The 72,089-nt window shown below is 36.1% G+C and overlaps 4 protein-coding genes and 3 non-coding genes across 10 annotated transcripts; 4 read left to right on the top strand and 3 right to left on the bottom strand.

Moving 5' to 3' along the window:
- Nucleotides 1–1,554: 1,554 nt before the first annotated feature.
- LOC109815474 (bZIP transcription factor 29) lies at nt 1,555–5,408 on the bottom strand. Of its 4 annotated transcripts, none has more exons than XM_020380209.3 (5): nt 5,108–5,408; nt 3,796–5,008; nt 3,574–3,706; nt 3,356–3,440; nt 1,555–2,166 (listed from the first exon to the last, which is right to left on the bottom strand). In XM_020380209.3, exons 2-5 carry the CDS (start codon nt 4,983–4,985, stop codon nt 1,925–1,927), a joined length of 1,650 nt encoding a protein of 549 aa, XP_020235798.1. In that variant the 5' UTR covers nt 4,986–5,008; nt 5,108–5,408; the 3' UTR covers nt 1,555–1,924. The 4 variants fall into 4 exon arrangements, with proteins under 4 accessions (XP_020235798.1, XP_020235799.1, XP_020235797.1 ...); XM_020380210.3 differs by having other exon boundaries at nt 3,796–5,005; nt 5,168–5,408; XM_020380208.3 differs by having other exon boundaries at nt 5,168–5,407.
- A 17,369-nt stretch (nt 5,409–22,777) lies between these two features.
- On the top strand, nt 22,778–22,858 carry LOC114916995 (small nucleolar RNA snoR64a). The gene has a single exon (XR_003805710.1). It is a non-coding gene; the product is annotated as a small nucleolar RNA snoR64a (small nucleolar RNA).
- Nucleotides 22,859–22,972: 114 nt separating this feature from the next.
- Nucleotides 22,973–23,057, top strand: LOC114916996 (small nucleolar RNA snoR20a). The gene has a single exon (XR_003805711.1). It is a non-coding gene; the product is annotated as a small nucleolar RNA snoR20a (small nucleolar RNA).
- Nucleotides 23,058–23,177: 120 nt separating this feature from the next.
- Nucleotides 23,178–23,261, top strand: LOC114916994 (small nucleolar RNA R38). Its single transcript, XR_003805709.1, has one exon. It is a non-coding gene; the product is annotated as a small nucleolar RNA R38 (small nucleolar RNA).
- Nucleotides 23,262–29,902: 6,641 nt separating this feature from the next.
- Nucleotides 29,903–30,870, top strand: LOC109815473 (histone H3.3). The gene is made up of 4 exons (XM_020380207.3): nt 29,903–30,074; nt 30,179–30,255; nt 30,342–30,432; nt 30,527–30,870. Exons 1-4 carry the CDS (start codon nt 30,003–30,005, stop codon nt 30,695–30,697), a joined length of 411 nt encoding a protein of 136 aa, XP_020235796.1. The 5' UTR covers nt 29,903–30,002; the 3' UTR covers nt 30,698–30,870.
- Nucleotides 30,871–54,493: 23,623 nt separating this feature from the next.
- LOC109815483 (retrovirus-related Pol polyprotein from transposon RE1) lies at nt 54,494–58,218 on the bottom strand. Its single transcript, XM_083064201.1, has 4 exons — nt 57,532–58,218; nt 55,557–57,369; nt 55,182–55,512; nt 54,494–55,034 (listed from the first exon to the last, which is right to left on the bottom strand). Exons 1-4 carry the CDS (start codon nt 58,216–58,218, stop codon nt 54,494–54,496), a joined length of 3,372 nt encoding a protein of 1,123 aa, XP_082920327.1.
- A 1,723-nt stretch (nt 58,219–59,941) lies between these two features.
- On the bottom strand, nt 59,942–61,905 carry LOC109815476 (aldehyde oxidase GLOX). The gene has a single exon (XM_020380213.3). The coding sequence runs from the start codon at nt 61,670–61,672 to the stop codon at nt 60,032–60,034; it is 1,641 nt and encodes a 546-aa protein (XP_020235802.2). The 5' UTR covers nt 61,673–61,905; the 3' UTR covers nt 59,942–60,031.
- Nucleotides 61,906–72,089: the final 10,184 nt, after the last annotated feature.

Below are 72,089 nucleotides of genomic sequence, written 5' to 3'. Positions count from 1 at the left end.
GACAGTAAAAGAGTCAATTTGGCTAGAAGGCATTGCAAAGGAATTGAAGATTTAGAACCAACTACAATGTTTTGTGATAGCCAACGTGTTATTCAATTGTCTAAAAACTCAGTCCATCATGAGAGGACAAAATACATCGATATTAAGTTGCATTTTATCAGGTAGGCCATTGATAAAGGATTAATGAAAGTGTTGAAGATCTCTACTGATCACAATCCAGCTTATATGATCACCAAGCCTCTACCCAATACAAAGTTTTTCCACTACTTAAACTTGAATGTTGGGAGACTAAAAGTGTTTTATTTTTTTACTATGTTAGTAGACTAAGGTGGAGAATTGTTGTTAGTTAGTCTAATAACTAGTGTTAAGAGAAACTTGTGATGGGGGTTGTAATTTTTTCCTTCTTGTCATTGCTTCAAAACAAACTTAACAGAATTTTTAATTAAGTTGGTTATAAATAGGAAAAGAAAAAATAGTTTATATGTTATTACTGAAAAAACTAAATCCTGTTTTCTTGAGTGTTTTTTGATTCTATCTCTCACTCTCAATCAATTTTGTACTAAAACTTTCATCTTGGCACAACAGACTTTTTAGTATGTTCTTAGCATTTTTTAGGCCAACTAGGGTAGAAATTTTGTAAAGAAAATATTACTAAGGTCGGTATGTAATATACTATGATCGATTGTTGTCCAACGAAGAGGTTACAAGATTGATTAAAATGTTGTCTAGATACAAGTTAAAAGTATTTTTTTGAAAATTTCTCTACTAAAAAAAATCTTTTTTAATAATAAAAAAATATCAAAAATATTCCTAAACTTGTATTCAAAGACTCTAAGATAAAAAGAATATCATTCCAAGTATACATGGGTAAAACTTTGAGGAAGAAAAAAAATAACAATTAATAGGCTTATATATGCAAACTTGTATGATCATACAAAAACAAAAAGAACCACAATCAACTTGAAATGTTTCTTTTTTGGCTGTCCGCAAAGAAAAGCACCAGCAAATAATCAAAAACAAATTTATTTCGACACGTAAAAATTACTGAAATAAATTGTCTTTTCTAAAAATAAATATTCCACACGTACAGCCAGAGAATTAATTTGGAAAGTTGAAGTTTAGGAAATAACTTCCAATTTCTTAGAAAAAATACCACACTCAAATCAAAACAGGTGATGAGGTAAATGCTATGAAATTTCTACAAGGTGTCTTCATAAGGTCATATTTTAAACATTTATCTCAAAACATTAAAAATAAATAAATAAATAATAATAATAATAATAATAATAATAATAATAATAAAACTCTCACAGTTAGAGAAAACTCATTTCATTCAAATTCAACTAATCATCTTGATATTTCTTAATCACATGGCAATAATGAAAACTCATTTCATTCAAACTTACATTTCACTCTAGTAGAGAAAACTCGCTCAATTCAAATTCAAAACCCCAATTGATTGGGAAACATGGTATGAAAGAAAAAAAAAAGTAAGAAAATAAATCCAAATAATAAGAAACAAATCCTAATGATAGTAAATGATATTCATCTTAATAGAGTTAATAAATTTTTAAAATAAATAAATTAAAATAAATTCTAATACAATCAATCATAAATCTTAATGAAATCAATCTCAGATCATATTAAATTTACATATAATAACTCGAAATCTAGGTAATAAAATCAACAATTCTAAATTTCTTGGCCTTGCACAAGTAAAACAACAACCTTACTGGGTAAGAATTGCATTGACATGGACTCCTTTTACTTCTTGTATCTTTTGAAGTTTTCTTTTGTTAATGGGTTGTCTAGAATTGAGTCCTTTTTCACTTGAGCTTGGTCATGCAAGATATTATTCTCGTTCATATCTATCACAAACATCGAGTATACATGGCAGTAGAATGCTTATGTACAATCAATGTGATCAATAGGCAGTAGTTTTTCCATTGTGGAGCTGTGACTGAGTCTGTGTCTGTTCCTGTGAATGGCTATTGTGCAGTTGAACTTGTCTAATCTGGCCCGGGTGCTGCTGGTGCTGTAACTGGAACATTTGTTGGCTAATAGAAAGCTGTTGAGCCATGCGACTTGAGAGGAGGGACTCTCCACCAAGTTCTGCAACAGTACGTCTTAAACGCCTCACTTCAGCATCCAATGTCTCATTCAGAGCTGTCAAAATAAGAACACAAATGATTGATTACACAGCTGAATACTTATCTTCAGCATAAAAACAAGACAGTACAGTGCATTTGATGAAGGGAGAGGACAATGCAATGGAGATATATACTCAAAGTTACGAGTTGAAGCTGCTAAAAATTAAACAAATAGTTAAAAAGTCACAGCTGATCAGTGTTATCAATTGCGGATTGCAGAAAATGGCAGAAAGCCAATAATCTGCTATATTATAAAGCGCGTAGTGTATCGGTCAAATAGTGGAAGCTGCATAGCAGTTAAAATATATAATATATATCAATTATATAAGCACAAAAACATAAGTTGTATGCAGATAAAAATAATATGCATAAAAATCAACATAATATTAACTCAGCCGAGATGTTGAGAGGATGCAGGAAACATGCTACAAACATGACATCACAGAAGCCTCTATAGTGATCACAGATTAAAGGAATTCCGCAATGCAATAGCTATAGCAGCTATTTAAAAACACTGCAGCTGAAAAAATAACAAGTTGTATGGTAATAATAATGGTTAGTATAGTTTTTTTACTATTTTCCATTATGTATCAAAACATCCAATATAATGAGTTATACACTTACAGTATTTTAGCATATACAGGAAAAAGAACATTCGAACCTTTACTACCTATTTCCCTCATCTCCCTTTTTCTTTCTGTTTTGGCATCAAGAACGTTTTGAGTGAGACTTCCTATGCAGGAAAAACTACATTCTAACATTTCATATGCAGTTTTAAAGTGCCCATGACATGCAGACTAGAACTTCAGAAAAACAATGTGGTACTAGAGCAAAATGTACTTGGGTTACAAATTAACAAGCATTTGTCACGATGAAATCAAATTCCTATGCCAGACAGCTTGATTTGAAAGCTGTTCAGAGATCTCAAACACAATTGGATAGAAAATGTTTGAGTTTTAGTTAGTTGACATCAGCCATTTACATGTAGAGAACCAGCACAGGTGTGAATAATTGTCTTTACACATTCAAAAAGTAAAACATTGTTATCACACATAAAATCCGTGACTAAATAAAAATTACACATCATTGAACCTGATCATATATACAAGTTATTTCTGTAAAAAAAATAACATGGGTTTACAGGGTGGAATAAGCTAAAGCAGATTTTAGCTAATACAAAGTAGAAGAAAAATGTATATCCATACCATCTTTCAGTTGGGACTGCTGTTCCAAGGCTTGAATCCTCAATTTGTACTCATTATTCTCACTTTTAAGCTCTGAATTATCCATCTGCAGAAAAGCACAAAAAAAAAGGAGAAAAAAAAAATAAAGGAATGATAGTAGCAAACATTAATCATCACAATAATATTTAGTTGACAAACTGAAGGAAAGGGAATATTGACTCAACTCAGAAAGTACCCACCTGTAATTTGGTAAACTGAGTAGATAATGTGGTTGTCTCTGTCTGAAGTGTTTGGACCTTAAGCTCCAATTCAGAAATGTATCGCATCTTTCGCTCTTTTGAGCGAGCAGCAGATAGACGATTAGCCAAAATCCTAGATAGACAAATATTTTACAGCCTTAGTTGTTTTCCCACAAAAACCAAAAGGGACATAAAGACAGTCAAAGATAAGACTATTATTACCTTTTTGCACGCTTAGGATCGGCCATGGCAATTTCAGCAAGCTTATCATTTTCCTTTATTTTCTTTAGCTCCTCAGAGCTGAATTCACCATTTCCAAACTCAATGCTTGTTTCAGATGGCTTACCATCTATGGAATTGCTAGGCGAGTGTTGACCAACTCGGTTTTGCAAAGGAGGAAGCTTAGGTGACTCATCTCCAATACAAAAATTTCCTATGGAGCTGTCTAATGAGAAACTTCTCCGGTGTCGAGAACCAGGTGCAATATCTCCATTAGAACTCCTCTTCACTCCTTCCCTCCTCTCTTCCGAACAGCTTGAACTAGCCCCTTGAGCACCAGTTGCCTTTCCATTTGCATGGCTCTCAACTTCGTTGTCACTGCTTTCAACTGTCTTAGAACCACTAGTTCTGCTATCCAAATCCTTATCTTCCACACCAGAAAAATTCAGACCATCAATATTGTCCAAATTCATATATGCACTAAACAAATCATCCAGTGAATCATCCTCTTTCCTCACATCCATATGTTCTCCACTAAAGCCATCAACACGGTCCATATCCTTAAATGGTTCCTTTAACACCAACTGAATCGGCTTCTCAAATCCAGAGTTTCCTCCCCTAGAAGCCAAATTTTCACGATCATTCCAAGCCCTGGTGGGGACCAACTGGGGGACAGACTGAATATAATCAGAGATTCCTAAAGGGGAATCACTGCTAGAGCGCCTATGCCCTTTACGCGGGGGGAGAGAATGGCCAAGCTGAAGAGCATGGCCACGGTTAGAGGAAGGGGCATGAGAGGTACCCAAGCTTTCCTCCACAGAAACATCAGTTGAAATTGTGTCAGAAAAGGAGGTGGCTGCCAAGGGCTCTTTATAAGGGGAAGGACTCAAAGGGGGCAAGGAATCCAGAGAGAAAAATGAGGGCTGAGACAAAGACCTAGCATGGGATGATGCAGGGCTCAAATTGGGAGAACCTAAACGCTGAGAAACAGAATTGGACTGGGATTGAGAGCCAAAAAATTGGGGATAAGGCGATGAAGGTGAAACATTGGTATTGGGGTGTGAGGGTGGTATACCATAGGGTTTCTGATTCTCAACAGCATTCAATCGATTTGAGGGTCTGAGATTTGCTCCTGATGATGAACCAAATGCAGAACTATTTCGATTCATGTTACTTTGATCAACACCTTCCATTGACTCAACAATCACTAACCCTTCTACACACAATCACAAAAAATTAATCAATATTCGTTCAATTGCAATACATATAAAGGAAATGAACCAAACTTTAACACCCTAACACATAGTTCACTTACACTAGTTAAAAAGTCGGTAATAATTGATGAACATCAGAACTAACACAGTACTTTATGTACCTGGTCATGGATAGTAGTGACTAAAAAGTGCAAACCCTATCTTGAAGAAGCACGATGACAAGGACAAGCGTAAATTATATCAGAAGCAGAGAGTGTGTTTTGTGTTACAAGAGCAGGAAAATTCCACGGTGGTGCGGAAGAGGTTTCTAGAGGAAGAACACGAGATGTTGAAGTGTCGGAGAGTGTTTGGACGATGAATATGACGATGTGGTTGTGTGTGTTTGAAGCTTATTGTTCTTCTATGCGCGTGTCAACTTCAAAGGGACGCGGATATTATTTCTTTCACCTTTATTTCCGGATTCAGTTTTTTTCGCTAAATTACATTCTTTTTTTCCTTTTACTTTTTTTTTCTTTTTCTGACATGCATTCTTGTTCCTTAATTTTTCTTTCTGATTAAATATGTTTTTCTCATAAATTTTAATAAATTAATTTTTAAACTTAAAACAAATTTTTTTAATTTTAATTTCTAAAATTTTCTTTGCGAAAAAGTTATTTCATTTTTAGAACCAAAATGTTAAGAAAAATAATTGTTTATAGACTAAAATTAAAAATTTTCAAATATTTAAAGATTAATATATAATCTTCTTTTTTTATAGATATTTTGATCTCTAATTTTAAAATTATAAAATTTTAGTTTTCTAATTAACTATTGATCATTAAATTTTAATTTTAACATAATTTATTATCATTTGAATAGCATGATATTTATCAATATAATATTTAAAAATAAATTTGAAAAAAAAAACATGTGAAAGATTTGTGTACCTTCTACACTTTATTTCTCCAAATTTTGTAAACTCATATATTTTTTTAATGTTTTATCTTTAAATATCATGTTAGTGTAAATAGATCAACTAATTGGAATGATACTAAATTAGTAAAGTATTAAATTTGAGTTTTATGAATGAAAAGATAAATATTAAGTAAGAAGATTTTAGTAAAGATAATCATACAAATTCTCAACTAAAATCAATTATCTGTGAAGTTGGCAAATACTTTGTATTATTTATATAATTATAAAAAAAATATACAATTTCACCTTATTTTATTTGGCTAATGTTGTGTAGAATATATTATTGTTTATTTGTTATCTAATTTATTTCAAAGCTATACGTAATGGGAAAATCCTCCATAAGTCAACATACTTTAACAACTTTACATCTTGGTTTGATGGAGACTGAACAAACGCGTTTCCACACGTCACATTTCTTGTATATTTGAGTGAACATTTTAAAAAAATATAGGCAAAATAATCATTTGGTCATCATAAATGATTACTTATCTAAAAATGAATTTCCATATGAGAAAAATGATTTTAATTTCTGTAACCATCATAACTTAATTTTTTTAGCAATTATAATTAGTCAAACAGTTTAATTTCATTAACCGGAAAATTAAATTTAAATAAAAATAATATACAAAAATCAATTCTATTAAAAAACTATCTTTTATGGTCAAAATTAACGGCTATATAAATATGTATTGAATCGATTGGACATAATATGTTGACTAAGTATGATGATAAATTACAAAATAGTAAAATATCAAATAATATGTATATCTCGTCTTTTCTTGAAAGCTTCTTCAATTTTTAGCTTATTGTTCCAAGTTTTAATAGAATAAAGTGAATACTAATTTAAATTTTGTATATTTTATTAATATGAACTTTTAATTTCATATGTTATAATAATATTTTTTGACGTATTGATATATAGTAAGCAAAATAACTTTTTTATCACCGCTCGTAAAAATTTATAATTAAAAGTTATAAAGAATATAAAAATAGACATTTTGAAGCCTTACAGTTTAAGAAGAATACAATTTTATAATCAAGTACTACTAAAATGATTTTATGAGTATCGTCATCTTATTTTAGATAAAATTAAATATAATAATATCTTAATATTCTACGTTCATCTAATGTATATTTGAACCATTTAATTTTTTTTCCTTTAATCTATCCTAACATTACCAATGCTCTCGCATTTAGCATTGTTCTCAAGGCTATGGGAAAAATAATGGTGAGGTTTACTAGTTGTAACGACCCGGCTGGTCACTACACTCACAATCACAGCACACCGGAAACCCTAGATAGAATAGAACGAGTATATAAATATAGGATCTAGAATATAAATATATACAATGTTCCGATCCGACTAGCGTTAGAGTGTACAAACGAAATACAACCAAAGTAGCCAGATAGTGGCCCAACAAACAAACATCCGCCAAACAAGACTCCTCCCTTTGCCAGCTGTAGACTTGCCACTATCACCAGTCTAACCATGTTCTGCTCTCATACATAGTATGATCATCGTAGTCCAAACCACATGGAAACAACAAAGGGTAAGCTAGTGAAAAGAAATAACATACATATATATAAATATATGAATAGTAAATAGCTACCCCTATCAGCACATCAAATCAACACGTCAATCAGTTTAACAAAATCAGTTTAAAATACCACAACATTCAGCCATAACAGCACACATCTCACATCATCAGCATACAACTCATCGATTTTACAGCAAAATCAGCAATAAGCACACAATGCGTCGTCACGCATATCAACTCGGAGATCTCCTACAACAACTCAGCCTTTCGGCCTACATCACCTCAGCCTTTCGGCCTACAACACCTCAGCCTTTCAGCCTACAACACCTCAGCCTTTCGGCCTACAACACCTCAGCTTTTCGGCTACAACACCTCAGCCTTTCAGCCTACAACACCTCAGCCTTTCGGCCTACATCATCCAATATCAACACATAGTACAACACAACGGTACAGCTCAACATATCAACTTACAACAATATACAACTGATACAACTCAACATATCAACTTACAACAATATACAACTGATACAACTCAACATATGCAGCAGGATCATCTACTAATCATCACATCATATTCGTCCATTTCAATTCAACTCAGCATATAATGAATTATTATCTATGCGCCCGGCGCACTCACAGTTGCGCCCAGCGCAGTTCAACCAAAGGGCACCAGGGGCCACCGCGCCCGACGCAAGCATGCCCGAGCCCGGCGGGACCCAGCCAGAGAGCCCAAGGCTCACTTGCGCCTGGCGCAATACCAATTGCGCCCAGCGCCCACAAGGCAGAGACTCCCAAGGAGTCTCACGCCTAGCACGACAAGGGTCGCGCTCAGCGCAGCACATCAATATCACCATCCAGCACAGCTAGGTAGTATACAACACAGCTTACTACTCACAGCTCAGCTCAACAATCTATAATACAACAATATTTTAATTCAACATGAAAATCATTCATGACAGCCCAGCTCAGCACGACAATATATATATCTATTACAGCGTGGCATTACATCATTAGCAGCATATACAACATACAACATATTCTACACATAATATGGCTCATCCACCTTGTTTACAACTCATCTATCTTGTCAAATTACCCACACAAACAACACCAATCAACCTAAGCACCTAAAACAACTTTCAACTTAACTCAATCACTAAATGTGAAATGGCAACCTTCACAGAAAAGAGCGCATCAGGAGTTATACTACTCCTACCATACTCATCCTTATCTCATATGAAAGATAAGAAGATTTCCTACAACTCTCATGAAAACACCAAGTCCTAATTCCTTCATCTACCATGTTAAAAATGATAAAAACCGCAACAGCTATAAACAAAGTTAGCAGCTCGACCCCTCTTCACTAAAACAGCCATATCTAGAGTTCTAACACTCCTTTTTGAGTGATTCCAGAGCCATTGGAAAGATAACATCCAAGGCTACAACTTTCATGAAGACTATAAAGTCAAATTCTGAAAATCAAACTCACGCCCGGCACAATAAAGCGCGCCCGGCGCAATTCTCAACCAAAGACCTACAGAGGTCTATAGCGCCCGGCGCGCTTCTCCCCACGCCCGGCGCTATTCACCCAGTGATTCCCCATTTTCAAATAGCGTCCCGCGCGAAGAACTGGGCCCGGCGTAAATTCAAACAGGAACAAATTTCATCAAAACCTGCGAAAAACACCAGGAAACCAACATGCAAACCATCCAAAAGCCAGCATTTTCATCAAGTATTAAGAAAAACACTTCATTTCCAACATGCAACCGTCAACAAGTGAAATCCCCAAGATTTTCACCCAACCCCGGAAACCCAAAAACGAAAACTTCCTTCAATCACAGCCAAAAATCAATTTCTTCAACAACTATTGAGTTACTTGAACTAAATGACATCCAAAAACAACGAAGAAACTAACTTCCCTTACCTTGGTAGAAGGTTCCGAGCTTCGGGAAAAGAACGAGAATAGAAGATGAAGAAGAAACTTGAGGGAAGAAATCTCCACACAGATCAGCTAGCTCTACCTAACTTGAATCACCACCTTCAGTCCAAGGAAGAGAAGAATCAGCCAAGTGAGTAAGAAAGAAAGAGTGGGAAGAGAATGGGTGAGAGAGGAGTGTCGGGGAGAGAAAAAGGAAAAGAGAAAAAGGGTCTCACACTAGTTCTAATTTTGGATGGTTAAAATTTTGTGAAAATAGTTCTAATTTGAATGGATGGTGGGCTGGGTTCATGAAAAGTGAGCCAAAGACAAACTGGGATGTCGCTTGTTGTGTTTGTGTCATGGGAAAATTTTAAAAGTTGACAGACAGTCCTAAAATCAATGGTTGAGATCCGTAGGCAGCCGAAGTTATTTTTCCAACATGATCCAACGATGTCCAAATGGCTTGAGGAGAATGGTCAACTCAAAGGTGAGTAACCATCTTAAGATACAAAATGTGTGTTTAGATATATCTTGAAATAATTGATTTTAGGTAAAAATAATGTCATTTTTATTTGGATGATAAAAGATATGGATTTGATTTTTATATTAAATATTATTTAAAAATTTATTATAAAAATTGATTTTGAGTATGTAATTATAAATCTAAGTAGATTAAACTTTAAAATTGATTTTGTTTGATATAAATATTATTAATAGTTATTTTTAAGTGAATTTCACATTCTGTAATCAATTTTAATAATAGTCAAACGTGATTCGGATTTGCTATCGGCGATGAATACTCAGGAACGAATAAAAAAAACGTGATTCAGATTATTTTAAATACAATAAAACTAATTTTAGTCATGTTTAATGCGGAGTCAAACAAACCTTTAAGTAATAAAATATTATCTTTTAACTATTTAAGTTTCTTTTGTATAACTTTAAATACTTTTTAACACGTATTTATTCTAATGAAATTAGAAAATATGTATTAAAATTTGCATAAATATAACTATCAATACTAATAATAAACTTTGAAAAATTTTATCCTAATAACTTCTATATTATATTTCATTTTATTTTTTATATCTACTTAAAATATGTTCAAACTTTCTGATTAATAGTAATTAATCATTATTCAATTTTTTTTAATACATGAAGGCACGTAGTATTTTTTTATGATAATATTAAATAAGAATCTCATTTAACACACATAAGATTAATTGTTTTAAATTTTAAAAATTTAATATATTTATTTTTATCCCCCAAATAATGCTATGGAGAAAATTTTAAAAAATCATCTATACACACAGCTATAAAATTAAACTTCTGTCAACATATTTAAAGAATTTCATTATCTACTAATTATGTTAAATCAAATTGGTAAAATTTTCAAGGATGACAACTTATTTTATTAGATGAATAATAAAATATTCAATAAATAAAAAAATAACAAAGTTTAAAATGTTATGTGTTAATTAAATTAACTATCAATAAAAGTTGAAAGTAACTATTAATATAATGCTATTTATAAATGTAAATAAGTCAAAGAAATGTTAAATAAGGGTCTATCATTTTTGTTTGAATTGATTTGAAAATGATAAATGATTAATTATATAAGTAATTAATATATCAAGAACTTATGTTTGAATGCGATAAAGTATGTGAAATTCTTTAATGATACTAATATTAATATTCTTTTTCTTACATAAAGTAGTATTAAGTTTTATTTATTTATAAAAAAATATTATAAAAACAATAATATAAATCAAATTTAAGTTTTCATATATCTAACTCATCTTTTTTCCCTTTAATCATTAAGCTAATTTAGTGGTATTACTTAAAGATTAGTTTTAATACATGTTAAGTTAAAAGATAATCTTGACTCTCTCAAATTTTAAAATTTTATTTTAACAAAACAAAATATTTTTACAAGAAAAAATATTTTTGAAAATGTTTCACACAAAGTGTAAAACATAGATCATTTATAAGACGATGTAAATCAAATAAAACATACAGTCTATTTCAAATACATTAAATATTTATTATTTATTAAGACTAGTGACAAAATTCACTTGAACATTTTATTCCTTAAAAAATTGAACTAAAAAATTGTCTTGGAACTCACAAATTTATTAAAGAAAACAAGATCATACTTTCATTTAGAACTAAGGATGAAAATCCCTAAAATCACATAAAAAAGTAAATAAAGGGATTGTTGTTGCTACTTTGTGTTAATATTAATTATGTAAAATTCGTTTAGTATGAAAAAAATGATAAGTAGCTTTCTTAATCAAATAAAAGGTAGCATTTGATGAAATGCATTTAATGTTTGTATTTAATGAGTCAACAGTTACCTCTCATCACAAGGAAAGATGTTGAAAACAGACGAAACAAAGTAACAAACTTGTGAGTTGGACTTAAAGTATTGCAATGATCATCTTTTCTAAAACTACAATATAAGAAGATTTGAAGCTCAAAAAAGAAGAGAGACACATGTATAAAGATATGCACAAAGAAACACATTTTGTAAATTATACTTGTGTATAAATTTCATTATTTCCTATAAAAAAAAACTCAGTACACTATATTGGTTGTATAACATCTAAGTGAGACGAAAATAACACCTTTATAACCTTTATAATCATTGTTATAAGATTGAACTTGGTTAAGTCTAGAGAAGTTTGTTTGAAAAAAAAAATTTAATTGTTAAGCCTAGAGAGGCTTGTTGTAAAAAAAATACTGAAGTAGTTACTTGAAGAGATAAGTTAAAGAATAGTAAGGATTGAGTTAAAAGTGACTTGTTGACATAATACTTGTATCTTTGTTGAAAATAGTTGAACTCAAAAAAGTTATCATAAATTATATATGCAAATGGATAATATGTTTAAATATATAATTGTATAAATAAATATATATCATATAAATTATATTTTTATATGAATAATTTATATTATAATATAAGATTATTTTTACTTGTCAATAATTTTGTTTCAAAATATTAAAATTTAGTTCATAAATAATTATGATAAATAAAAATTAAATTAAATTAGATAAGTTAAAGGAATCCCTAAAATCTATCTAGTAAAGAAAAATCTTTAAAAATGTCCTCACACAAGAAATATGTTTGGATATAACGGATTTGACTCTTATAAAGTGAAGGGATGCATTTTAGAGGATAAAGTATATTCATAATTGTTGATTAAAAATCAATTTGTGATAAATTTAAATTTTTATAAAATAAAATTTAAAATTAATTACAATATTAATCATTAATTTTTTAATTAATGGTCATTATTGCACTTTATTTTCTAAAGTGCAATTCTCTCACTTTAGAAGAGTTAGATCAAAATTTGACTTTTCTAAAGTGAATGGTACACTTTAAAGAATATAATGCACTACAATTGATTATAAAATCAACTATTAAAATTTGTGGAAATTTTAAATTCTTGTAAGATAAAATCTAAAATTAATTATAATAAATATCATTAATTTTTTAATCAATAATTATTATTACACTTAATTCTCTAAAATGCAATTTTCTCATTTTAAAGTAGTTAAATCCCTTCTCATTTTAAAGTAGTTAAATCCTAAAAATTATAACCAATAACATTATAGAATAGCGTGGCATTTTGTGTGTGTGTGTATTCAATTAAAAAAGAAATCAACATAATAGATTGAAAAATTAATATATAGACATAAAGAGAAATACAATTTGACATAAATGAGAGAGATTTCTTTTAGTTAGTGACAAAAATAATAATATGTATAATAAATATTCAAAGAAAAGAAAAATAATATCAAGAGTGTATAATAAAGATAATGGAAATAATAAAACTAAAATAAATTAATATAGAAATATTTATGTTATAAATTACTTTTTTTATATTTTAAATTATAAAATAATTTATAATTATAATATTTATTGTAACGACCCGCCATGGTCTCTACACTTAGTGGAATCGCACTACTACTAGTGAACTAAGAGAAATATTAAGTTGGATAACTCATACATACAAGTATAAATAAGAATGACAATAATTAAGTTTCTGGTTATAAAATAGAACACCATATATGTACAGTCATCCAAAAATAATATTCCCTAGTACTAGTCAAGCACAAATGAAATCGTTACCCAAAATGGTAACTCTAACACGAGGTTCAAACTCCCCGTCTCGCAGCGGTCACCTCAACTCCAAGCTAGCCCTGACCTGCTCCCATACAAGGTATCATCATCGCAGTCCATCCACATGGAAACAGAAGGGTAAACTAGAGTTCAAAAATCAATCATACAAGTACAGAACAATAATCTATACTACATAATTATCCAACTATCAATCATATTCATAGAGTCACACCATACACTCTATCCAATATTATTCATGCATAAAATACAATCCACCAATCATGAAGCCAAACACCACACACTTCATCATATTAACAATCATGCAATAAATGCATCTCATGATAGATATCAATGCATATCAATCATTTAATGCGTCGTCACGCATACACCTAGGAGATCTCCCTAACAACAGAGCAGTATAAGTGACATCCCATCCTACCGAATCCACCCCAATCGTTTTCACGCCTAATGCGCCCGCTCGGTCACAGCTAAACAAGATATAATCCTCACTCGGGTTTACTCGGATGATGTCACTTACGGGATTGGAAGTCTAGATCCACCGGCAGGTATAGCACAACTAGGTACAGACTTACCACGACCTTGGCATGAATTACCAAGTCAATTGTGGAGTTCGCCCACCGACTATCCGCAAGGATCCACGCACCTTCCCGAGTACTTGGTTAAGGGAATAACCCTCGACCTCATACCCCGCTCCAACACTAGCTAAGGACTTAGAGGAGACTCACACAACCTAGTGGCCTACCTGAGCACCACTCTCCCAAATCCAGTGGCCTACCTGAGCACCACTCTCATATATCAATGGCCTATCCAAGCACCACTCTCAAGAGACTCTATGTGAGCTCTTCCAGTTCAAAAATATTTTTCCTCTCCTCAAGTCCTAGGCTAGACTCATGCCATAAGGCATCACATGTAATTATGCATCACACATCATACATGGTCTGCCCACCATCATGATCAAAAATCATACACGTGTCATAAGACATCACATGCAATAATGCATCATACATCATACATGGTCTACCCACCATCATGATCAACAATCATACTCATATGAACATATACTCATGTCATATCATATTTATACATTCATATATATCATTACCAAGCATACATATGAATCACACCTCAACATACATCATATATCATACATACATGATCTAAAACTTCAACTTTCAACACATGTCGAAGCATCACTTTAACTATTACAAATAAACATGTTCAGAGCGCGCCCGGCCTAATCACAGTCAGAGAGTTCAAAAACTCTCATCCAAACCAACAAATCCAGCCACATGCAAACACAAAACACAATGCATAGGCTTCATACAACTCAAAAATAAACTTAAATCTCACATGCATCCAACATATGCATCAAAATCATCAAAACCCTCATTTTTCTCAAAACCCCAAAAAAATGAGATTTTCTTCAATCCATCTATGGATTCTCAACATTCATGCATCCATTAAGTTTCTAAACTCACATGCAACCTAAACAACAAACATTCTAGCTTCCCTTACCTGAAAATTGGCTCAAAATGGCCAAGAACTAAGGAGAAGTAGAATTTCCTTTCGAACCTCAACCCGAAACTTCAATCCACCCAAAGTAAGCTTTCAAGTTTGAATTTCAAGGAAAGACAGAAGACATTAGTGATTTAGAGGAGAAAAAAAGAATCATACAGAGAAATTTGGGAGAGAAAGGAGCTCACAGACCCAGAGTCCTTCTCTCTAAAACTTATCTCTAAAAACTTCACTTTCTCCTCAACCACACAACCCCTATTTATAGAAGTTCAGGAGTGGCCAGAACGGCCCGTTTCGAATCCGAAACGGCCTGTTCTGCACCCCTTCATCATGTGCAAAAATCACATGCAAAACGGCCCGTTCTGTGACTCATCCAGAACGACCCGTTTTGGGGTTTGGAAAGGCCAGTTCTCAACTATGATTTATAGGTCAATTTAATAGTTTGGAACGGCCCGTTCTGGGCTACTAAATCACTCATACTGGGCTTTTGGGCCTTCTAAAATAACTTACTACGTTACATTTATCAATAATAAAATATTAGTGGGATAATTGTATCATGACTACCAAATGAATCCTAAATTCATGTCACTTGGAGAACACCAACTTACTAATTCGGTCCACAAATAAAAAATGACTGATATTACTATCATTCACACTTAGAACCAATTACCATGAATAAATAATAGTATAAAATTAGAATAATTATTTTATTTGATAAGGAGATATAATTCTTTCATATCTAAAGGATCTGATGGATTCCAAGTTGAGTAGCTTGAAATCTCCGAATTACTCCAATGACTTCTCTTGTTTCATTAAGATGATTCAAGGAGGATCCAAAACTACCAAGAGAAGTAGTGTTGATCAAACTTGAACCAAGGTCCTTAGTTAGAAGTAGCCAAAGGCCTAAAGTTACAAAAAGGATAACTCAAGGCAAAAGAGAGAAGATGTTCTCACAAGGTGACTTTCGGCTAGAGAGAAAACTCAAAGATGAAACTCTCATAAATGCTCAAAAGTCAAAAATGAACACGACCATAATGAATATACAAGCATAGGAAGTGTGCTAAGCAAGCTAGGTTTAACCTAAGGTTAAAATAAACAATGGTATGGTTTATTTAACCTTAGGCACCCAAGTCTGAATTCAAAATTTAAATTTGGGTCCAAAAAGCATAGTTTACCAAGTGCTCCATGTGCCTCCATGTGATTAATACATTTGCATGTGATTTGAGTTGCGGTTGGAGGTGAATTTAGATTTGCCATGTGTGCCACTCTTGGCCGGTCACATGTGCTCTAAATTCACCTTAAATGTGACTCAAATGACATGTAATATAATTCTCGCACTAATAAATCCCTAATCTAATCCAAATGGCCAAAAATGCAAGGCCCAAAAGAAAACCTAAACAACATGGCCAAAATACAAGGTTCACAAAAACAAATACAAACTCACATGGGTCAAAACCCTACTCTACATGGGTCTTAAGGTACAGTCCAACTAAAAAGTGTCTTGAGTTTTTCCTCCTCTTAACTAGCCCACTCTTCCTCCATTCTCCTTACCATAACTTTGATAATTGGACTCTTGATCCATGGTCCTCCATCAGGATCGTTATAAGAAGAGAAAAAATACCTTCCATCATACTTTTAGTTAAAAAGTACAAATAATTTGAAACACTTTAGCTAACAATTTTTATAAAATTAAAATAATATGCATTTCATATTGTTTATTTATAGTTTTACTATGCATTACTTTAAAATCTTAAGAGAAAATTATACTTTTTTATTTTAATAAATCTTAAATTTCATTATTTATATCTTAAGAGAAAATCTTAATGTGAACGAACTATTAGTAACAATAGAATATTCAAACATACCAAATTACAAGAAATAAATATAAAAATATTATTTTATAGTTTTTGATCTCGATTAAAAAGTAAGATTACGTTGAACTTGACTAAAATGTAATACATTTTATTTTTTTTAGAAGAATAAAGTATAATTTTTAATATTAAATGTGAGAATAGTATAATCCAAACATATTGTAAGAAAATTTTATTCTATTTTTAAATATAAAGTTCACTTTAAATCAATGTCGAAATTTTCACACAAACAAAACTTGATGCAATTGTTAATTGATTAGCCAGGCAGTTGAAAGAAATTGAACATAAGATAAGATTGTAATTCAGATTTGAAGTTGGTTGAGTTGGCTATTTTCAAGGTCCAATACATGGTGTGCAATTAAAAATAAAGTTGTATTAGGTAATATGTCTAACATATTGTGTCAGCGGTGGTTGAGATGTTTTTCGTGACATAGAATTAATAAAGCTAGAGGTTAGAACAATTGTGAACTATTTTTCTGCATTAGAAAGTGCATCCATACTTTTTTATTTTCTATTTTAATAGTATTCATTGATGGAACCCTCCTCCTCTTAAACAAATTATTCAACTAATTTGTGTGTACTTCCACTTTGCTTGCAGCGGATTTTCATTTGACACCACCTGAAAAGATTGTTATGTATTTAGTTTATTCGGATTAGGTAAACTAATTATTATTGGGATGAGAATAAACTATTCTAAATTTTGAATACGTAGGTTAGAATTATTTTATAAAATTAAAGTTTAAATTTTATTAATATTTTTTTTAATAGATTTTATTTAATATTTTAAAAAATTTAGTCTGGTTTATTAATCTATTTTATATTAACAACGTTGAATAGGTCAATAAATTCAATTTTAAATAAATTAATAATTATATTTTTAAGTACACATATATTTTTTTAAAATTTATTTGATAAAATAATAGTTTATACTATTATTATTAAAATTTAAAATAAAAATAAAAATTAACTAAATATAACTCATGTAAATTCTAAATAACCAATTATAAAGATGAAAAAAAATAGCATATAATTATTAGAATTTTTATTTTTTATTTCTTGATTTTGTATAAATAAGAAATGTAAGACATTTAAATATAGTGAAAATGTAAAAAATATTGATAATTTTGATTTTTTATATTAAAAATTTATTTATTTAAGTATATTATTAAAAATATAATGTGTATATTATTCTTTTGTTGTATTATATAGATAAAAATAAATTGATTTATCATGCTTAATAAATTTTTGTATAAATTTATGTCAAGTTTTTTTAAGTAAATAATTTAAAAAAAAAAATAAAACTTACGGGGGTGTATTGGATTAAGATTTTAAAGGACTTTTTAGTTAAAAAGAATCTTGCAGATTTTAAAAGACTTTGCAGGATTTTCATGACTTTTAAGATTTTGCAGGATTTTATAAGACTTAAAATCAGGATTTTAATAGATTCTATAAGACATTTAAATCAGGATTTTAATGGATTCTGTGGAATTTTAATGGATTTTGTGGATTTTGTAGAATTTTGTGGATTGAGACGAGGAAGGATGACTCTCTCCACATTTAGTTTGCTAATTGACCCATTAGCATCACGCATTCCACTTTTTATAGCATCCACTATCAATTGTAACAATTCATCGGAATCCTCCTTGGTCCAAGCTTCATAGTTTTCTTTCTCTTTTCCTTTTCCTTTATTATTTCCTTGTGAATCTCCCATTTGAATTACTAAAACAATATATGTTGAAAACTAGTTATATAAATAATTATGGATAAGAGACAAAATCAATAAAATTATATTATTATTTTTAGAAGCACACCAATCATACAAGATCGAATATATCTTGTGTAACGTAGTAAGTATTTCAGAAGGCCATAGGTGATTTAGTAGCCTAGAATGGGCCATTCCAAACTACTAAACCGGCCTATAAATCCTAGACTGGAACGGGCTGTTCCAAACGTGGTTGTTGTGAGTTAAATTCAACTCCAGAATGGGCCGTTCTGATTTGGGAATGGGTCGTTCTAGACGTGTCAGAACGGACCTTTCTGCATATGAATTTTACACATGATGAAAGAGTCCAAAAAGGGTCGTTCCAGATTTTAAACGGGCCATTCTGGCCACTCCTGACCTTTATAAATAGGCATTAAGGAAGGAGAGAAAGGGAAAGAAAGAAGGAGAGGAAGGGAGAGAAGTTTAGAGAGAAGGGCTCTGGTCTGTTAGGAAGCTTTTGAAGGATTGAAGTTCGGGAGTCGAGCTCGAAGGAGAGTTTTTCTTATTTCCGAATTCTTGGCTGTTCAGAGCCAATATTCAGGTAAGGGAAGCTTCATGCATTGTTTTCCTTGAAATGGTTGAGTTGTTGGGTGCAGATTGAGTTAAAAATTTGGGTTTTGTTGTTTGAAAGAAAAAGATATGATTGATTTAAATTAGTGGTTGCATGTAGTTGTTCTTGTGTTTTAGAAGTTGTTTATAACGTGGTTAAGTTGCTAAGTTGCCTGATGAAGATGAGTTGAGTAGTTGTTGACTTAAGTTGTTTATATGTTATGTGTTGATAATATGTGATATGTTGTTAAAGTTGCTATATGTTGCGTATTTGGTGAAATTAAGTTGTTTGTATGTTGTTTATTGTTGAATTATTAATAAGTTGAGATGTATAAGTTGAAGTAGTTCATTGATGTAAAGTTGATATTGTGTTGACTATAGTTGCTCTAGTTGTTTTAATTAAGTAATATAAAGATGCCTATTGCTGTAAAGTTGAAAGTTGCCTTAAAGTTGTTATGATGTCTATTGTTGTAAAGTTGTTATGATGCCTATTGTTGTAAAGTTGTTATGATGCCTATAGTTGTAAAGTTGTTATGATGCCTATAGTTGTAAAGTTGTTATGATGCCTATTGTTGTAAAGTTGTTATGATGCCTATAGTTGTAAAGTTGTTATGATGTCTATAGTTGTAAAGTTGTAAAGTTGTCTATTGTCGTAAAGTTGTAAAGTTGCCTATTGTTGTAAAGTTAAAAAGTTAGGGACAAATGGTGAAGATATATGTCCTATGTTGAGATACATAGTACTAAGGTGATAAGTTGAAAGTTGTTTTAAAGTTGAATCCCTTAGTACTATGTGGATGACATGGAAGTAGTCGATCCATGTCATGGTTGAATGACCAAATTGAGTAAAGTATCTAGTTAGAGATGTAGTCTTTGACTAAGTACTGGAGGGTGCGTGGTACTTGGAGGGTAATGGGTGGACTAACCTCATATGTGGATTGGTTATGCAGACCAAGGCCGTGGTAGGTTCATACCCAAACCCTTCTACCCTGACAGTAGTACTGGACCTCCGAGTCTAAGTGGCACACCTAAGCAATCGTCTATTGTTGTCTATATCTGGTTCTCTTTGAAGTTCCTAACGATGCCTTATACCTGACCTGGTTGAGATAGGTCAAACGTTGGATCCGGTAGGGTTTATGCCACCTAGACTGCTCAACCTCAGTTGTTGGAGATCTCCTAGTTGTATATGCGTGACAACGCATTAGTTGATGTTGCATGGATTGTTGCATTCAAGTTGTATATAATGTTGTATGAATGAGTTGATAGTTGAGCTATTGTGATAAATTCTTTGTGATTGTGTTGTGATGAGTTGTTGATCATTAGGACTAGAGGAGAAGTTTTCAAAGTTGCTCATCCCATTGTGCGGATTGAGATAGTTGTGGTGCTTTGAGAGCCCAATTTGTTTAAAAACCCTCATTGGAAAGTTATCCCTTGGAGTGGATGATGTGTTGTTCTCCTCTAGGACTTAGTTGGTCCCGTGTGTGGGCAAAGTTGAGGCATACATGTATGAAGCGACCATGGTATAGAGGCCAGACCAAACTATACCGATTACAAGCGGCCAATTTGAATAAAGTACAATGTGTGGAAAATGTTGTCGCTATTTAATGATATTGTATATCTATTGTTGTAGATGTTGTAAGTTGAAAGTATAATTCTATTGCTGTTTATTATATGTTGATGCTATTTTTTTATGATTATTGTTGTGAGCTTACCCTAACATGTTTTCCCTATGTGGTTGGGTATGCGAGCAGATCAGGATTAGGTGCTCTGTTGGACTGGGTGAGCTTCTTTTTGGTAGGGACTCAGAAGGAGGGCTAACGTTGTATTTAGTTGATTGGTAGCTTTTGACTACCTAGTTGTTGTATAGGGTATTATTTCCTACTTTCAATTATATATATTATGGGACTTTTTAGTTGTGTATTCTCGTTATATGTATAATTGTTTAGTAGTGAGATTTTATTTTATACTTGTATCTGAACACTATAGACAGTGTGAGACCTGGCGGGTCATTACATCTTGGCTATCCAAATGAATCAAATATCTCAGTCATTATAAAAAACATGTAAAAACGGAAATATAAAAACATAAGATAATTTTTTTTAGATATATAAATTTTTTTTATATAAACGGAAGTATTTAGATATAGAGAATATATATATATATATATATATATATATATATATTATTTTAATTATATATTATATGATAATTTTTAACGATATTTATAAATGTAAATTATTCTAACAAATATTTTAATAATATTTCCTTTTTTAAAAATTAAGCTAATGAATACATAAATCCTAAACCCTAAAAAATTAGATATTGTAATGTCTTATGTTAATTTTCTTTTTTTAAAATATAAAAAAAATCCTAATTTCACAATATAAAAATAAAAAGAAAAATTCATAGTAAAAAAAATAAAATAATTGTTGAGTCATAAAAATAGAAGGGATAAGAGTAACAAACTCAAGGGAAAGAGAGAGATCGTAGTTTTTTTATACTGACATGTGTTATAAAAAAATTACCACTTAAAATTTGAAATTTCAAGCATTTTTTTTGTGTTATATAAAGGAACAAATTTAACTACATAAAATAAAATAAAGCAAGTCAATTAAAGAGAACGAACATAAAAATAGAGCAAGTCAATGACACTATCACAGTACTACAATATTATATATGAGAAATGAACAATAGTGCAATATTATTAGCAGAGAAAAAATGGAGAAGACAGGAGCATAGAAAAAAAGGATGAAAAACTCACTTAAAAATTCTTGAAACACTTGAAAAGTCACTTCAAACAATCCTTCAAAATTCGATGAGTTTGGATGAGATTGTTTTATGAATTTAGTATTTATAGATAACACTAGAAAGTCCTTCAAAAACCCTCTCATACAACAAACCTGTAAAATCCTTATATTTTTTAATACCAATGAATTATTTTTAAGTTGTAAAAAATCTCAAATGAATACTAATGAATTTTAATAGACTCTTTAAAAAATCTTGAAAATCCAGATTGGATACCACTAGATTATTTTTAAGTGACATAAAATCCTGATTAAATACTAATAAACATTTTTAGTCAAAAAAAGTCTTTTAAAATCCTACGAAATCCTAAACCAATATACCTTAGACTTTTCATTAAATAAGTCTAATTAGATTAAGTTATAGACCCTTATTTAAAATTCGGTCTATTCTTATCCTTAATTACAAAATGTTCAAAGTATTATTTTTATTATTTTTAAATATCATGGGTGGCCTTTTTAGCCCAATTTATGTATTCAAAAAATCTGATTGGGTCTGGTGGCCCAAATTATCGGGCCCATTAAGTGTGTGTTTGCAAAAAAATAGTCGTTGTCCCGTCCTATAAAAGGAAGCTGCTTCCCCTTGATTTTGTAAAACCCTAGTTTACGTTTGCCGTTCCTCTTTGGTTCACCTTCCTGTTTTGTTCTTTCAATCAATAGGGTTTTCGTTTATTCATTTTGATTTTGTTAATCTCCTTTCTGCTTAAGAGGTCAAATGATGAATCTTTCGAAATGTTGAGACCTCAAACTTTGATTTGAGTGCAATGAATCACTTTTCATTGAATAGGAAGATCTGATGCCGCTCATTCACATTCTCGTTATTTAATTATTTATATTCTTTTATCCTATAGCGTCGCGAGGTTCTTCGTTTTATCCATATTTGCAATGTTATTATTTAATTAACTGGTACTGTAGCCAATGATGAAGATATCGAATGTGGCTGAAATGCAAAAAATTGCATTTTATTGAGGAAAATTTTGAACTAGGACGGTCTGAGGCTACTGAAAATGATTTATGTTACGTTTCTTTTTACCCCCTTCTTTTGCTATTGGATTTTGTGTGTTGTGTGGTGTGTATTTTTCTGAGTGTGTTAGTGTTGATCTGTATGAAAAGAAACAGTGGCGTGGATGATGAGAAATAAAAATTTTACAGTTATCCCTGTCTGATATATCAGGTGCTGAAATTTTGTGATCTGACACTCACTGTTTTGTTTCACATTAGCTATTTGGATGTAGCATCTGTTACATTATTTTGTCTGTGTTTGTGGTTTTGTTGGTGAATTCTGGGTTTTCCTTGATAATGAGTAATGTTCAACGAATTGTCTATTTTTCTAATCACGAATGTGGTCATTTTATTTTATTTTTACATTTTTAAGGTAAATAACTTTAAGTTTTACCCTTTATATCGTTAACAATATTCTGCAGGATTGCAAATCGGTCGGAAATGATTAGACTAATCGAACTTAGTTGTAAGTTTATAAAGTTTGTGGTGGAGATGACCAAATGTAGTTAATTAATGAATGATCTCGTGCTGAATTAGGAGTAAAACTAGTTATTATCATCATTTTCGCAAAACTTCTAATGATAAGCGACATCTTCTCCACTTCGGGGTGGGTATATTGACTCAGATCCGTGGACTGGGACCTGAATTTTTTAAATTCGTATGATTATGTTTAATTTTTAAGTCTGGTCCGTGAAGTCTACAGATTTGGCGAATTTTATCTGCGGGCTCGCGGGTTAGTTCGTGAGCTTCATTAATTAATATTTTTAAATATTACAATTTTAATATTAGGTTATATACTTAATTTTTTAAATTATTATAATATTAAAATTATATTTAGTTGGTATGTATTTGTCATTTGAATTATTTTTATGATATTTTGATATTTTTATTATTGAAAGTTTAGTATTATTATTTAAGTATTTGTAATTATTTTTATCTTAATATTTTAATATTTAGTATTTTAAAGGCTAAAAATTCATTTTGGTCTTTTATAATATTTGTTTGTTTCAATTTAGTCTTATTTTTATTTTGTTTCAATTTGATTCCTAATAAATTAATTGGTTGTAATGTTGGAATTTTGTATCTGGAATGACTTTTTTCAGATGCATTACTTAACACCATGATTGCAATCAAAATTCGGTTTCAGAACGAGTTGTTTTGGTTCCAGATGCATGACAAAATTTGATATCCACGTGGTATTTACGTAACTTTTACCTGGCATCTACGTAGTTTTCACGTGGCATCTACGTAATTTTTACGTGACCAATATTTAACTTCGTCTAAATAATTTGGATAGAAGTTCGACATTGTAACCAATTAATTTATTAAGGATCAAATTGAGACAAAAATAAAAGTGAGACTAAATTGAAACAAACAAATATTATAAGAGACCAAAATAAATTTTTAGTTTATTTTAAATTATTTTAACTATTGATAAATTTTAGTATGATAAAATTTAGCTTATAACTAAAAAATATTTTTTTTTCTAATTTTATGTATTCTTATTTTTTTAATCATTATTTAAGCTCGCGGACTGGTCTGTTATTTGTAGATTTTGGTAGGTCAAATACAGATTTAAAAAATAAGTCCATTTATTTTATGGACCGGACTTATCCAGCCTGTATAAAATGTAGGTTTTATGGACCGGGCCTTAAACGGGCTGGATCCGGATACCCACCCCTATCTGCACTCTTGTGTACGTTCTGCATTTTGATCAAGCTGTTTGGGCCGCTTGATAATACTTTAAAAGTATTTTAGGCTTTTTAAATATTGTTTTTATGCTATTTTGATCATCCAATATTTGGAGTGAATTAGATTAATTAACGCTAAAAATATAATTGCTTTTTAGCTAATATGGCAACATGAGGAACATGATAAAAGTATAGGAAATACATTGATATGAGTCATGATGTATGATGTAGTTGAAGCAATGAAGAGGTAAGAGTTGGTTTATTATGGGTGCATTTCATATGGGATCTCACGGTAGAGGTTGCTTTGACTGATGTAAGGCACTAGTTACCTTCCAGTGTATGTTGCTTTTCTGCCACTGTTGAACTGGATTTAGGACCAGGTTTACCCTAGCGTGTAGGACCTAATTTCCACCTTTCTTCGTAATCTAGTTATTATACTTCGACTTTCTTTTGTTGGGGGCTTAGACCACAAGTGGAGTTTTTAGTTATGTGTTGGATGTTCTCTTGGGAGCTGCTTTGTAGGATATGATGGGAATTTTATTATCATATGTGACATTTTTATCTAGAAAAATTTGAGCCTTTGATTAAAAGACTAAAATGTAATTTTGGTGTTTCTATAATGTTCAATTTATCTCTGAATTCTAATGTTTTTATTTTATAAAAATTGTATTTTGGCCTTTTTGTTAAATATTAATTTATTGATTATTAAAATTGTAATCATAATCTTAACATAAAATAAATGACATAATAAATGTTATTTAATAATATTGGAGTTATATTTTACTTTTGATTCAAGTTTTTTTTTATTTTATAAAAGTGGTAAAGTAACATTGTTAATTTTATTGGTAAAAATGATAAAAAATATAAATTAAAAGTATAATTTAGTTTAAATATTAATTATTATGTGATTTATATAAGGTTATGTTGAATGTTTTAATTTTAACAATTAATACATAAATATTTTAAAAGAATACCAAAATTGTAAATTTTATAAAATATAAAATTAAAAATTAAAATTGTGGATTGAAATTATGAATTGAATATTATAGATTAAAAATATAAAAAAAAACTTAATTAAAATTAAGAAGTGTTTTATATAATAAAAAAAGTTTAAGTATATTTTTGGTCTATAGTTTCATAAATTTTGTTCTTTCGGTCTTTATATTACTTTTATTTCTTTTTAGTAAAATATTTTATTTAGTTCTTATGCATGTTTTTTTTTAATGTTTTTCTTGTCTATTTTTACAAGTTCTAAAATGAAAAGTTAATATATCTTTAAAAAGAAAAAGTATAGATATACGGGATGTTTGTTTTAAGGAATGCAACTATGTTCTCACATTCCTAACAATATCTACTTCTGAAAATGTTAAAAATGTATTCATCAAGATTTTAATATTCTTGTGAATATTTTTAAATTTTAAATTAGTTAAAATAAATAAAAAATAAGAGTTGAATAAATAGATTAAAATATAATTTTCCATATTTTTACAGAACACAACTTTTTCATCTCTCAGCATGATTTTTCATCTCTCAGCATGAAAATCAAAATGAAAGTAAATATTTTTCCAAGAATAAATCATCTAGAAGTTTTTTCTTCAAAAACTCCAAGCAAACATGGAAATGACATTTCTAACTCCATATTTCTATAATGAAATTTTAATCTGCAAGACAAACATACTCTAAAGTTTAAAAAGAAAAGTTTATTTGACTACAAAAAGTTTATGAAATTAGGGGGGAAAAGTGATTAAATCTATTGAAAAAAAAGGACATGTGTTTGTAGAGAGCATAATTTTGAAAGCTGTTGGGATTGAATACTTTCACATGTTGGGATTGAATACTTTCACATTACATTGGATATATCATCGAATGCTTCTAATATGAAGTAGTTGAGTTTATGCGTCTTCCATGAGGTACTAAAGTTATCGGTAATAACAAGTTTTTCAACTTGTTTATATTTGTAAAATAGTCTTTATATTATATGTGAAGGTGTGGAGGCACGGTGGCAGCAGAGGTGTTGTCTCCTTCCACAGTGGTGGCAGTAGAGGCTGTGTGGCGGTTGGAGAGCTCTAGAACCTTCAAGATCAAACTTATTCTTTTCTTCATCATTTTGTAGAGTTCTACACGTCTATGTGTAGCTAATCTCACCCTTCTTGGGGTTTGATGTAACTAAATCATTCTCATGTGTAAACTCTAAGTGATCAATCTCAGTTATTATTCAGTTTTATTGCTTTGTTTCCTGTGCATAATACTTGTTATGAATTGATCACCCTTAACTTGAACTTGAGGTTTTTAAGAGATTGAGAAATGATTTTAAACCTTTGAATGGAAATAGAATAACTAATGGTGCTTATTGCTAGAGATAGAGTAAATGCCATTAGTCTTTCTTAAGCTTTGGTTTTTAGTTGGTTTGTTGGTTAAACTATGCAAGAGACTGATAGTTTAATCTAGCAACTCAGATGCCAACTTGTAAGAAATTAGAGTTGGTTATTTTTTAGAGTGATTTTTGAATGATGACTATTGTGAGCTTAGTGATAAACATGAGAGGAAGGTTTAGTGAAGTCAAACTCGAATATTTATTAATATTGCTTTAGAATCAAGTTTTGCACCCTAAGTGTTTACAAAAGTACCAAAAAGAATTCTTATTGTTTGCTTACATTTTTTACTGCAACAAATCAAACTCTTATTGCTTTTCGGTAGCTTAATTAGTATAATAAGTGAATTTGTAAAATGTTGCAGAAGTTCCTTGGGAGACAATACTCATACTTTCATTGAACTACTTATACGATTTGGTACACTTGACAAGGGAGATAACAAATATATCTAATAAATTTATTTTAATAAAGGATAATTTTTGTAAAAATATCTATATACACAGGAAGGAATATACCATTGTGACCAAATATAAAAACCTTTAATTCTCAAGAATCATGTTGGAATTCTTATGAACTCTTATGAGTAACAAAACATATTTTAGTTATTCTAAAGAATCGTGATTTTCAGGATTTTTAATTTCTAGGAATCATGATTCTTGGATATGAAAAAACTTTTCCACTACCAAACACTCCCTTAAAGTCAAATAACATGACTATATTTAATCATACTAGTTATTATTTGAGGAATCTTTTTTTAATTATCAATAAATATGGAAATTTTTGGAATCTCAAAATTGCTTCAAAATGAAAAATTAATTTAAATACAATTACATCCACTTGTATTAAGTAGTATGACACTTACTACCCTCAATACAATAATCAAGACATTTACACATAAACAACTACAATAATCTTCATAATCAACAACATTCATAAGGTTTACAACACATTAATTTAGAAGAATGTCTAACATTAAACATAACATGAACAAAACAACGTCTAACATTAAACATAACCTTAATTAATAAGAAATCCTATATTATGTCTATAGATGTCACATCCTATCAAAACCATACTTAAAACCCCACAAGGCTCATATCTTGTCGTTCACATCACCAACATGATAATTATTATCTATAACACACCCAACATGAAACCAGAAAGAGGTAACAAACGTTTAACTATAATATAATTAATATATACTTAAATAAAACATGAAAATAATTACCAATTCATACTAAACAGAAATATATTTACGTAGTTCACAATCCACTATATTCATATTAGCACACTTGAACTTCATATTTCCAATTGATTAATGAACATTTCTCTAATGTCAATTATAACAATAACAAATAACTTAAAACCTCCGTAGCTTTCTACTCATAAAGTAGTGACATATTCTCGTGGCCTGAAATAGTTTCATAGCCCAAAGACTTATTCTTGTAGTCTGAAGGCTTTATCTCATACTTGTTGTATGATTATTATGCATGTTTTTTTTTAAAGGAGTTTCAAATTATGTAAGTTGTAATACCATCTAATATTTGTATTTTTTATACCATGAATGCATTTTGTACTTTAATTAGTATGATTTAATAAAATTTCTGTTATACTTTTTTTTTTATAAAAGAAAGACTAATTAGTATAAATATGTAGTCATTAAACATCTTATATAAATGATTAAAGTTAATATTTGTTTTTTGATTAATTTAAATTATGTGACTATACAGTTTTTTTCTCCTCCAACTCAAATACAGATGCTTACACATTTAAGAACTAAAATCATAATTTACTAATTATAGACCAATTAGTATAAAAAAGATTTAAATATATTTTATGTCTTATTTAATTAGTGAGTTTTAAATTTATTTCTTTTAAAATAAAATATTTTATTCTTATGATTAAATGACATTTGCCAATTATTCATGTGTTCAACAGATGAAAAGTAATTATCTCAAATGAAATCTTTGGAATTTGTTATAGATTTTACAATAAGTATTATTTATTTACTTTAAAATATAAGAAATAATTATTGCAATTTTTAGAGAGATGAAGATTAAGAAAATGTATTTCAACAATTAAAATTAAAATTCACTAATTTTATAAGGATTGAAGTTAGTTATTTAAAAATTTAAAAGGATAAAAAAGTTCTAAAATCAAAATCCATCTATTTTATATGAAAAAAATGTATTTATGCTATTAAATAAATTTTAAAAAAACTATAATTTATTAAATATTTTCTTTTAGACTATATATCTCAAATTATTTACATTTTTAAAAATAAAAATTAAAATTAATTAGCCTAAATATATGATCATGGAATATATAAGTCTAGTTTTACTTTTATAATATTAATACTACTGTGAGTAATTTCACATTCATCTAAGAAGGGAAAAAAATACATGATCAAACCTTTCTTAATTTTTTTTCTTTTTACAATTATAAATATTTGCCTAGTTTAAAATTAAATATGTGCTACTTTGGTTATATATTATAATGATCAAATTTAATTATTATTTTTTTTCAGCTCAACATGTTAATAGATTGAGTTGGGGCCGGTTGACCCGGAATCCGCAACAAGGTTCTGAGTTCTGACGACACGAAAGAAACACAAACGGTCCACGCTGGCAATCCCCTCCTGGACGCAGCGACCAATTAGAAAGAAGCACACGGATTAGCATCATTTATCCAATCCAAATTACCTTTGAAGTCTTCAAAGTCCACGGTCTCGGATCCCCAATTAAACCGACCTAACCCTCGTATTACACGCTTATATAAAAACAAAACCCTGTTCCCTTCTTTTCATTATTCTTCCTTCTCACTTTCCAAAATTCAATCTTCCAAATTTCTAATCTTTCAATTTTCCTCTCTCTTCATCCATGGCTCGTACCAAGCAAACCGCTCGCAAGTCCACCGGTGGAAAGGCCCCAAGGAAGCAACTCGCCACCAAGGTATTAGGGTTTTCAATTTTTCAATTACCACTTTTTCTCAATTCCCAATTATTCAATTGACAATTTTTTCTTCAACCCTAATTGAATAAATGTGATATGTGTAGGCTGCGAGAAAATCTGCGCCAACAACCGGTGGAGTCAAGAAGCCCCATCGTTATCGCCCCGGAACCGTTGCTCTTCGGTAATTAGCTATTTTCTTCAATGGTTCTTGTTCTTGTTTTTCAACACTTTTTGCTAAAAATTGAATTTTTTATATCGTGATTTCAGTGAGATCCGAAAGTACCAAAAGAGCACGGAGCTTCTGATCCGCAAGCTCCCCTTCCAGCGTCTCGTTCGTGAAATTGCACAAGACTTCAAGGTATGTTCAAATCTGTGAAGAACCCTGATTTTTCATTTTTCTTTTGTTGTTTGGTTTTGTGACTAAGCTTTGTTTGTTTGAATTGTTTTTGCAGACTGATTTGAGGTTCCAGAGTCACGCGGTTCTTGCTCTTCAGGAGGCTGCAGAGGCTTATTTGGTGGGTTTGTTTGAGGACACCAACTTGTGCGCCATCCACGCCAAGAGGGTCACCATCATGCCCAAGGACATTCAACTTGCACGCCGCATCCGTGGAGAACGTGCTTAGGCTTATAGCATAGTTGTTACCTTTCCGTTTCGCAATACTTTTATTGTTTTTAGGTTTTTAGTTAAATTTCAGTTTGCTATGCGATGTATAGATAGATATATGGAGACAGCATTTTACCTATTGTAGTTCCTAGACACCAACATTTGGATAATCGGATTCTGCTCATTTTATAAGTTTTGTGTGGATTTAGCTTTGTTATTTTCAAGTGTTTGCGTTTTGGTTATTTGGTTATCATATATACTGGGGATGTAAGTTTTCATTGAATCTGGAACGATTGGAGTTTTGTTTGTATTCGCTTGAACAATTTAGCCAGCCATTTGTAATCTGGGTGGGGGCATCGATTAGCTGAATTGAAAATAATCTAAAACCAATTCTGTTTCTGAGTTCCTGATTCATAGGAACAATTATAGGATTGAGTTAAAGGAGTGAGTTCGCGTGAAAAGGGTTCAATGTATCTGAATCTGTCACGGGCGTTGTTTGTTCTTGAATTTCTTCTATCATGAATAACATTTTATAGTCAATTGTTCACAAATTGCGTTAGGCACTTTAGGTGGAATGCGAATTATTAAAGTCTGTATCGTTACTTGGGACGTTTGTTCTGCGGTTGTTGACCTAATCACAAGTGAAAAAGGATATCCCATCATTCCCATGGGCTTTTTACTTAAGGGAAAATTTGAGTTGGGCCAAATATACATTTCGAATTTGGTTCATGATATACACAACTCTTTTTTATTTTTTATTTTTATAAGTACACTTTCTTTATTTTCTTTTAAAATTTATAAAATATTGTAATTCTTTTTTAAATTTTCTAATTTTACACTTTCAACTTTTAATTTACTTTTTTTTTCATATACTTTATATAAAAATTTTAAAAATGAGAAAAGATGTATAAAAAAAAGTATTAAATTAAATATTGTAAATATAAAATTAAAAATTAAAAATTAAAAATTAAAAAATTAAAAAAATTTAAGATACTTATATTTTATTAAATAATTACATATTAAATTTCTTTAAACTTATGAAAATGAAATACTTGAACAAATAAATTTAATTTTTAAAATAAAGAATCTTGATTAATAAAGTAGAGTATAATATTTAAATCTTTTAAGTTTTGACTTTTAAATTAAAAAATTATTATAATAAATAAAAAATACTAATAAATATTTTTTAAAGATTATTTTTTTTAAAAAAATAATTATCCACAAATATTTATAAATATTTGTAAATATTAAAAAAATATATAAATACCCACTTAATAGATATCTGCACTAATATAAAAATATATAAGAGATGAATATTTATCTGATGGAAAGAGATTACTGACAATACCTACCATGTTCGATTGAAATCCTAATCAGAATTGTATAATTTCATTCATTTTGTGGTTCCTTTGCTCTAAAGCTAACCATTTTTGTTCACATGACATAAACAAGTGACATGTGGCTGACTAGTGATTGTTCAATGCAAACAATATGGGAGGTTAATAATGATAATGGAACACAGCATAAGAGAGAAAATTATCAAAATATTTAAAAAATAAGATTATATTTCCTACCCTTACCTCCAACAAGTTAACAACTAACCATTAATATATTGAATATGTACTTGTAACGAGATACCTCTCTCTACTTTGAATTGATGCCTTCTCTACTCTTCACTCTTTAATAAGATTGCCTATCCACGTCAAGGAGGGTTCACCTGCAAAAGGCATTCTGACGCTTAAGTAAATTATTTTATCAATGTAATAAATGCGAATTCATGAACAATAACTTCACCTTGAGATCCAAACTATATATATCGACCATAATGAGCTCAGATCTTGATGGATTGTAAGTTAGGGTTATGGATTAGGTAATACACCGATAATTGGTTCCGAACCTATGATTAAGTCCTAATCACTCAAGCACCATGATTTATATTATAATTTTGTTCCTTAGTTGGCTCTATCGGCCACATGTAGGGGACAACTTGTTTATGCTTATCCTCGGCCACCGAGGGTGTCAAGACAGACTGTATAAATCCTTCGGCTCGAAGGATTCATAGTTGAAACCTTGGTTTCATTCATTCTCATCAGCCATCGAGGATGCTGAAATCTTCTTTGTTAGTATGTGATGCTTCGATAACAATGGATACCGAGGGCCTCCCCCAGTTGCCAGTGATGTCGAGCTTATCCTTCCTATTATCATGGTGAGTGTCGAAAGGGTCTCAATTTTGTCGGTTTACAATGACAAGAGGTGTTGTCCAGTATAGAATATAAAATATGCAATATGCAAAATTTCAAATATATTTTTTACCACCAAATACAAATACATATCTTAGTCTCTAAAATTTATATTTATATCATAGTTCTAAATAAACTTTTTAATATATTTATATTTCAGTAAAAGTATATTAATTTATATTTAAGAAAGTTGAGCCGGGCGTAGGAAAGTCACGCCGAACATGTGTGAAGCTGCGCCGGGCGGAATTCTCTGCTTTAGACGAGGCATTAATTTCGCCGGGCGCGCTCAGGGCGCGCTGGGCGTGATCCCTACGATGTTTTACATGTTTTATGTCTTATTTGATGGTGCAAATTGTCTGGGAATTGCCTTATTACTGTGTTAACGTAAGTGATGTGTTTTATGAGCATGATAATGACAATAATCTCCAAATGATGATCTTATGGGTATGATTATGAGAAATGTGAAATGTGAACAAGTGACATGAGAGATGATGTGAATTACGTGCTATTGTGAATACTATGCCTATGAGAATGTGAAACGTGATGAGATAAGATAAGTCATGAAATTTCTTGACAAGTAAGATTTTGAGTCCATGAGTTTGTGAATGTGTGACATGCATCATATACATTTATGTGACGGGGTACGATATGAAGTATATCGTTAGGGAAGGCCCTCCAAGTGTGAAACATCTTGGAGGAGTCCTAGGGGATAATGCAGTTTGGAAGGCCTAGTTCTGCCCGTTTGTGTGCATGGGACGTATCCTGCGCGGTTTCGCTATCCCGACAAGACCCTAACAGTACATCCTTCTAGTTGAGAGTGCAAGGTTGAGCCGGCATGTACTCCTAAACTACTCCAGGTATGTTGCTTCGGCAGCATACCACGTGATATGTGATACTAATTGTGTATAACATTATTGCATGATAGATGAATATGCATGTGATACTAATTGTGTATGTATATTGTTTATATGTGATTTGTGATTGTGCCTTGTATTATGTTTGTTGTGTGTGTTGTCTAACCTTTATTTCTACACTTGAACCTGAGTGAGGTGTTTCTCACTCTCTTGTTGCTCTTTGTATGCTTTCAAATGGTGTTACAGGTGATCATCAACATGAGGATGTTGGTGATGAGGCTTAGGCTTTAGTTGGGCGTGCTTTGATAGGATATGTGACATCGGGACATAGTTAATGTGAGACCCTTTTTCTCTTTTCCTTTTTCTCTCCCTGACACTCCCCTCTCACCCATTCTCTTCCCACTCTTTCTTTCTTACTCACTTGGCTGATTCTTCTTTTCCCTGGACTGAAGGTGGTGATTCAAGTTAGGTAGAGCTAGCTGATCTGTGTGGAGATTTCTTCCCTCAAGTTTCTTCTTCATCTTCTATTCTAGTTCTTTTCCCGAAGCTTGGAATCTTCTACCGAGGTAAGGGAAGTTAGTAATTTTCTTTCTTTTGTCGCTGTTTTTGGCTGTGGATGAAAATAGAAACTCATTAGATGTTTATTGATGGTTGATTCGTGGCTGTGTTGAATGAGAACTTGTTTTTGGGGGTTTCGGGGATTTTGAGAAAATTTGGGGAAATCCTTGATTTGTTGTTGCATGTTGAAAAAGGTAGTATTTTTGGGTTCTTGGATGGAAATGTGATAATTTGAACCGATTGCATGTGCTTGGGAAGTTGATTTTGCAGGTTTTGATGAGATTTTCGAAAGTTTGAGGGTTGCTGCTGGGTAGCACGCCGGGGGTAGTTCTTCGCGCCGGGCGCGTGACCATCAAAGACTTCATTTAGGCAAGTATGCCGGGCGCAAATGGTGAATGCGCCGGGCGGGCTTGAGGATGTGAGTCTCTGGATGGCCCTCGCTGGGCGTGGTGGAACCGCGCCGGGCGCGATATCAGTGGATGACTCAAGTTTTGAGGTTCTGGTGTGGCGCCGGGCTTGGCTTTGTCTCACCGGGCGTGGAGACTCCATGGGAGTCTCTGCCAGAGGTGGCGCTGGGCGCAATTTATATTGCGCCGAGCGTGAGACTTGGAGAAAGTCTCTGCATACCCGGCGCTGGGCGCGGGTTCGTACGCTGGGCGTGTGAGATCTTGTGAGGTCTCTGCCTTCCCTCACGCCGGGCGCAATAGGTATTACGCCGGGCGTGTTGGTCCCCAGTGCTCTTTGGTTGTGCTGCGCTGGGCGCAACCACGAGTGCGCCGGGTGCGGAGGTGGAATTTTACTATATGCTAAGTTGAGTTGAAATGAATATGATGGGGTGACTAGTAGATAATGAAGTTGATGATGTTGAGTTGTGTTGTATGTTGACAAGTTAAGTTGTGTTGTATGATGATGAGTTGAGTTGTGTTGTATGTTGCTGAGTAGTGTTGTGTTGTAAGTTGATATGTTGAGCTGTATTAGTTGTATATTGTTGTAAGTTGATATGCTGAGCTGAACAGTTGTGTTGCACTGTGTGTTGCTTTTGGATGTTGTAGGCTGAAAGGCTTAGGTGTTGTAGGCCGAAAGGCTGAGGTGTTGTAGGAGATCTCCGAGGTGATATGCGTGACGACGCATTTTGTGTGTATTGATAAACTGCGTGGTAATAACTGACAGGATGTTTATTGATGAATTGTTGATGGTTGTAATTGCTGTTATTACTTAAAAATTTCCCTATATCTTGTTTTTTTTATACTAGCTTACCCTTGTTGTTTCCATGTGTTTGAACTGCGATGATCATACTTGTATGGGAGCAGAGCAGGGTTAGATTTGTGATAGGAGCAAACTTATAGCTGGCAGAGGACGGAGAGTCTTAACTGGCTGGTGTTTGGACGTTAAGCCACTATCTGGCTATTTTGGATTGTATTTTATATTGTACGCCCTAACTCTAGTCAGGTTGGAACATTTGTATATATTTATATTCTAGATCCTATATTTATATACTCGTTCTATTCTGTCTAGTGTTTCCGGTGTGCTGCGGTTATAAGTGTGGTGACCTGCCGGGTCGTTACAGTTAAGCTTAGTTTAGGATTTTATTATTGTTATTTTGTTTTGTATAAACTCGTGTTTCATTTTCTTGTAAATTTCGCATTTGACCAAGATTTACGTTCATGAATGTGAATTCTCTACTCTTATGTTAATGGAATCATTCTTTTGATTCAAAAGATTTTATTACCTAGGGAATATGTTTTAATAATTATTGTACATGTATATTGGGGTAGAGGGTGTCACATACTATATGATCTTGATATTTTTGTATAATTAATATCTGATTTTAAATTTGATATGAGAATATTATGATATAATTGGATAAAATTTTAAATTAATATTTTATTATTGGTTGATAATTAGAAAATAAAAAAATGATAAATACATTTTTTAAATTTTATATCTTTGATTTAAGATAAATAAATATATTAAGTTATATTTAAAATGTTAAAATTTAATTTATAAATATGTAATAAATAAATATTTATAATTTTATAAATTATATTATCATTATAAAATAAAAAAATATTTTAAAATATATAAATTATTATTTAAAATTTTAAATTTATAATAAATAATTTAAATTGTATCATAATATTAATTTTAAATAGAAATAAGTAGATTGTTAATTATAAAAATAAATATATATACAAATAATGATTAATTAAATATAATATAATAATTATTATTAGTTAATATAATTAAATATAATATGATTATTATATATATTATTATATTTTTATAACAGTCCGAGCACACTAGAATGAAAGGGATCCAGAGATAGTACAAATCTGAGATTGTATAGTTGAGGATGACTTAAAAGAATTAATTTGTACTACTTATAATAACAAGATGCATTTACTTTTTGATAACTTTTCTCATTATAACTCCACATTTAAACGTGCTTGACTTGGAGTAATTTGGGGATGAGTGACCTTATGGAAAGTTTTCCAAAAAGTGTGTGAGCACATATACACACACGCGCACACACGCACACACACACACACACATATATATATATATATGTATATTGTTGCATGTATATCAAATAATTGCTTGCATGATAATCCTAGGTAGTTAGAGTTATGTTTTTTGCTACTTTAGTTGATGAACTATAAAATATAGGGACCTATCAGGTTGTTACATACTTAGTGTTTTGATGAATGATTAGGTTACAATGGTTGTAAGACATGCTTTGGGACATGAGGTTGACCTGATGCTTCTAAGATTGATTGTTGTTAGTATAAAAATAATGCTTGGCCAATAGAAATCACATTTTGTGAGTACAAATTAGTTTTTGATTGTCAGTTTTAAGATACTATATGGATCATGTTCATGTACTAAAAAAGAAAATTATCATGTACCGTTACCATCATAGTTTCCTCTATCACAATCGTCATCTCAATTGTCATAGGTACCATCACCATCATTACCACCATTATTGCCACACCACTATCTATACTAGTGATGGTGGTGGTGACAAAGAATGTTGTGATGACGATTGTGATAGAGACAACTTTGATGGTAGCAATATGTGATAAATTTTTTTGTAGCCTTTTAATATGAATCGTCTATTTTAAGCTAAGGTTGCTATTAATTATTTTTCCTTCTCATTATAAGAGGTATTCTCATTTGAAATGTGTCCATATATATAATTATTTTTATTTAATAGTTATAGTAATAAATATTATTTATAAACTAAAGATATATATATATATATTATTTATAAATTAAAAAAGTTTATTATCTTAATGATTTCCTTACAAATCGACTTGAGCTGACGAGTTTTTCAGTTGAACCAGTGAATTGGAATCAAATTGGTTCAACCAATATTTCCATCTACAACTTTTAAAAAGAAATTACGAAAAATATGCACCCATGAAGGTTGAACCTTGCCCCTATAAAGGAAAAAGTCTTAGTTTATGCAAAAAAAACACTGTTGTGCCAACAAGTTTGATTAATATATGTGCAACTTAAATTATTTTTATAGTATACTATGAACTTTAAATCATATATTTAATAATGTAATAAATATGCACGTATTATTTTGTGACATCAAAATTACAAGTATTCCATATATATTTATATATTATTTATACAATTTGTAAAATCCCAAATTTTATACAATAGTTAATTATTATTTTTATATTTATGAAAATTATTTTCTTATAGTTATTAATTAATAAAAAGGGTTTTTATAGAACATTTTAGAGATTTTTTTAATATGTAAAAAAAATTAATTTTTATATGAAATTATGTTTTTTTTAGGCCCAGAACGGGCTGTTCCAAAAAGTGAAACAGACTGTTCCAAATGATAAAAGTAAACTATTTTTGAAGTAGCAGAACGGGTCGTTCTAAAAGTGGAACGGGTCGTTCCAAATTAGTAAAGAAGCCAATTTTGGTTATTTCAGAACGGGTCGTTCCCAAAGTGAAACGGACCGTTCCAAGATTCTAAAAATGCCTAAAAAGTTTAGTTGGAAATGAGTCGTTCCAATTATGGTCAATGTGTGTTAAAATCAACCCCAGAACGGGCCATTCTAATTTTGAGAACGGGCCGTTCTGATTTTTAGAACGGGCCGTTCTGATTTTTAGAACGAGTCGTTCCAGTTGTAAATTTTGCATATAACGGAGGGGTCCAGAACGGGCCGTTCTGGTTTGAGAACGGGCCGTTCCGGCCACCCCTGAATGCCTATAAATAGGAGGCATAGGCTGTGAAAAAAAAATTATAACTAAGAAGGTAAAAACTTAGAGAGAGAAAGAGAGAGAAAGAGAGAGAGAGAGAAAGAGAAAGAAAGAGAGAGAAAGAAAGAGGGAATCCAGAGGAGGAGATTAGCAAGGTTCTGCTCTATTTTCAGCTCCTGCTTATCGAGGTAAGGGGGAGTGATAAACCTCGCTCGGGAGTGTGGGAATAATTGTTGAGTAGTTGGATTGACCCCCAATTCCTTGCCTGATGTATGTTTCTAGGAACATGAATGTGTTCTGTTTTACTTTCTGATTGCCCTACTGTGTTCCTTGTTGGAAGTGACGAATAAATATGTGGTTATTTTAAAAATAGATAAATTTTTAATATGAACTAAAATGTTCTGTGGGTTCCTGTGCGGACCTTACGAGGAATAATTATGACATGACCATATGAAATATGACAAATGACAAGGGACATGAGAATGAACTATTGAGATAAGCTATGATTATGAGAATATGAAAAATGATGACATGATGTACTAAATGAAATTCTGTAATAAGTCAAATGTTGAGTCAATGAAATAATGAATGTATGACATGCACATATGCATATATAACTCCATGTGTGCTGCTTATGCCGCATACCAGTGATGTACTGAGATATTTAAGGTGTACCTTAGGGTCAGCCATGACGTAACATGCTAACAAGGTGTACCTTAGGGTCACCCACGACGTAACATGCTAATAAGGTGTACCTTAGGGCCACCCACGACGTAACATGCTAACAAGGTGTACCTTAGGGTCACCCATGACGTAACATGCTAACAAGGTGTATTGGGTTACCCACAATATAACAAGCTAACAAGGTGTACCTTAGGGTCACTAGTGAAGTAACAAGCTACGAGAAATGTGAAACTTCCGTATGGCCATGCATGCATTTATGAGTCGAGTCCATGACATCATTGCATGATAAATGAGTATATATATGATATTGATTATGTATGTGTATTGTTTACATGTGACTTATATTTGTTGTTGTGTGTGTGTGCTATCTAACCTTTATTTTTGCACCTGGAACCGAGTGAGATATTTCTCACTCCCTTGTTATTCTTGTACATGTTTAAATTGTGTTGCAGGTGATCATCATCATGGGGATGTTGGTGATGAGGCTTAAGGTTTCAGTTGGGCATGCTCTGATAGGATATGTGACATCAGGGCATAATTAGGCTTAGTTCAGGATGTTATTGTTTTGAAAGCTTTAGTTTCCTTTTCTTTTGTAATTTTGAACGTTCTTAATAAAAGACCAAAATGTGCATCTTTGTCATATTATTTTTATTACATGATTTGGAAGTTATAAATTAATTCCTAACTAGGAGGCACTGCCACCTTTACTGGAATTAATCTATATTTCTTTTATTATTTTTTATGATTTCTTGAGTTTTGATACTTACATGTTGACTTTTTATGATTTACGAGTTACGAATGTGAATCTTCTACCTTATGATATTTGAGACATTTGTTTTATACATGAAAGATGTTATCAAACTATGAAAGATTTTATTTACTAAAAAAGAAGTAATTTTTTTTTTGTTTACATTTATTGTGTTTTAATGTTGGGGTAGAGGGTGTCACACAATTCAACATGCAACTTTTTCATATATTTTTCTATACAGGTTTAAAATAAAGATAATTTTAAATAAGTTCAGAAAGTTGGAATATTATTAATCACCAAATAATAAATAAGATACATTGTGTTAGATTACCAAGATTCTTGAGTTTTAAAATCTACCTAGATCCATTGACGTTGACTAGAGGTTACAATGGAATAACTTTTGGTGCAATGATCTTCTTCAACCAAATCATTGGATTCCTCAAGAGGACTTGATGTTTCTCTTCTAATGGGGAGACAGAGAGACGCGTTTTTCTTCTTCTGATTTGACATGTTGGGGACCATGACCATCTTTACGATTTTAAACTTGTTAAGGTTCCCATTAACCCCTAACGGGCCAAATATGGTTTATACTTATTTGGGCCCATATTAGTTTTTCCCATTGACAGTCTAAAGACTCACTAAAATCATATCACTTTTATTGAGCCAAACTAAATGTAAATAACTAATATAAATATTACAAATAATATATGTAGCCTACATTAATTATTAGAAATAAAATTTCTGACACAGAATTGTAATTTAAGAGATGATATGAATTTATTGAAATTTATAAGTATAAAATATATATGACATGAATATTTTTTTTTAAATTAATACAAATTAAGTCATGCGATTCAATTACTGATCCATTGGTTCAATTTCTGATCCACTAACTCATTTCCCTAACCAATTTGATAATTAGTCCAACTTTTAAAATTATGATTAGAGTTACTAGTGAGGGATTTAAATCTTATTTTTAATGTTTTGATAATCTTTTTTCATATGTCATATCACGGTCAAAAGTATAATTAAGTTTAATTTTTTTAAAATTTTCTTTACGTGGTTATAAAAATTGAGTTGATTACAAAATAAGATGTAAAAAATATAAGCAATTATCTATGAACACCAATACATTACAATACAAATACACATTTAACAGTTCTTAATTCTCGCATACTCTTTCCTCTTATTACATCATATAAATAATTTTTCTCTCAGATCATCTCTTAGCCTACTCAGTCAGAGTGAGTAATCTGTATGCGGTATTGTGAGACCCATCCACTTGAAGATTTTCCGTTAAATATATTATCCTATGTCTGACTAATAGTTATTAATTCATATATATAATCTATTATATCTACACCTTTTTCACTTTATTTTTCAAGATATCAAATTATATGAGGCGTGTATATATGCATGGTGTCGCTGATAGTGAAGGAAGAATTCTGAAAAAGTCTGGCTTTTACATAATAAAAAAACTGTAATTAAGTCCCGTGAATTGAATTTGAAGCTAATATGTACAATGACCCGTGAATCACAGTGTTTATTAAATGACCCGTGAATCAAGATTTGAGACTTACTGATCCGTGATACTGATTCATACTATGTGTCATAAAAGCCACACAACCTGACTCTCATCCCAGATCAGAGTTATTAATCATATCAAGAACACTCCTCCCACTATAATTTTGTCTATGGCAGTTTGTTTGGAAATGATATTTTAGAAACGCTTAACAGGGCTGCCTAGCCAATTTTTTTATTTAAGTTTTATTTTTATAAAATTAATCAATTTTTATATTTTATTTTTATTTTTTAAATAAGTTTTTAATTGGATTTTATGGTTAAGAAGTTTTACTATTTTTTTTTAAAGATAGTAAATATTACAAAGATGGTCGCACAGAAGTTTTACCATTTCATACAATAATAGTTCATTCAATCACTAATTCACTATTTTTCAACATAGTCTCAAATTAAATCTAAAAAGTTTAATTTTGAAAAAATATAATTATAGTAATTATAAGTATTATTTTTAATATAATATTTCTTTCAAATAAGCTGTGAATAAAATAAAATAAAATAATTTGATATATTTATATAAAATAATCAAAATCAGAAAATATTTTTATGAAGAACCAAAAGAATTAGTTTTTAGCCAAATTTTCATATTTCCTATAATCTTATCACCTTCATTTTTGTTAATATTTTATATAAATCATACTATTTTATGGAATTTAATATTTATATTTATTTTACTATTATTTTTTTTAATCAAAATTTAAAATATATTAATGAAATATAGTTTTTAATTTTTTAAATTAATAGTCCTATAATAATATTTATGTGTATATATATATATATATTTTAAATAATTGTATAATGTTATGTACTATCCGTACTGCAAGGCCGAGCTCCCAGCTCGGCATCGCAGCGCATGACGACCTCGGATACGCGCTACGTGACGTCAGCTCGTCACTTAACCAGATCATAACTGATCTGAGGAGATCTCGGTCCAGACGAGATCCGCTATCTAATTAGATCACAACTGATCTCAGGCCCAAGGCCCAACGCAACCCTAATCCATACTAAGGTACGTGCATTACTTATACGAGACATACACTCATACAAACTCTAACTTTAGCATCAGAGTCTCTTTTGCAGGTACCACCCCCATCTTGGAACATCAAGCGTACCAGCGAAGGAGGCTCACCAATCTTACTTGGAAGATCATCTCTACGGCAGATTTCCGGTAAGAACATTTGGCGCCCACCGTGGGGCCGATCAAGACAGCTCTTATCGGCCATGCTTATGGTATTCACTATAAGCCATAGCAGACGCGCAACAGACGACACAAACCACTCAACTACCATGGACAAGAAGCCACATTGAGGAGACTGATCGACCAGGTTGAACAGATGCGGCAGCAACACGATGCCGATCTGCGAAACATGCGTGCCCAGCACGAAACCGACCTAGCTACGATGCGGACCGCCAATGAAGCAGATCTAGCGACGCTATGCGCTGAAAACGAGCGGATTCGCGCCCAGCTCCCTCGGCGCCCCTCTGATCATCCTCCTGAGGCGAGCAACCTCTACGAGGAAGAAGGGCACTCGGTCTCTCAGCCCTGAACTGCGACTAGGGCACTGACTCCACGACCTACCACGCATCGGTCTCATGTTCCAACGAACAAATCGGTCCATGAAGTCAGCAAAGCCCCAACTCATGTCACAGGGGGTCAAGCAACCTTCCGCCGTCATCCCTTTGTGGATGTCATCATGGAGACAGCACTCCCTCAAGGGTGGAACCCTCTCCACCTCGATCGCTATGATGGCACGACGGACCCCGATGAACACATCGACCTATATACGACATAGGTAAACCTCTACACTAACAATGATGCTATATTGTGTAGGGTTTTTCCGACCTCGCTCAAGGGGGCCGTACTCAACTGGTACACCCAGCTTCCCACTGAGTCAATCGACAGCTTCAGCACTCTGGTCAAGCGGTTAACAACACAGTATGCAACGAGCCAACCTCACCACATCACTTCGGCCGCCTTGGCTAGCCTCAGACAGAACGACGACAAGCCACTTCGGGCGTTCATGGAGCGATTTGCAGCCACCTCGGTTAAGATCAGAAATCTAAACCCCGAGGTCGCCCTGCATGCCATGCTCATGGCACTCAAGCCTGGGCCCTTCATCGACAGCCTATGCCGTGAGGCCCTTCACGATATGGACGAGCTTCGCGCCCGAGCTGCGAGCTACATCCAGATGGAAGAGCACACCGCTTTCCGTGACCAGGTTCGTGGCAAAGGACCAATGCAGCCAGAACAGGGCCACAAAGACAAAATCAAGGTCAACAACGATAGCCAGTTCAAGAAGTCGGCTAGGGCAAACAGAGGGGGAAGATATGACTTCTACACTCCCCTGAATGCGCCCCGCGTACACATACTGGAGGAAGCCAACAACAACAACCTGCTCACTCTGCCATCACTAGGTCACACCCCCAACAATGCCGACAAGTCTAAGCATTGTCGGTACCACAGAAATCACGGTCACACCACTGAGGAGTGCCGCTCACTACAGGACCGTATTGAAGAACTCATCCAGGCGAGCCACCTCGGCCAATATGTCCAGCGACAACAGGGTCACCGAGGAGGCTATGGTGGACGAGGACGAGGTAGAGGCTGTGGTTCAGGAGCTTGCACGGACCAACCCTCTGGCTCTCAGCAGCATGCCGACGGAGCAGTGCAAGCCGAGGTAAGCCAAGAAACAAGATCAGCTCTCCTACAGGGAGTCATCAATACAATCGCAGGTGGCTTTGCAGGAGGAGGTGCCACCAGCTCAGCCTGGAAGAGACACCTGCGCAATATCAACAGTGTCCATTCCGCTACCTCGGCTTCGCAACAAAGTTCACCGCCGATCACCTTCACCGGCAGCGACTATGCCGGCGTCAGTCCCAACCAGGATGATCCCATGGTCATAGCCGTGGAGGTAGCCAATTGGGAGGTGCACAAGACACTGATAGACCAGGGGAGCTCGGCAGATGTCTTGTATTGGCCGACCTTCCTCAGGTTAGATATCCCCCACTCTCTCATCCAACCTCACACAGAGCCCCTAGTCGGTTTTGCAGGAGAGCGAGTACACACTCGGGGATACGTGGACCTGCTGACCACCTTCGGAACCTCTCCGGACACAAGGAGAATTATGGTCCGATATCTCCTAGTGGAAGCCAACACCTCCTATAACATCATCATTGGGAGGCCGACGTTGAATCAGCTCGGAGCAGTAGTGTCCACTCCACACCTCACCATGAAGTTTCCAGGAAGCGACGGTAAGATCATCTTCGTCAAGGCAAATCAGAAGACAGCTCGGTAGTGCTACGCCGAGAGTCTGAAGATATCCTCGTCCGGCGAACAAAGCAAGAAGGATCCCCCCACCGTGGCTCACATCACCCACGTGGAAATCACCGATCTCGATCCGAGATCCGACTCCCATGACGAGAGGCCAAGCCCCATTGACGAGCTTGACGACCTCCAGATCAGAAAACTCCCCGGGCAATGCACAAAAATCAGCAAGTAGTTGAGCCTGGATTTGCGGCAACAGCTCGAAGCAGAGATTCTCCAGAATGCCGACCTCTTTGCTTGGTCCAGCGCTGACATGCCAGGTATAGACGCTGACTTCATCTGTCATAGGTTAGTAATACATAAGGAGGCAAGGCCACCGGCCTAGAGGAAGAGGAAGGTCGGCGGTGAAAGGCGGGAGGCCATCGTCACCGAAACCCAGAAATTGCTGAACGCTGGCTTCATCCGTGAAGTCAGATACACCACATGGTTGGCGAATGTGGTCCTGGTGAAGAAGAGCTTGGGGAAGTGGCGCATGTGCGTCGACTACACAGACTTGAACAAAGCATACCTCAAGGACTCGTACTCTTTGCCGAGCATTGACAGGCTGGTAGACGGAGCGTCAGGGCACGCCCTCCTCAGTTTCCTCGATGCCTACTCCGGGTACAACCAGATAATGATGTACCCGCCCGACGAGGTCCATACATCCTTTATTACCGACCACGCCAACTATTGCTACCGGGTGATGCCCTTTGGCCTAAAAAATGCGGGAGCAACCTACCAGCAGCTGATGGACAAGGTTTTCCACCAGCAGATCGGGCAGAACATGGAGGTCTACGTCGACAACATGGTAGTCAAGACCACCTCGGCTACAGATCACGCTTCCGACCTCGCCGAGGTGTTTGCCCAGATCAGAAAGCACAACATGCGCCTCAACCCGGAGAAGTGCATCTTTAGCGTACAGGGAGGCAAGTTCCTCGGTTTCATGATCACTAGCCGAGGAATCGAGGCTAACCCCGAGAAATGTAAAGCCATCATCCAGATGCAAAGTCGACAAACGGTGAAAGAGGTCCAACGCCTAGCCGGACGGTTAGTCTCGCTGTCCCGTTCCAATGCGAAGAAGCTTTCCGAAGCTTCAAAACTTTCCTCACGACTCCGCCAGTCCTACAGAGGCCGGATCACAAAACCGACCTCCTCCTCTACTTGGCGGTAGCAGAAAGCGCCATCAGCGTAGTTATAGTACAAGAGCACCAAAAAGTGCAGACACCGATCTACTTCATCAGCTGGGTCCTCTAAGACGCGGATAAGTGGTACCAAATGATCGAAAAGTTGGCACTGGCACTCGTCACCGCAGTTCGGCATCTCCGACCGTACTTCCAGAGTCACCAGGTGGTAGTCAAAACCGATTACCCCATCAAGCAAATTCTGCGAAAGCCCGAGCTCGCCGGACGAATGATTGCGTGGTCAGTCAAATTATCTGAGTTCGGTATCCTATACGAAAGTCGCGGACCCCTGAAAGCTTAATGCCTAGCCGACTTCGTAGCCGAGCTCACGCCTACTACTGCCGAGGAACCCCAGGTATGGACTCTACACGTTGACGGGTCCTCCAACTCTAAAGGTGGTGGTGCATGTATCATTTTGGAAGGGCCAAACCAAGTCACTTTGGAGCAATCCCTCAAGTTTAGCTTCAAGGTGACCAACAACCAGGAGGAGTATGAGGCACTTCTCGCAGGACTGAGGCTAGCCCGTGACCTCGGAGCCCGAAGAGTGAGTTGCAACAGCGACTCGAAGCTCATGGTGGAACAACTCAGTGGGACGTACCAGGCAAAGGACACTCTTCTACAGCGGTACTTCCACATCGCATCCCACCATACAACATGTGCCGCGAGAACAAAACACCCGAGCTGACCTCCTATCGAAGCTCGCCAGCACCAAAAGGCCTGGACAACATCGAACTATCATCCAGGAGACCTTACACTCACCCAGCCTGGACGACAAAATTGTCAACGTCAGTGAAAATGAAGACCTGGGATGGATGACAGGCATCTGGGGTTACTTGAAAGAAGGAATCCTATCCGAAGATAAGGACGAAGCTCGGAAGATGAGGATGAGATCGGCTAAGTTCGTCATTGTTGGGGACGAGCTATTCAAACGTGGCATTTCTACCCCACTACTAAAATGCTTGACCGCGCCTCAGGCGGCCTACGTCCTCGAAGAAATTCATCGGGGCATATGTGGCATGCACTCCGGAGCACGCTCAATGGAGACCAGAGTACTCCGAGTGGGGTACTACTGGCCCACTCTGAAGTCGGATTGCTAAGACTACATACAAAAATGCAAAGAGTGCCAGCAGTTCGGCAACACACATCGGCAACCGCCCGAAACTCTCCACCATATGATGTCGGCGTGGCCTTTCTCCCAGTGGGGGATGGACATCCTCGGGCCATTGCCCCCTGCGAAAGGTCAACTGAAGTTCCTCCTGGTGGCGATCGATTACTTCACCAAGTGGATCGAGGCATGTCCACTCGCCAAAATCACCACGGAGAACGTGCAAAAATTCACCTGGAGGAATATCATTTACAGGTTCGGAATCCCTCACACCCTCGTTACTAACAATGGCCGACAATTCATTGCACAGGGATTTGAGGACTTCCTCCGCGAGCTCGGTATCAAACATCTTCCGACCTTGGTAGAACACCCCCAAACCAATGGCCAAGCCGAAGCAACCAACAAAGTCATCCTCCGGGAACTCAAGAAACGACTGGTGAACGCCAAAGGATAGTGGCCCGACGAACTTCCCAGCATCCTCTGGGCATATCATTGCACTCCCAAATCAACCACGCAAGAAACGCCTTATAGGCTAACTTACGGAACTGACGCAATGATCCCAGTGGAAGTCGGAGAGACATCCCACCGACGTCAAGTTTTCAATAGCGAGCAGAACGCTCAAGAGTTGGCAGCCGACCTCGACTTGGTTGACGAGCTTAGAGATGAAGCTCAAATCCACGAAGAAGCCTGCAAGCTCTGAGCTTCCCGAAGGTACAACACACGAGTGCGACCTCACTCTTTCCGAGTTGGTGACTTGGTGTGGCGATTGCTAGGCGAAGCACGGAAAGACACGTCAGATGGGAAGCTTGCGCCCACTTGGGGTATCCCATTCCGAGTTATAGAAGACTTGGAAAATGGAGCGTATAGACTGGAAGAACTCAACGAGAAACCTATACCGCGAACTTGGAATGCTACGCATCTCAAGTTTTATTTCAGTTAAACTTTGTACGAATGAGTTGTGCACTCTTTTCCCGCCTCAGTCTTTTGTCCCAAAAAACAGAAAAATGGGTTTTGGCTGAGAGAGTTTTTAATGAGGCACATATTTTCATCAATAAAGTAACTCATTCTCTCCTATTCACATTCTTTTATCTTCATCATTTTACCATAAAATGCTCTATGCTTAACGTGCTTATCCAAGGTCGAATTCGAACCTTGATGAAACACGTTCTACGCTAAAATTTGAGGTCGAGTACGAACCTTAACACGTTTGTTTTAGGTCGAGTACGAACCTTAACACGTCTATCTGAGGTCGAGTCTGAACTTCGGTATGATTAAGGTCGAGTCCGAACCTTCACAAAATTTACTCAACAAAAAATCTGAGGTCGAGTTTGAACCTCAGTATGATTAAGGTCGAGTTTGAACCTTCACAAAAATTACTCAACAAAAAATCTGAGGTCGAGTTCGAACCTCGGTATGATTAAGGTCGAGTTCGAACCTTCACAAAAATTACTTAACGAAAAATCTAAGGTCGAGTTCGAACCTCGGTACGATTAAGGTCGAGTTCGAACCTTCATAAAAATTACTCAACGAAAAATTTGAGGTCGAGTTCGAACCTCGGTATGATTAAGGTCGAGTTCGAACCTTCACAAAAATTACTTAATGAAAAATCTGAGGGAGTTTGAACCTCGGTACGATTAAGGTCGAGTTCGAACCTTCACAAAAATTACTTAACGAAAAATTTGAGGTCAAGTTCGAACCTCGGTATGATTAAGGTCGAGTTCAAACCTTCACAAAAAAACTACTTGACAAAAAACCGAGGTCGCATTCGAACCTCAGCATGATCAACTCAAGGTGAAGTATCACCAAGTATAAAAGCATACAACAAACATCGAACGTGTGTCTCAAAACACGCAAATAGCAAAAATCAAGCCTAAACACAAAGGCAAAGAAAAGCGCAAATGCAAATAGACAAAGAAAAATATACATATACAAGCAATGTTTCACAGTTCCACACTTGAATTCAAAACAGGAGAATAAAGCAGAAAAAATGTAGCTAAGTTGTTACGAAATTGGCCTACATAGAGGCATTCTCGCTGGAGCTGTCCTTGACATCGTCTTCCTTGACAAGCTTCCCGAAGCGGATGACTTTCTCCACGTGCACGGCAGAAAGGTCAGATCCTGGTGCGAGGAGCCTGGCCTGGCGAGCAGCCTTGAGGAAACCCCTCTTATGCTCAATCAGAACTGAGCGCTCGGTCTCCTCAAGCTTCTTCTCCAGCGCCTCCTTCTCCGCTTCCAGCTTCACGAGGTCTGTTCTCAGGGCGGCAATCTCCTCTTCCCTGCCACCGAGAATGACCTCATCGCGGAGACGCTCCTCAACCGCCACAACAAGCTCGCCCCTCAGAAAGGTCACTTCGTCCTCTAAAGAGCGAACCTGACCCCGGGAAGACGTCACCTCATCCTCCAAGCTCCGCACCTGACCTCGGGACGACGCGACGAGCCCCTGCAGCTCGCCCACCTGGGAAGCATAATTCTCGTTGGAGCGCAGGGCAATCTCCAACGATTTCTGAACCCTGACGAGATCTACCTTCGTTGCTTGAAGCTCGGCACCCTGCATCTTTGCCTCGCCAAGGGCGGCACTCAACACCTTGTTCTCCTCCTTTAGGACCTTGTTCTCGTCCTTCAAAGGTTGAACTCGGTTCCTTAGCCTAACCAGCTCCTCCTGTTGTGTGGACCACTTATGCTTCCAGTGGTCCACAATCGCCATAATTCTCTGCAGAAAAACTTGGGCAGCGTCGAAGCTTTCCACAGGCCCAGCCCCGTCGATCAATCCGTTGTCATCCGAGGTCAGCGAACCTCGAGGGAAGAACTTCTCGGCGGTCACCCCAGCGCTCCACAGCGAGTTCACGTCGGCCGACGCACTCACATGGTCCAGTCGCACCTGGGTGAGGCCCTTCTTGAAGCGGTGAGCTATGTACTGGCTCTGGGAAGCCCCCTGCGACGATCCTGACGGCGCTGCCGAGGTGGCAGGCGTGGCTGTAGGGACCTCAAGACTCGGCCCCTTACCGCGCGTCTCAACAGAAGCGGAAACGGGCGTCTCCTGCTCGGCGACAGGGGGGTCCACGCTCGGCATCTCCGACCTCGGAGGCACCTGGACCTCAGCAGCGTCCCCTTCCTGCAAAAACCGACCTCATGTCAAGAAACAAGAGACTAACATACAGGATAAAGGGAAAAGTAAAAAGCGAGGTACTCACCTTGGCAGCCTGGGCGACCTGCTCAGCAACCAGGCCCTCCACCTCGGCAGCTATCCCTGCCTGCAAAGAGAGACATCACCTCAGCAAACCAAGCCAATTCAACATAGAAGATAAATTAAAGCACAAAACACCTACCTCGGCAGAGGGAGCAGCTTGCTCAGCAGTCCCTACAACAGCCACTCGGGGAACCTCCCCAAGCGGAGGGCTCCCAGTAAGATCGACTGCATCAGCATCTGCAACCTTGGAGGTCACCTCCTCCATTCCGCGAGGGCAGAGGTCCCCCCGACCTCTTTCTCGCCCCTCTTTCTTTTTCGATTGACCTTCAGGGAGACACCTCCTCCTCTTGAGGCTCGGGAACCTCGAGCTCGGCAACATTGTAGCGGTGCTTCAGCTCGCGCCACTTACTCTTGCCCATTATGGCTGAAAACACAAAAAGCAAAACACATAAGCAAAAGAAGGTTTTGCAAACCCTAACAATCTAAAGAAGACGAGATACTCACTCTCTAGGCCCCTCTCCTTGTACGTTGAATTCGCAAGCGACAAGACGAGCTTGCAATCCAGCGGGCGAGGAAGCGCAGCAAGATTCTCAATGGAGGCCGCCTCCGAAGCCGTCAATTTCAATTGGCCCACCCCGTGAAACCTAGACGGTTTGGGGCACCAATAGAAAGGGAATTTCGGCAGCCCGCCGAAGTAGAACGCCCCATCCTCCAGTGGGTCGACATTCACAAGAGCAACTCAGAAAAACTCTTGTTTGAAGTTTTTGTATGACTGAGAATAGAGAGCAAACAAACCCCCATCCGTACTCCCACTCAGAGACAGTATGCCATATGGCGGAACACCTATCTTCAACTGGTAAAAATGAAGAAAGACGGGAAGGGACACCTCTATCCCTAAAACTGAACACAGGACTTGAAAAGCCCTCAAAAAACCCCAACTATTGGGGTGCAACTGGCAAGGGGCCGAGTTGACAAAGTTCAAAAAATCACAGTCGAACTGAGTGAAGGGAAGGCAGACACCTAAATCCCTAAAAAACCAATGGTACATATAGAAGTGGGGAGGGTCGGTAGACTTTCCCATGTACACACCCTCACCAGCCTGACAAGGTTCAAGCCGGACCATCTAGGAAATGGAATTGTCACAAACCCTGCACGATTTCAAGATCCCATTAACCTCAAGAAAGGACCGAAAAACGCTTTGGACCCCCGCCATCTCACACCGAACCCAGTCATACCCAGGAATACCTGGAACGAGGTCCGCTGGCGGCGCCACCTCCTTCTTTTTCCCGGCGGCGGCCGTTCCGGTAGCCGCCGTCTTGCCCCGCGCTTTGCCTTTACCTTTGGCAGGCGCGGAGGAACCAACACCACTTCCACCAGCCATTAAAGAAATAGAAAGACTCGGAGAAGGTTGAGAAAGAAGAAAAAAGAAAACTGTAGAAAGGAAGTGCCTGGTACTCTTCCTCAGAAAACAACCTTAACAATGATGGGGTTACCAGAAACGATGACAGAAACTGTGAAAATGGAGACGAATGGAAGCAAGAAGGCAAAGAGAGCTATCATATTCGAGAAGCCAAAGCAAAAAAGAGAGTAAAGTGAAAGGGGAAGAGGCGCGAGGGAGAGAAAAGGGTTTCTCCCAAATTCAAAACGGTCACGCCACGTGTTGGCCCGGGAACGCGTTTGATGACACATTAATTGAAGAACAATTATGACAAAGGCAAACCATCATTACATAACCGTCACTCCCATTAACGCGCCACTTGCACGTTCTCGGGAGATGATCAGTTATGACACAGGGCATCTCAACAAGCACGCGTACGCAAGGGGTCACAACCACTTGACGAGCTCGGTCTTAACTCCTCGTCCTACGGTCTTCGGAGCTCGAGGGGGTAGTGTACTATCCGTACTGCAAGGCCGAGCTCCCAGCTCGGCATCGCAGCGCATGACGACCTCGGATACGCGCTACGTGACGTCAGCTCGTTACTTAACCAGATCATAACTGATCTGAGGAGATCTCGGTCCAGACGAGATCCGCTATCTAATTAGATCACAACTGATCTCAAGCCCAAGGCCCAACGCAACCTTAATCCATACTAAGGTACGTGCATTACTTATACGAGACATACACTCATACAAACCCTAACTTTAGCATCGGAGTCTCTTTTGCAGGTACTACCCTCATCTTGGAACATCAAGCGTACCAGCGAAGGAGGCTCACCAATCTTACTCGGAGGATCATCTCTACGACAGATTTCCGGTAAGAACATGTTATATGTTAAGAAATTAATTATAATAATATAATAAATATTTAAATATTTAAATTAAAAAAAATTATTTTAAAATATAGAAAAAAATTATGAATTTGTAACGCAATGGCCTTAATGCCCTTGCTTTTGCCACGCCCGCTTATTACTCCTCACACGCCATGCAGGCTCACTAGCTGTAGCAAAACAACGGTTTTGTGTAATCTGTAAAATAAGGGGTGGGAAGAAAAGAAAGAGATATCAGAAAGAAGAGAATAGAAATTGGAAAGTTAAATGATTTTATAAATCATTTGATGTAAAAGTATAAAAATCAATTAGCAATATTCTCTAATACTCCTTTATTAATATTTATTTTATTATTAATTGAAAATTATATGTTTTAATAAATTCTACTATTAAATCAAAAGAGAGACTCATTAAGTCAAAAATAAAATCTATAAAACTTGTGATTTAATTTAAAATAAATTAAAGCAAAACTCATAATATTTCTTTTTGTCATTTAACCTATATTAGGTAAAGAAAAAAGAATTAAAGCAAATGAAAGTGTATGGAAAAATATGAACGAAAATAAAAAATAAATAAAAGTATGGTAGAAATAAATAATTAAAAAATGGACAATGAAAGTTATGTTTTCTTTAATAATAATAATGTAATTATTATTATATTATTACAATATTCATTAAATTTACACGTATTTATAGACAACTATAATCGCATTTTATCGTTTGACTTATCTACACTAACGATTTAAACAATACATACTAATCCAAGACGTTAGACTTAAAAAGTTAACTAGGTATTTAATCACGTCTTCAATAAATGCTTGCACCACTTACCTTCGATCTGCAAAACACATTTTCAGAATTGCTAATTCTCAGAAGACATTTTCTTTTTCCTACGAACAAGTTTGCATGCAATATCTCAAGTTTCAAAATTAAGAATTAATTTGTGTTTAGTATAGATAGTAACTTCTGTTAATTAATTATTAGTTTAATGCTGACAATAATTAATTTTGAAAGCACTATTACTTATTACACATATTTAAATTTATTTTTTTTTGTTTTAAAACCATATAATACCATAATAAGATTTTTCTAGATAATTTCATATTTAATAAACAAGATTAATTACACTCCTATATATACTGTTCTTTTAGTGTTGTTATTGAGAAATGAGAATGTCATATCAGGACAGTTTGGGTGTTCTCACATGGTGTTGGGCCCCTCAGAGAGAGACTAGCTACCTAGCAAATGCAGTTGAGTCGATGATTTGTCTATTATCTTTCCCTGAAAATAAAAAAGTATTTGGGGATGCAAATGACCTCTTTCTGTATATTAGATGCTTACAAAATATTAAAAAGCAAGGAACCCTGTATAAGTGTTTGGAATAAATAATTCTGATTGTATTTTATTGAATGAGAAGCAATCATATATATAAAGATTTTTGTACAATTGAATGAAAACAGAAAGATAATAATAACAATAATTTAAACATTTGAATCAATGATAAGATGTACAACAGAATCTGTTTGTTATGTTATCCAATATGCCCTCTCAAGATAAAATCACCGTCTGTGACTTTTATCTTGACTGTTAATTGTTGAAATCGTGTAGTTGCTAATGGTTTGGTTAACAGATTTGCCAATTGATCCTTGGTTGACACATGAGAGACAAACATCTTTCCAGCTTGAACTTGTTCACGGACAAAATGATAGTCAAGTGAAATATGTTTGATTCTTGAGTGTAGTACTGGGTTTGAGCATAGGTACGTGGCACCAACATTGTCACAAAGAAGGAGAGGTGGACGTCCTATGGGAACATTCAATTCTGTGAGTAGATTTGTCAACCACATGAGCTCAGTTGTGGCAGTAGCTACTCCCGGTATTATGCTTCTATAGAAGATCTTGCGACTGTTCGTTGTTTCTTTGACAACCATGAGATGGGGTTGCCACCAAAGAAGATGATGTAAGAAGATGTAGAGGTCCTATCATCAAAGTTCCCACCCCAATCTGCATCAGTGTATGCCAACAAGTGGAAGGAGGAAGATGGTTGAAGGGAAATGCCATAGTTGATATTGTGTTTGATATATCTAAGTAAGCGCTTGAGATGTTGGAGATGAAGAGTTGTAGCTTATGCATGAACTGTGAGAGTTTATTGATGGAAAATGACAAATCTGGACGAGTTAAAGTAAGATATTGAACTGCGCCAATTATTTTGTAGAAGTATGTGGCTTCAGTAGTGGCAGTGCCATCATGTAGTTGTAGAGTAGTTGAAGGGGAAAGAGGAGTTGGTGCTGGTTTTGCCCCTTCCATGTCAAATTTCTCCAAGAGGTCACGAATGTACTTGTGTTGAGAAAGGAAAAGTCCAGATTTGGTGGGTATGAATTCAACCCCAAGAAAGTAATGTGGAGCTCCCAAATTTTTTAGTGCAAACCTGGAAGAGAGAGCACTAATAAAACCATGAAGAAAGTCATTATTATTTCTAGTTAGCAGTTAATCATCCATATACACAAGAAAGTAAGATTTTATGTTGCCAGTTGCAAAAATAAATAAGGAAGGGTCACTCTTGCTCATGATAAACCCATGTGAAGTAATGAACGACTTCAAGGCATCTTGCCATGCACGTGGCGCTTGGCGAAGCCCATAAATGGCCTTATGAAGTTTGCAAACATAGTTCGGATGTTGACTATCTTTAAGACCTGGTGGTTGAGTCATAAAAACCTCTTCAGAGAGATTGCCTTGTAGAAAGGCATTGTTAACATCCAATTGATGCATCTGCCATTTGTTGGTCAAAGCTAAGGTGAGAATCACTTTGATTGTTTGTGGACGCGCCACTGGTGCAAAAGTCTCATGGAAGTCCACACCGGCACATTGAGTGAACCCCTTTGCAACAAGACGTGCCTTATATTTGTCTATGGAACCATCAGATTTTTTTTTACACGAAAAATCCATTTACAGCCAACTATATTATGATTTTTTGGTGGTGGTACTAATGACCATGTGCCATTCCGTATGAGTGCATCAAATTCAGCAGAAATGGCTTGCCTCCAATGATCATATTTCATAGCTTCTCTTACAGTAGATGGTTCAAGGTTCTCATGGAGTGGGTGTTTCGAGACACTGAAGGCTCTTTTTGGTTTGTGAATGTTGTTCTTTGAGCGAGTGACCATATGATGCCGATTTTGAGAAGTAGAATTCTCAGACTGATTGTCAATAGGAGGTGAATAAATATTTGAAGGAAGAGAGGGTAGGGAAGGATTACCTGGTGGAGGAGCGGAAGTCATTGGTGCCTCTTGACATGGTGGATCAGAATGTGTGGTGGTTGCAGGGCCATAGGCTGGTCTATGTTCAGGTGTATGCTGAATTTTAAGGACTGGTATAGGTGTGAGTGTTTGTTGGGTGTCATTGGGTTTAAGGGTGTTAGTAGGGGTGGAGTATGGAAAATGATTGTCATGAAAGAAAACATGACGAGATACATATAGACGGTTGGTGGTTGGGTCAAGACAATAGTAAGCATATTGAGAGGGTGAATAGCCAACAAATAGGCACGACTTGGATCGAGGTTGGAGTTTGTTTGTTGTATAAGGACGTAGCCAAGGAAAGCATAGACAACCAAAAGAGTGCAAATGAAGTGGATTGGACTCAGTTTGGTGTAGTGTGTGATGTGGGGATTTCATTTGGAGAATTGGGGTTGGTAGTCTATTTATGAGGTAGGTGGCAGTGGTGAAGGCATACGACCAATATTGTGGTGGCAATTTTGCATGGTGTAATAAGGCACGTCCTGTTTCAACAATATGTCTATGACGTCGTTCAGCTGTCGCATTAAGTTCTGGGGTGTGAGGTGGGGTGGTGAAATGTGAGATGCCGTGTTGACTTAAGTAATGTTTAAGTTTGAGAAATTCACCCCCATTATCAGAATAAATAGACACAAGCGGTGTATTGAAATATTTTTCAACCAAATTTTTGAATTGAGGAAATATTATTGAAACATCTGACTTATTTTTCAAGGGAAATAACCAAACATATTTAGAAAAATGATCAACAAAAATAAGATAATATAAAAAACCATCTAAAGACCTAACAGGAGTTGGACCCCAAACATCAGTGTAAACAAGATCCAATGGTTTCTTGCTGTGCAAACTCGAACTTGAGAACGACAGCTTGTGGCTTTTGGATATCCTACATGAGACACACGGGGCAGTAGGTTGTGCTTTTATTTTATGCAGAGAGATTAGATGATTGAAAATGCGTTCAGATGGATGACCAAGGATGTGGTGCCATGGAGAGTGAGATGAAGAGGTGGAGGAGAGAGCTATTGGTTTGATGATGGAGGAAGATATGTGATATTGTCCACAATTATGGAGTCCTTTGAGGAGAGGCACTCTTGTCTTCCGATCCTTCACCAAAACATGGTCAGAAAAAAATTCAACAGAGACATCATTAGTTTTGCACAAGGATGAAACAGATAACAAGTTTTGTGCAATGGTGGGAACATGTAAAACTGTTTTTAATTGAAGTGGGTGTGAGGTGGTGTGTAAAATAGTGGTACCAGCGTGAGTTATAGGAAGAGCAGTACCATCACCAACAATGAATTGATCTTGTCCACGGTAAGAATTGGTGAGATGCATGTTGTCTAGGTCGTTAGTGATGTGATGCGTCGCACCAGAATCTAGGATCCAATTATTTGGTACATTTTGCGGCAAGGTGCGGGCATGATGTGCAGCAGGTTCATTATTGCGTTTTGGATAGCCATGTAACTTATCACATACCTTAGCTGTGTGACCAGGTTTATCACAGTATTGACAAAAAATCTTGCGAGAGGAGCCGGGAGAAGTGGAACGATAGTTGTTAAAAGATGAGCCATGATTCTAAGGAGAAGACTTTTTGTTATAGGTATGCTTTCTCTTTTGTGTAGCATGTGTAGTGGCCACCAGTTGTAGATCATTAGTATTGTCATCCCTCTTATGATAATTTTCAGCATCAGAGAGAAGATCATGTAGTTCCTCAAATCCAATAGGATTTTCCCTTGTGCGAATGGCAGCAGAAACCTCTTTATATTCATCACCTAAACCATTGATGGTATGGATGACAAGATCAACATCATCCAAAGGAGAGTTGATGATGGCTAATTCATCAGCCAAGGATTTAATTCCATGAAGATACTTAGTCATGGACCGAGAGCCCTTCGTGTACCGAGTTAAGCGTTCCTTCAAGTGCATGATTCGAGCACAGGTCTTGCTGGCATATCTCTTGTTAAGGATATCCCATGCCTGTTTGGATGTCTTGACGTTTCCAAGCAATGTGATCACCTTTTGATCAACCGAGGAGATGATTGCGTGAAGAATCAATTGATCCCGGCGCCTCCAATATATGAAATCATGATGATTGGGTGCTGGGCACGTAAGTTGGCCATCAACGAAGCGAATAAGATCATACCCTACAAGAAGGGCATTGAGTTGTACTTTCCATGTAGGATAGTTCATGCCATTAAGCTTGACAGTTGCATGGTTATTGAGAACTACAACAGATTGGGAATCTGATATTGGGATGGTGTTGTTGGGGGAAGACATGATTGAGGATCGATTAGATTGCTGTGAAGCAAAAGCTGCTGATACCATATAAGTGTTTGAAATAAATAATTTTGATTGTGTTTTATTGAATGAGAAGCAACCATATATATAAAAGTTTTTGTACAACTGAATGAAAACAGAAAGATAATAATAACAATAATTTAAACATTTGAATCAATGATAAGATGTACAACAGAATCTGTTTGTTATGTTATCCAATACCCTAAGGAGGAAATGGTGTTCAACGAGAAAGAGAACTAGATGTTTCTAAATTTTTAACATTTTTATTTTTAATAACATAAGTTTAAATATAATTCAACTTTACAAAATTTGTAAAGTAATTACTTTCACTTATATATTATATTCTGATTATATCATTGATCGACTCTATCTTAATAATGAAAGTTTGATCGTAATTCAACTTTAGAAACTTATTTTTAATATATCAAAAGTTATCGCTTTCCAGCACACGTTCATTCACTGGTATATATCTACCAAATTTTCACAATAAATTGTCCTCAATATATTGTATCATTCGGAAAGATTGAACAATTTAACCAGTTTGTTTTCTTCTTTACTTTTTTTTTTTCTGATGAATTGTTATGTATCATAAATAGGCATTAATTGGTGCATGTACCAGACTCTGTTAATTAGTTGGATATGAAAATTAATAAAAGGCACTCATCATCAACCAAACCAAACTCCCTAAATAAACATATCCGCCTGAATTTATCAGAGATTATAAATGAAAGTAATAACACTTCCGATGTTCGGACAAGGAGGATTAATATTGTACAAATTTCCCCTGATCCAGAAATTGGTTATTTAACTTTGATTAATATATTAAGTTTTTTAATTATCTCAATATATTATATAATATATATACTGATATTCCATATATGTTGTACATTATTTATAATGAGCAATGACTTAAGGTATTGCAAAATTTAAAACCTCTTAAGTTATTTAAGTAATCAAACTATTAAATATTAGTTACTACATTGATCATTCCTTACATAACGCGGGAACCGACATTCATAGCCTTTTACATCACATCCAATATTAATTGGATTAACATGCTATCAAATTGCCCAAAACGTAAAAAAGTGTATCTATGTAGCCAATCATTAAAAACCGTAGTAACTATCAAGTTTCCATAATTTTCTCGGCATTAAAAATCGTAGTAATAGCAATGTATATGTCTCGACCAACTTTGTGCCGTTTTTCAAATTCCTATTCACTGTATCACATTACAATAATAGAAAACCTTGGCACGACCTGGCATATCCCACATGCTCCGATCACACACTGCACCATAGTGACAAACAAATAATCTGAAAACTGTTTGTGCGCAAGTGGAAAGCAGAGTCTCACATTAAATTATAAGTATATCGAATAACATGCAAGTGAAAAAGACTTTGGATGTTTTAAGTTAAAATATGATGTTAAATTCATCTCGTATAGGTTGTTCATAATCAATTAATGAATGGAGTTTCATCCCGTGTTTAATCTCTATCCTATTCCGAACAAAAGAGTACCAAAGATTAGAAACAGTAGACGACAAACAATGAGCTAAGATAAGAAGTAAGAAAGTAATCGCAAACAATAATAACAACGTCCCGCCACCCTTTTGTACAACAATAGTCACCTGGTTAATTTTGTCGTTACTCAACTAGGGTATTATGAAATGAACACTTTACTACTTTACATACTGACAAATAATAAACTTAATTAAACCATGAATATTACAACACTAAATATAGTCGATCAATGAGAATACGAGATGATTAAACTATATTTATATATATGTGTATGTACGTTGATGTTTATTCTTATTCGAATTAGGAGTAATAGATAAAGATCAAATTATCTGGATCCAAATTCCCTCGCTTGGAATTTCCTGGTGGACCACAAAGAGAAGATAAAAACCGGGTGGTGCAAGAACGGGGGATTGGGGTGTGGTAACCTCAATCTCATACGTTGTTGGTCCTCCCACGTTTGTCACGTCGCTAGGCTCCAACACGAGCGCCCTCTGATTCATGGAGAACGAGTGCGTGTTAAAAGGCGGCGACAACATCGTCACCGAAACCAAACTCCGAACCAACGCCCCCGCCACGTGGACTCTCACCCTCACCTTCTGACCATACGCGACTTTAGTCCCCGTCTCGGGAAACGCGATTCGGGGACGCACGTCATCAAACGCGGCCTCCAAATAAGAGGGATGAAAAGCCTCCACGCTAAGCTCCGTGGGGAAAAGCACATTGGAAAAATTATAACCAACGTGAGGGTTGCTCCCAGCAACGAGAACCCTCCCGTCACGAAGCAAAACGGCAGTGGAATGGTACATTCGAGGAGTATTCGACCCGTTTAGTGTTTCAAACCGGGAACCGGTTGGTTTATTCGGGTAATAAAGAAACGGAGTTAAAACCGGGTCGCGGCCGAATTCCCAACCGGCGCTACCTGAACCGGCTCCATTAACAATCAAAACGTTGCCGTTTGGGAGGATAACCATGTCGCTCATGAGTCTACCTCTGGGCATTGTTTCCACGACCCAGTTTGGATTCGGGTCGGTTATTTTGATCCGGCCGCAGGTATTCAAAGCTCCGAGAAACTTACCCGTTTTGGCGTTATTATAAGCGCCTCGCGGGGCTCCGCCACAAACTAAAACTTGAGGTTCCAAAGATGAGGTTTTGAAGGGTAAGAGAACAGCGGAACCGGTGCAAGGGTAGGACCTGGGGTCAGAGCCAGGGAGAGTGGGGAAAGTTCTGACGACGACGTTTTTGGTGTAGTCGAGGAGAATGGCTCTGTTGTTGGCGAAGATGAAGAGGGTGGAATCCACGTTGAGGAAGACGAAGGGGTATAAGTTGTTTTCCTCGTGAGGGTCGCTGGTTTGAACGAGGAAGGGGAGGGAGTAGGTGTTTTTGGCGGTGGTGTGTGATTTCGGGTAGAATTCGTAGTTGAATTGGCGTCTGCCGCCGACGATGATTTGCCGGCCGTCGGGGAGGAGGTGGTTGGTGGCGTACCAGCGGCGGGCGGCGAGGGGGGCGGAGAGTTCTTGCCAGTCGCAGGTGGGGCAGGGGGAGAAGGACCGGACTTTGCGCTCGCCGTCGTTGAAGCCGCCTGTTTGGATTATGGTGCCGTCGGGGGCGGCGGAGGCGGAGGAGCACCAGACGTTGGTTTGAACGAAGAGGGGGCGGAGGGCGTTGGTGGCGACGTCGTACTCCAGGGAGTGGGCGGAGCAGTCGGTCTTGACGACCATTTCGGCGGGGTCGCGGCGGCAGCGCCCGTCGGGGAGGGAGAGGTTGGAGAGGCCGAAGTCGGTGCGGTCGAAGATGAGGACGCGGTCCGTGTGGAGGAGCTGCATGTGCATGGCCACAATGCCGATGCTTTTCTGGAGGACCTCCCAGTGGCCGCTGCCGGCTGCGGCGGAGGATGGAGGCCGGAGGGAGAGGGTCGCCGCGGTAGCCACGAGGAGGAGGTGGAGAAGCGATGCTGCTGTCATTGTGTGAGAGTGGTGAACTCACTCCCTGTGATGACACATTTGCTTGTGTGTGCTTCTGGGTTTAAGTAGTGCAGAGGTGACCAAGAATCAGAGTCATGACGCAAAAACACCTCAGTTGTTTTTTCGGAACATATCTCAACACTGCAAAGTACAAACATTCATTTTAATTAGTTGCCCTTCTTGTTTCTCTTTTATTATTGTTTTCTTACATCATCTTTTGAAAAATGGTAAGGGATAAAACTCATTTGGAGTATGGTAGGTGTTGTTTTTATTGATTTCATTAGTTAAATTTTATATTTGATAATATGGTGACAATATTTCTGCTAAATGTGAACACCTATTATATTAAGCTAATTGGTGAATAACATCCAGAGTTATATATGATACAGGATTTAAATTGTGTCCAACGATAAATACGTTGTTTTTTTATTATTATAAATTATTATATAATTGTTTAATGAATAACGTACAATTAAGTATTATTTTTTTCATGAGTAACTTTTTGTTTTGACAAATGTAAAGATTGATTAAGATTTTTATATATATATACAAATCATAAGGATTTTTCACAAAAAATAATCATGTTCAGATTAAATAAGATAATTATGAATAGTAAAATTCTTCTTTTTTTAATATTTAATATAATTACATATCAAAGACTCAAACTTCAAACTACTAGTTAAGTTAAAATAATTATGTACTAGTAGATCCACATGTTTAATTGTAAGCTTAATGAAGATTATGAACATAGAACTATTTTTGTTTATGTAAATTGAAAAACTTGGCCCAAGCAGCATTTTTATAAGACTCAATTACTTCATCAAAACTAAATTGTATGATGGTCTTGTATTAGCAATATTCCTTTAATATTTTTATAAGATTCAATTACTTAATTTTATCAAGATTTGGAAGATTGGTTAATTGTGATTCGCGATAAAATAAAATGGTTAATTTAGTTAATATTATTAAATCATAAATTTATATTTTTTCCAAAACTATCTTAACATTAATGAGACAAAACAACATTTTTTATAAATATGGATTTGTTTGATATATATTAAACTATAATAATACAAAAAAAATGTAACACTATACTTAAGTGAGTTAGATGAATAATGAGAGTCTCTGATCATAGATCTAGTTGATCCTAAGAAGAAAAAAAAGGTTTCTTTTGAGAATTAAGCCTCATAAACTTAACTTCTCAAAGACCTCAGTGATAGAGTAGAGTGAGAAGCTCAGAATTTTTGAATATTCTTCTCTTCTTTCTAAATTCCCTGGAGTCATGAGAGGTTCCTTGATCCTCGGGCTAGTGATTTGAAGCTGTTGGAGCTAAGGATTTGTGCGAATGCGGAGTACTCTCGAAGTTCTTTTCTTCCTCTTCCTCATTTCCTCTTCTTAATGGTTGGAGTTTGAGGTAATGGAAGTTAGACTTGATTCTTGCTAAATTGTTGAGTTTATGTGCTTAGAATTGCTTTGAATTCTTGATTGTTGGATAAATTCGAGGTGGTTTAATGCATGTTGAATTCTTAGTGTTTTGAGTTCATAAAGGTGAAGTCAGGTGATTCCCTTGATTTATGGTTGCATGTGGTTTTTGATGCCAAAACGAGTTGTGGGTGATGTAAATGTATGTTATGATGTTTTGCAGGCTTTAGATTTTTTGAGTTTTAGGTGCTTAGGACGATTTTCGTGATTTACATTATGTAGAAATCACAGTCACACTAAGAGCATCAGGTGCATTCTAACCAGAGAGCTTTGTCTCAATCACTTTCAAGCACATGATCATTGGCGTTGGACGTGTAGAGAGAGACTCATCTCATATTGGGATGACGTCAAGCGCAGTTTGAATGGCACCAAGCGTAAGAGCGTGGGAAGTCTCTAATTTGGTGACGTTGGGCATCGCTAAGGTGATGTTGAGCATGAATAAGGTAAAAACTTTATGTCTGATATGATGTCGAGTGTGAAATTTTGCCATGCCAAGCATGAGGTCCCAGGGCATCTCCACCTCAATTATGTCGAGCATGATTTGGATGGCGCCAAGCATGAGCGAGGCATAAAGTTCCCTACCTCAATGACACTAGACATGAGATATGTTGTGCTGGGCCTGGGATGCTTGGATGATATGATGATTGTATGGTGTATGATGATTGTTCTATATATGTTGATTAGATATGACATACGTAGATGTTTGTATGGTGTTGGATGATGATAAGCATATGTGTATTGTATATATGTATAATGTTGTTGATCTCTATATGCATCGATTGGATGTGATGCATATAAATGATATATGATGAAGTGTGGATGTTGAGAATGTTGTATGACATTAAGGCATGTTGACTAACTTAGGACTTGAGAAGAAGAAATGGTTTTTGAAAACTTAAGATCCCACATAGGGAACCTTTGAGTAGTGCTTGGATAAGCCACTATTAGAAAATCCTCTTTGAGTAAATGTATCTCTTGGATGGGTTTTGAGGCATGTTGAGTCTCCTCTAGGTCATTAGTTAATGGTTGAGTAAGGTAGGAGGTCGAGGGCTACAATCCTTAACCAAATACTAAAAAGGCTGCATGGTTCATTGAGGATAATCAATGCGCAAATTCCATATGTGACTTAGTAATGCATGTCAAGATTGTGGAAAGTCTAAACCTATTTGTACTATTCCTAATGGTGGAATTTGACTTTCATAGTATAAGTGACAAAACCCGATATAAACCAGAGAAGGGATTGGTTTCCCAATTTGCTATGATCGAGTCAACGATTCGAGTGTGAAAATGATTGGGTTGGTTCGATTGGGTAGAATCACATAGACTACTCATATTTAGGAGATTTCCGTAGATGAATGCGTGACGATGTATTGGTTGAGGTATTTGCATATGATGTATGTTGTGGTGTGATCATTTACATTGTTGAATGTCTTGCTTGATACGATGTGGATGAGGTACATGTTTGCTTTGGGGTGTTTGGCTTTCATGTATGTTTTGCTATGATGTTGTAGGCTATAAAATTGTTTTCTATACGTACATGTTTTTGGACTCTGACTTACTCTTTCTATTTTTATGTGGTTTGGAATATGATGATTATACGTTGTATGAGAGTAAATCAGAGCTAAGTTGGAGGAGTTGTTGCTGCTTGGAGGTTTGGCGATGCTTTTTGGTTGGTGTCGATGCTACTATGGTAGCTTGTATAGTTGTACTTGATTAACACTATGACATAGGATTATTTTGGGATTGCTATATACATGTATATACTTTTCTATATTAGTATAGGTGCTTTACTTGTATATTCATGATCTATATATATGTATGATACGTTCTCTTCTTTAATCCTGTATATTATAGTAGTCAAGTTTTCGCTACTAATTATAGTGATTTCGTTTAGTGTAGCGACTAGAGCGGGTCATAACAAATAAACACACACACATAAGACAAATGTTCAAGTTACTAGAATAACATTTTAGTTTGTACATTGTTTGATAAATGATAGATAACAAAAACAAAAAATAGTTAATTTTACTACAATGTCCCTTTTAACATTATTTATTTTAATTAATTCTACTTAAAGCAAGATGATAATAGTAGTAATAATTATAGTGACAGCAACAACAACAATTTTAATAACAACAAATAGTAACAATGATGGTAATAAGATGCAAGGTGATGATCGACATAATGATAATAGGAACAATAATAACAATAATGATGATGGTAATATTTTTTTTTCTCAAATATTTTATTTTGGAGCAAAATTTTTTCCTATAATTTATTGGGTAAAAAAATAGAGATTTTGTGGAAGTTTTCGTTATTTAAATTTTGTATAAATCGAACATCTGTCATTATTAGCAAATTAAACGTAAGTCTTATACAAAGGACTATATAGATTGATTTTTTTTATCTTATATTCTTATGTGTATAGATGAATAAAAAAAATAAAAGATAAGATAGATAAATAAATGAAGAGAAATAGAATAACTAATGCAATAAATATTGTTAATAAAACTAATTAAAAAAAGAGTTAATCATTATACAGTGTAAAGTTTTTTACACTGACAATCAATCATATTTTGAGAATTACTATTGTACCCTCAATAAATGAGGGGTTTTGGTACTATTTATAATATATACACATAATTTACATCTGATGTCAACCTTTTAAATAAATTTTATTTTGAACAATACTAACACACAACACAATGCCTCCAAAGCGGAGCACGTTGAAGACGTTGACTGAAATTACGTCGCCAACCCTTGGCCTCGGGAGGACACAATGGCTTTTCTCAAGATAAGGTCAAACATGGATGTTGCTTTCAGAGATTCAAACCCCAAAGTCCATCTCTGGGAACAAGCCTCAATTATAAATTAATTAACTTCCTTTTTTCTTTTCAATCGATCTTGTGTGAGGCCCTTTCCTTTTCTTTCCCATTCCACCCTCCTACCCTTACTCTCGTTCACTCTCACTCACTATCTTGTTCTTCTCCTTGCTCACTCTTGTGCCTTGGGTCTCATTGTTCTTATTTTGCTGTCTCAAGGTGGTGGTGTGGAGTAGGTTCGGATTTTTGCTAGCTGAGTGTGCGGAGCTCTTTTCTCCTCCCTTGTTGTGCAAGCTTGTTCTTCTTCTCCGATCAGGCTCCTCTTTCTTCATTCTCTTTTTCCCGGAGCTCGAAATCTTCTACCGAGGTAAGGGAAGTTAGTTTTTTTGATGGCTGGATGAAAATGAGTTTAGCAACTCATGGATAGTTTGATGTTGAATGATTTTGGCTGAGATTGATGGTTGTTTTGATGAAAAACTCATATTTTGGGGTTTTCGGGTTTGATGAAATTTGGGGTTTTTCTTTGATTTGAAGTTGCATGTTGGAAATGAGGTGTTTTTCTTGATGGGTTGCTGCTGAACCTCGCGCTGATAGTTGTTGATTTATGCTAAAACTGTTGATGGATGTTGTCTTATGCCGAACTAAGCTGAAATTGATGAATATGCTGTGCTGACTAGATGATAATGCTGAATAATAAATGTATATTGTCGTGCTGAGCTGGGTTGTGATTGATGATTTTAAATGTTGAATTATAATATTGTTGTACTACAGAATGATGAGATGAGTTGTGAGTAGTAAGCTGTGTTGAATACTACTTAGCTGTGCTGTATGCTGATTTGCTGTGCTGTATATTGCTGAGCTATATGTTGGTCATAGCCATTTTTGTGGTGTTGTTATAGCTATTATTGTGGTGCTGTTATAGCCGCTAAGTTAGTGTTGTTACTGCCGCTATGCGGTGCTGTTATAGCCACTAGAGTGGTGTTGTTATTGTTGCTATGTAGTGCTGATATTGCCGCTTTGCGGTGCTGATATTGCCGAATGTTGTGGTGTAGTATAAGCTAGTTGATGTGCTGATAGCTGTAATTGTTTACATTCATATTGTTATATATGTATGTTGATTTCTTTTCACTAGCTTACCCTTTGTTGTTTCCATGGTGTTTGGACTGCAATGATCATACTATGTATGAGAGTAGAGCAGGGATAAGTTGGTGGCTAGTGGCAGGAATGTAGATGGCAGATAAGGCTGATTTTTTTTGGTGCTTTGTTATTTTAAGCTACTTGGTGTAGTAGCTATTGATGTATTTTGTGCACTTTAACTCTAATCAGACTTGGGCCATGTATATATATATATATATATTCTAGACACTATATGTATACACTTGTTCCTTTCTGTGTGGTGTTTCTGGTGTGCCGTGCTGTGTGTAGAGACCAGTCGGGTCGTTACACTTTAGTGGTATCAGAGCAGTTTGAGTCTAGTGGACACTCTTTGGGGGTGGTTCCTTTAGGCTTTTGTTGTGTTGAGCTCTGTGTTGTGCTGTCTAGCTATGTTGTTTGTTGTGCTGATTGTTGTGATGTTTTGTTGTGCTGTTTGATTGTTGTTTGGTTTAGTTATTATATACTAAAGATGCTGTTACTTTTGTAGACAATGACTAGAACTAATGAGCAGATAGCCCGTGCCATGGAGATGATGGTTATGGCTATGCAGCAGCAAAATGCTTATTTTGCTAGGGCGGAGGCTGATAGAGCTACAGCTGGTGCAGCAAGGCCCACGGGGTCACAGGAGAGCCAGTACCTAGTTGAGTTCCAGAAATGCCATCCTCCACAATTCAAGGGAGATGCAGATCCAGAGGTAGCTGACCACTGGATCTGTGAGCTGGAGAATATCTTCACAGTGCTGGGATGTTCTCAAGAGAGGAGGCTGGCATATGTTGTGTACATACTGTTGGGGAGGTTGAGCATTGGTGGCGGGGTACTCACCATATGCTGACCGCTAGGGGAGTGGTTGTTGATTGGGAGTGTTTCAGGAGGATGTTCTTGGAGAAGTATTTCCTTGAGAGCGTGAGGCACGCCAAGGAGACTGAGTTTATGCAGTTGCACCAGGGAGGGATGACAGTTTCTGTAAGCGATGAGATTCGAGCACCTGGCTCGTTTCTATTCACAAGGTATAGCTGAGGCCTGGAAATGCAGGAAGTTTGCTAAGGGTCTGAAATATGAGCTGAAGAGGGTGGTGGTGCCTATGGCCATCACTGAGTTTCCGGCCTTAGTGGAGAAGGCGAAGGTTGTTGAGCGATTGGAAGGTGGCAACTGTGTGGTGAAGACTACTGAGGGACCGGCTGGGTCCAAGAAATGAGGAAATTAGAGGAAGCCATATGATAGGCCCCAACCACAACAAGGGGGTCCTGTCATTAGGCAACCTTCTGGTGCTGCTAGTGGAGGGATACAGGGTGGAGGTGCCACTCTTAGATGTTACAGGTGTGCTGGGGCCCATTTTGTCAAGGATTGTCCACACACGGAGAGCCGGTGCTTCAAGTGCCATCAGATGAGTCATGAGTCGACCAACTGTCCTGCTAGAAGTAGACCAGAGAGAGGTGATGCTCAGAGGGGTGGTGCCCAGAGAAGTGATGCTTAGAGGGGTGACAGACCCACTACAGCTGGTAGAGTATTCGCTTTGACTGGGGCTGAAGCTTCTACTTCCTCAGATCTTATGAAGGGGAAGGGTAGAGCTGCTGGTAAGGATGTGTTGATCCTTTTTGATTCTGGTGCTTCTCATTCATTTATATCATATACTTGTGCTGCTATGCTGGGTGTGCCCGTGTGTGATTTGGGGTTGAGACTGCTAGTGTCGACGCCCGCTTCTGCTTCGGTAGTTGCTTTTGAGCTGTGAGTTAGCTGTCCGATTGTTGTGAATAAGAAGAATTATAAGGTGAACTTGATTTATTTACCTTTGGTGGACATTGACATAATCTTAGGGATGGATTGGTTGTCTGCCAATCGCATTCTTATAGATTGTGCCAATAGGCGGTTGATCTTTCCTCAGGTGGAGGATGAGTTGTTGATTTCAGCTGGCCAAGCTGAATCATTGTTGAGAGATGGAGCAGAGTGCTGTCTTTTGCTTGCTTCTATGAGTGTGGAGACTGAGAGAGTTATAGCTGATATTGATGTGGTGAGGGACTTTGCTGAGGTGTTCCCTGATGAGGTGCCTGGGTTGCCTCCTGTTAGGGAGATGGAGTTCAACATTGACTTGGTTCCAAGTGCGGGGCCAGTGTTAGTGGCTCCCTATAGGATGGCTCCTGCTGAGCTAGTTGAGCTGAAGGGTCAGTTGGAGGACTTGCTGGAGAAGCAGTTGGTGCGGCCGAGTGTATCGCCGTGGGGTGCTCCTGTGTTTTTGGTAAAAAAGAAGGATGGAGGTAGTCGACTGTGTGTCGATTACCGGCAGTTGAACAAGTTGACCATTAAGAACAAATATCCACTTCCCCGGATAGATGACTTAATGGATCAACTGAGGGGAGCATCCGTTTTCTCGAAGATCGACTTGAGGTCGGGTTATCACCAGATTAGGGTGAAGGAGGGTGACATACCGAAGACTGCTTTTAGGACTAGGTATGGTCACTACGAATATGTTGTGATGCCGTTTGGTATGACCAACGCCCCAGCTGTGTTCATGGATTACATGAACAGGATTTTCCGGCCGTTCTTGGATAAATTCGTGGTGGTATTTATTGATGACATCCTGATTTATTCAAGGACCCCGGAGGAGCATGGAGAGCACTTGCGGTTGGTGCTGGAGATTTTGAAGGCGAAGCAGCTGTACGCTAAGCTTTCAAAATGTGAGTTCTGGTTGGATGAGGTGAATTTCTTGGGCCACGTGATCTCAGCTGAGGGGATTGCTGTTGATCCGGCTAAGGTGGAGTCGGTGTTGCAGTGGGAGTGTCCAAGAACTGTCACTGATATTCGGAGTTTTGTGGGTTGGGTGGGTTACTATAGGAGGTTCATTGAGGGATTCTCCAAGATAGTGGCGCCTTTAACCCAGCTGACAAGGAAGGAGCAGCCGTTCATTTAGACAGATGCCTGTGAGCGGAGCTTTGATGAGCTGAAGAGGAGGTTGACTACTTCTCCTGTGCTGGTGTTGCCAGATTCTGGTGAACCCTTTGATGTGTACTGTGATGCTTCTCACCAGGGTCTGGGGTGCGTGCTGATGCAAAATAGGAAAGTAGTGGCATATGCTTCAAGGCAAATGAAGAATCATGAGAGGAATTATCCCACTCACGACTTGGAGTTAGCAGCTGTGGTGTTTGCCTTGAAGATATGGAGACATTATTTGTATGGTGCTCGGTTCAGCGTCTTCAGTGATCACAAGAGTCTGAAGTATCTGTTTGATCAGAAGGAGCTGAACATGAGGCAGAAACGGTGGATGGAATTTCTGAAGGATTATGATTTCCAGTTGATGTATCATCTTGGTAAGGCCAATGTTGTGGCAGATGCGCTGAGTAGGAAATCCATCCACATGTCTAGTATGATGGTGATAGAGCTGGAGCTGGTTGAGGAGTTCAGAGATCTAAACCTCTGTGTGGAGTTAGCTCGGGATCACATTAGTTGTGGGATGATCGCCATAACTAGTGAGTTCTTGAGGCATGTTGGACTTAAGCAGTTGTAAGATATGGAACTGGTGAAACTTCTTGGTTTGCTAGGTACCGAGAAGGCTGTTGGCTTTGAGCTGGGAGAAGATGGAATCTTGAGGTTCAAGGGCAGAATTTGCCTACCTCAGGATGCTGAGCTGAGGAGAGCTGTGTTAGAGGAAGGCCACAAGAGCAGACTTAGCATACATCTGGGTATGACTAAGATGTACCAAGACTTCAAGAAGACTTTCTGGTGGTCTGGTATGAAGAGGGAGATAGCTGAATATGTGGCGGCCTGTCTGACCTGTCAGAAGGCGAAGGTGGAGCATCAGAAGCCAAGCGGTTTGATGCAGCAGATAGAGATTCCATAATGGAAGTGGGATAGTATCACTATGGATTTTGTTGTGGGGTTGCCTAGGTCAGCTAGGAATAGTGATGCTATCTGGGTGATTGTTGATCGGTTGACCAAGTGTGCACATTTCTTGCCTGTCAACATCAAGTGGTCCTTGGAAAAACTGACGTAGTTGTATGTGAGGGAAATAGTACGGTTGCACGGGGTGCCTTCCAGTATTATTTCAGACAGAGATCCGAGGTTCACTTCTAGATTTTGGCAAAGTCTACATCAAGCCTTAGGCACGAAGCTAAAGCTGAGTTCTGCTTATCATCCGCAGACAGATGGTCAGTCAGAGAGGACAATCCAGTCCTTGGAGGATCTGCTGAGGGCTTGCGTGTTAGACCACTTGGGTAGTTGGGAGAGGGTCCTATCGCTGGTTGAGTTCACGTACAATAATAGCTTTCATGCTAGTATTTGGATGGCGCCGTTTGAAGCCTTGTATGGCAGAAAATGTAGGACTCCTCTGTGCTGGTATCAAGATGGTGAGTCAGTGGTTGTGGGACCGGAGCTGATCCTACAGACTATTGAGAAGGTGAAGATGATTCAGGAGAGGATGAAGAATGCTCAGAGTAGGCAAAAATCATATGCTGACAAAAGGCGTAAGCCTTTGGAGTTTGCTGAAGGGGAGCATGTGTTTCTGAAGGTGAATCCGACTTCTGGTGTGGGTAGAGCACTGAGGGCAAGGAAGTTGACACTGAGATTTGTGGGTCCCTATCAGATAATACAGCGTGTGGGTCCGGTTGCTTATCGGTTGGCTTTGCCACCGTCTCTTTCAAACCTACACGATGTATTTCATGTGTCCCAGCTGAGGAAGTACGTTCATGACCCGAGTCATGTGGTAGAGCTGGATGATGTGCGGGTGAAGGAGAATCTGACTTTTGAGAAGTTTCCGGTAGTTGTGGTCGATCATAAGCTAAAGGAATTGAGGGGCAAGTCTATTGCTCTGGTGAAGGTGTTGTGGGATGCAGTTATCGATGAGGCTACTTGGGAAGTGGAACAGCAGTGCAGGGAGCGGTATCCATTTCTTTTCCCAAGTAAGTCTATTTTCGGGGACGAAAACTCTTGTTGTTGAGGAGGTTGTGAGGCCCTTTCCTTTTTTTTCC

The sequence above is a fragment of the Cajanus cajan genome, chromosome 9 (genome assembly GCF_000230855.2).
Source record: "Cajanus cajan strain Asha chromosome 9, NIPB_CcT2T_4, whole genome shotgun sequence".
NCBI classification, from domain to species: domain Eukaryota; kingdom Viridiplantae; phylum Streptophyta; class Magnoliopsida; order Fabales; family Fabaceae; genus Cajanus; species Cajanus cajan.
This window is presented reverse-complemented; position numbering and strand designations above follow the sequence as displayed.

What these genes read in the sequence shown, in the direction of transcription:
- LOC109815473 (XM_020380207.3), top strand. Translation starts at nt 30,003, where the DNA reads ATGGCTCGTACCAAGCAAACCGCTCGCAAGTCCACCGGTGGAAAGGCC. An exon ending in GGAAGCAACTCGCCACCAAG is followed by an intron (nt 30,075 to 30,178) that starts GTATTAGGGTTT and finishes TGATATGTGTAG; the next exon opens with GCTGCGAGAAAATCTGCGCC. An exon ending in CCCGGAACCGTTGCTCTTCG is followed by an intron (nt 30,256 to 30,341) that starts GTAATTAGCTAT and finishes TCGTGATTTCAG; the next exon opens with TGAGATCCGAAAGTACCAAA.
- LOC109815483 (XM_083064201.1), bottom strand. Translation starts at nt 58,218, where the DNA reads ATGGTATCAGCAGCTTTTGCTTCACAGCAATCTAATCGATCCTCAATC. An exon ending in ATACTAATGATCTACAACTG is followed by an intron (nt 57,370 to 57,531) that starts GTGGCCACTACA and finishes CACACAGCTAAG; the next exon opens with GTATGTGATAAGTTACATGG. An exon ending in TCGTTCATTACTTCACATGG is followed by an intron (nt 55,035 to 55,181) that starts GTTTATCATGAG and finishes TCTCTCTTCCAG; the next exon opens with GTTTGCACTAAAAAATTTGG.
- LOC109815474 (XM_020380209.3), bottom strand. Translation starts at nt 4,985, where the DNA reads ATGGAAGGTGTTGATCAAAGTAACATGAATCGAAATAGTTCTGCATTT. An exon ending in GATCCTAAGCGTGCAAAAAG is followed by an intron (nt 3,707 to 3,795) that starts GTAATAATAGTC and finishes TTGTCTATCTAG; the next exon opens with GATTTTGGCTAATCGTCTAT. An exon ending in CTCAGTTTACCAAATTACAG is followed by an intron (nt 3,441 to 3,573) that starts GTGGGTACTTTC and finishes GCTTTTCTGCAG; the next exon opens with ATGGATAATTCAGAGCTTAA.
- LOC109815476 (XM_020380213.3), bottom strand. Translation starts at nt 61,672, where the DNA reads ATGACAGCAGCATCGCTTCTCCACCTCCTCCTCGTGGCTACCGCGGCG.